Source organism: Lytechinus pictus, chromosome 7 (genome assembly GCF_037042905.1).
Source record: "Lytechinus pictus isolate F3 Inbred chromosome 7, Lp3.0, whole genome shotgun sequence".
In the NCBI taxonomy this organism is placed as follows: domain Eukaryota; kingdom Metazoa; phylum Echinodermata; class Echinoidea; order Temnopleuroida; family Toxopneustidae; genus Lytechinus; species Lytechinus pictus.
In genome coordinates this window covers 17,356,186-17,417,133 of record NC_087251.1, presented here as the reverse complement: position 1 = coordinate 17,417,133, position 60,948 = coordinate 17,356,186, and the positions used below count along the sequence as shown (strand labels likewise).

The 60,948-nt window shown below is 34.7% G+C and overlaps 2 protein-coding genes and 1 long non-coding RNA gene across 5 annotated transcripts; 1 reads left to right on the top strand and 2 right to left on the bottom strand.

Annotated features, from left to right (window-relative positions):
- Positions 1-1,777: 1,777 nt before the first annotated feature.
- LOC129264851 (MAP3K12-binding inhibitory protein 1-like) lies at positions 1,778-25,447 on the top strand. Of its 3 annotated transcripts, none has more exons than XM_064102111.1 (11): positions 1,778-1,977; positions 9,671-9,862; positions 11,194-11,290; positions 11,921-12,527; positions 17,326-17,519; positions 18,062-18,175; positions 18,554-18,703; positions 19,445-19,607; positions 20,294-20,482; positions 21,005-21,102; positions 21,845-25,447. In XM_064102111.1, the coding sequence occupies exons 5-11, from the start codon at positions 17,454-17,456 to the stop codon at positions 21,998-22,000; spliced, it is 936 nt and encodes a 311-aa protein (XP_063958181.1). In that variant the 5' UTR covers positions 1,778-1,977; positions 9,671-9,862; positions 11,194-11,290; positions 11,921-12,527; positions 17,326-17,453; the 3' UTR covers positions 22,001-25,447. The 3 variants fall into 3 exon arrangements, with proteins under 3 accessions (XP_063958181.1, XP_063958179.1, XP_063958180.1); XM_064102109.1 differs by lacking the exon at positions 1,778-1,977 and adding an exon at positions 6,200-6,327; XM_064102110.1 differs by lacking the exon at positions 1,778-1,977 and adding an exon at positions 6,203-6,327 and having other exon boundaries at positions 9,671-9,852.
- Positions 25,448-25,863: 416 nt separating this feature from the next.
- On the bottom strand, positions 25,864-33,152 carry LOC129265951 (uncharacterized). The gene is made up of 4 exons (XR_008585005.2): positions 32,996-33,152; positions 29,820-29,960; positions 28,052-28,093; positions 25,864-26,233 (listed from the first exon to the last, which is right to left on the bottom strand). It is a non-coding gene; the product is annotated as an uncharacterized LOC129265951 (long non-coding RNA).
- A 5,804-nt stretch (positions 33,153-38,956) lies between these two features.
- LOC129265952 (cation channel sperm-associated auxiliary subunit epsilon-like) lies at positions 38,957-47,504 on the bottom strand. The gene is made up of 14 exons (XM_054903853.2): positions 47,352-47,504; positions 46,994-47,076; positions 46,121-46,202; positions 45,696-45,809; positions 45,453-45,536; positions 44,920-45,057; positions 43,570-43,664; positions 43,205-43,250; positions 42,676-42,755; positions 42,092-42,191; positions 41,307-41,396; positions 40,490-40,650; positions 39,667-39,851; positions 38,957-39,024 (listed from the first exon to the last, which is right to left on the bottom strand). Exons 1-14 carry the CDS (start codon positions 47,502-47,504, stop codon positions 38,957-38,959), a joined length of 1,479 nt encoding a protein of 492 aa, XP_054759828.2.
- Between the last annotated feature and the right edge of the window lie 13,444 nt (positions 47,505-60,948).

Genomic DNA, 60,948 nt, shown 5'->3' with positions numbered 1-60,948 from the left:
CCATTCTGTTTAATTTATTTTTCTCCTTCCCAACACAACATTTTATGGCCAAGGCTGGATTCCCCTTTAATAAGCGAGAACTCACCGTGACAATATTTATCTATAAGTTCAAGAAGAGGTAGTTGTTACCCATGTAGTTTTCAGATCTTTTTCAATGCAATAATCAAGTTCATAACCATAATACCCGTTCTTCCAATAAATTTCATTTATGGTCTATTAGGTCTATAGTCACGAAGCTGAGTTATGTAGGTCCCAAACCCGGGGGGGGCACTCGACCAAAAAAGTGGTAGGGGTGTGCCGCGGGCGAGACAAAAAACGGGGGCCTTGGAGCGGGCTCATTGTAAAAAGGAGGGTCCTCGGAACGAGCTTTGGAACTACAAATGTTTGTGAAAACGGGGGTCCTTGGAACGGGTCGCCTGTGTGCGAGTGCGTATGCATCCCTATGGAACGTACATGCAGCTAGCCCGGCGGCACGACTGACGGGCGCGCTAGCGGAGAGGCGATGGTCGGACAGCGAACTGCGGCCGCTTTTCACCAAAATTGCGACCGGAACGGCGTAACGGAAAATATGCGAAGCCCTGGAGTGGATTTTTTTTTCTTCTTTTTATCTCGAGAAGAAGAAAATGCTATGCTCTGGAGCGGCTTTCTATGTTCTTTTTCTCAATAAGACAAAAATGCTATGCCTCGGAACGGAAATTTGAGTGTAAAAATGGGGGTCCCCTCCGCGGCACATACCCACTATGCATTATATACTGAGTGCCCCCCCCGGGGTCCCAAACAATGGAATGAGATTCCCCAAATAATAACTAATTCACAATTTATATATTTTTTTAGAAAACAGTATTCAAATTTTCTAGTAAATTATTATTAATTCTCACACATGATATCAATGCATACTTGTAACGTATCTACCCCCCTCAACTCGTGCTTTTTTCTCCTTTTTATATACACTATTAACTATAATGATATGATATTCTGTTTTGTATTAATGTTGTTTTGTTTTTACTATGTTTTGGCGAGCCTCACATGTTTCTTATTACCTTCATGGGAAGCCACGCAATTTATTTTTATTATCTAATCACATTATTTGATGTTTCCTTGTATTTTTATCCTATTTGCGAAATAAAGATTGAATTGAATTGAATATATATATAGAGCTATGATAAAACCATCCACTATTTTGGGCCATGGAGCAAGGTTTTGGCCATACATGCAGCTGCTCAGTGGAATGTCATATGTAAACACTGTCTGATGGCCTGAGCGAGGGTATTACATAATAACCCTGCTCATGGCTCTGTGGTTGAAGTAGGGGATTATCTATACTCCTCAGTGGTCATAAAATTTGGTTTACAGACAGATGAAGTTATCCAATGAAAGCTCTCTGAAATTTTGGGTGGGTGGGACTTATTTTGACCGTGGGAACAAGATTTCCAAAGAAGAAGCAGACTCTGAAATGGCTCGCTTCGCTCGCCCTTTCAGGCTGGTTTGCTTCGCAAACCAGCTGCAGATCCCACTTCACGAGCCATTCAGAGTCTGCATAGCAGACTAGGGCTAGCTCGGGAGATATGTCAAGCGCTGTATGTGTACAGCAAAGATATAAGAGCGCAAGTTTGTCTATGTTAGTGCTCAAGCTGCTCTACGGATCTTCTTTGGAGCTAGCTGGAGGCATGCAGCCCACGTCAACGTTCAATTCTTATGCACACATATCCAATGGGGCAATCACGATTCTGTGATACAGTAATTCGCATTGCACAAGAGTTAATTCCCCGGATATAGCACGTTGTTTGTGCATGTGATAGCTAGGTTCATTGTGTAACTGGAGTGGAGTGTTTATAACTAGGCTAAGTCAAGAAGCTAAGACACAGTCAGTTCTATCTGCTAGCAGATTTAGAGGAACAGTCAGAAGATCCTGCATCCGACCTTGACCTTTTTTCTAAGACTAACGTTAGACTTGAGCCGTAGTCGTAGAGCCTAGAGGTTAGTTGACTTATTTGGTGGTGTGATCAGTGATGGGGGGAGGGGGGGAACTTAGTCTTACTCTGAGTCTTGACTTAGTCTTACTCTTCCTCTTCATGCTCTTAGTCTTAGACTTAGAGCTACGCATTTGCATTTGTTTTCAAACGATAAAAACAATACCAATTTTGATATTTGAACAAATTATCTTTCTCAGATTTGTGGCAAACATCTAAAGATCATTAACCAGTGCACTCGATTTATCATGCAAAAATAGTATTTCCTGTGCCTAATTGAATTCATAATTTAAGATGTTATTCAAGCCAGGCAAAGATTATGACAGAAAAAAGGCTTCAAAATTTTAAAGTGTCCAGACATCCGACCCCCCATCCTGTAGTGATTGTATTACCAAATGCATGTGTCAGGAAATTCATATGATCATTTTGTAAGATCCTTCCAAAGCGAACTTGAATAGAAAGATGATGAAAACTTGTCAAAAACACATTTTCAAAGTCTTCATATTCTCAAAATAATAAAATGATGTAAGCTCATCAGTGAATTTGCTGTTTTCTCAACTTTTTCTACAGAAAACACACGTTCTGTAATAGGCCTACAATACCATTACCATTTTCAAGTGACCAAAATATTTCACATGGAAAGAGTGGTGCGATTGGAAGCTGATATCGTTAAAAAGAACAAGTGGAGCGCCTCTGGCAGTCTCACCTGCATCGCGTGATTCATTATTGCAGCTGTACTGACTTTGAAAACTACTATAAAATAATTATTCACCAAAAACACCATTCATATAATGATACATTATACAATACTACGTTCATTGACAATAAATGACATTTGACCTTGATCATGCGACCTCAGACTTGTCAGTAATACTTGATTACCCCTATATCCACATTTTATAAACTATATCTATAAACTTTGAAAGTTATGACAGCAATCTAATAATTACCTCCAAAATGGCCTAATTCAATGACCTTAAATGACCTTTGACATTAATCATGTGACCTAAAACTCGCATGAGATGTTCAGTGATACTTGATTACTCTTATACTGTCCAAGTTTTATGAATGAGATCCATACACTTTTAGAGTTAGATGGTTATTCAACATAATACCCCCAACATGGCCAAAGTCCATTGACCTTGGTCATGTGACCTAGCTGGAAATCGCACAGGATGTTCAGTGATACTTGATTACTCTTATATGTCCAAGTTTTATGAACTAGACCAATACACTTACAGAGTTATGATGGTAATTCAACAAATACCCCCAACTTGGCCAAAGTTTATTGACCTTAAATGACCTTTGACCTGGGTCATGTGACTTGAAACTCAGGCAGGATGTTCAGTAATAGCTTGATTAACCTTATGTCCAAGTTTCATGAACTAGGCCCATGTATTATTTAAGTTATGATGACATTTCAAAGATTTTGATGTTGATTTCCACAACATGGTCTAAGTTCATTGACCTTAAGTGACCTTTGAACTTGGTCATGTGACCTGAAACTCAGGCAGGATGTTCAGTAATACTTGATTAACCTTCCCTTACGAAAATGTCGTGTGGTATATCTGTGTGGTACCCGGCTTTACCACACGAATTACCACATGAATGTAGGTTACCACATGGTTACCACATGAACATCTGTGGTAATTTTCCATATCCTTGTGTGGTAACGTCAGCTGGTAGCTGTGGTAATTTGTTGTCTATGTGGTACTTCTGTGGTAAATCAAAATTACCACATGAATGCATGTTACCTCATGATGCCATTGTGTGGTAATGTAAATTCAAATATGTGGTATTTGTGTGGTATTGTTATATTTCTGTGGTAAATCAAAATTACCACAGGAATGCATGTTACCTCATGATGCCATTGTGTGGTAATGTAAATTCAAATATGTGGTATTTGTGTGGTATTGAATACTTCTGTGGTAAATCAAAATTACCTCATGAATGCATTTACCTCACGATGCCATTGTGTGGTAATGTAAATTCAAATATGTGGTATTTGTGTGGTATTGTTATACTGTTGTGGTAAATCAAAATTACCACATGAATGCATTTACCTCACGATGCCATTGTGTGGTAATGTAAATTCAAATATGTGGTATTTTTGTGGTGTTATGCTCTGCGGTAAATCAAACTTACCTCATGAATGCAATACCACATGATGCAGTGGCGTAACAGGGGTCGGTGGCCAGGGGGGGCAAGAGCCAAACATTTAATTCCCGGTCATATCATGGTATGAACAGGCTTAATGGTGTAATGAAGCATGGACCTATTGTGATAGGTCCATGAATGAAGCGACTATTTTGAGGGGGTCAGATATTGCGTATCGGGCAGAAATTTTCTTTTTTTATGCGAGCGAGCGAAGCGAGCGAGCAAAAATTTTGACATTTTTAATACAAAAATCCAATTTTGTGATAGATTTTGACAAGATATATTTCACTCTTCTCTCTTTCCATTCCCTTTTTTATGGTCTGTACGCCATGTTATGAACAGGAATCTTTGCGGCAGAAGCGTGAAGAGTAAAAATAACGAGGGGCGCAGTATGACACACTTGCCAAAAAGCTGCTTTATACAAGTCCTGAGCGAGCGAAGCGAGCGAGAAAAAAAAATCACATTTTCATGAGAATCTAACTTTGAGATATTTTGAAAATCATATTCAGTAAATAAAATATCCTACACTTTGCCTTTGCCTTTCATTTCTCCTTTTTTTGTTCTCGTTTGTAGAACTTTTGGGGGCCAATGGCCCAACCCTTCCATACTCATATACGGCAGTGCTGTGCGGTTGGGATCCGGGACGGGGCCCCTGGAACTTCTTGATATCAGAGCCATTTAAACCTATTTTAATCAAATCGCGGGTATATACAGAATATAGTTTTCACACAACACAATTATTCAACCCAGTTGCGTAATGAACCAAATATATTTGAGGGGGCAAAAGATAGCAATGAGGGAAAATTTACATTCTACATCCACTGCATGTTGGTTCTACTCTTTTTATTTTTCATTATATTGATTTGTTTATGTATTGTTTTATTGTTCATATGATATTGTATATTGTACCTTTTTAATGGATGTCAATAAAGTGAATTGAATTTAATTAAATTTTGTTAAAAGTCGCCAGCGTGCAAAGCGAGCTGGAAAAAAATTGCCTATTGAAATTAAATTCTAATTATTTGATGGATTTTTTCCATTATATTCAGCAAATAACACATTTCATTGTTTCCATTCATTTCATTATACTCTCCTATAATTTCTTTTATTTCCTCTTGGGTGTGGAACCAAGACCCCCCCCCCCCCTCCCCCGCGCCTGTACGCCAGTGATTGAACGGCGGGCATTATATAGCGCCAATTTATATGGTTATATAGATGGGGTCCGGGGCAAAGCCCGGTAGCTTAATTATGATTTGCTTAAAATTTAACAAGCTTATAGCACAATGTTGTATGCAGCCCATCTTTAAATTGTTCCCGCTCTTTATTGTCAATCCTCGGCAGCCCGGTCGTGTTATTATTATTTTATTATTGTCCCTTTTCTTTGTTTTCTAATCTAGCTTTTGACTAATTCCATTCTACCTCAGTTTCTTTCTATTGTTTGCCATTGTCATTTTTAATTTATTTCCCATCATGCTATTGCATCACATAAGCCTAATTCGGAATGATTTGTTCTTTGTCAAATGTTCTTCTTTCGTGCCTTTTCCCGCTTTTTTTCCTTTTCCACTAAAAGAAAATCGTTTTCTTTTCACTTTTCCTTTTCCCCTTTCCCCCCCTTTCCCTTTCTTTCTCCCTCCCTTTTTTTCTTTTTCCCGTTTTTTTATTTTCCCGGTGAAATCCGCCAGGGGGGCACCTTGCCCCCCAGCCCCCCCGCCTGTTACGCCACTGACATGATGCCATTGTGTGGTAATGTCAATTCAAATATGTGGTATTTGTGTGGTATTGTTATACTGCTGTGGTGAATCAAAATTACCACATGGAATTAGCATGTAACCACATTAGCCCATTGTGTAGTAATGTCAATTCAAATATGTGGTATTTGTGTGTTATTGCCCTTCTGTTGAAAATCAGAAATACCACACAAAAAAGTAATCAAACCCATAACTTAGACCCCCTCAGCTCACCCCCTATCAAAATTAAAAATTGATTCGCCGGGGGGGGGGGTGGGCGGCGACAGGCTTGCGCATGCGCACTTACCGCCAACGTTTGAAAAGAATTCCGTTTGCGTTGCATGCGTTGCAGTTAATTGAGCTCGATCGAGAAGTGTAACGAAGAAGGCCGTTAATAATAATTATTCAACTACTTAAAGAATACGGGATAGATATGGACAACGACTTCGAAGACATTTGCAGTAGGCTAAACAGTAAGTTAGATAACCATTTTCTATGATTTTCTTTTCGTAGTTTGTTAAATGCCCCGGCTTGCAACTAGCTAAAGATTTCGTCAATGAAAATGACATGACACTGGCAATCCCATCCTGTCTAACCGGGCGCTCGCCCGGCCCCGAGCGCCTGCTCGCTGCTGTGATGTGGACCACTGGCTGGTGGTCTCAAGTCTGCACACAGCACACCTAAACGATTTGAGTTTAGATTTAACGTGAATTTCCTGTTATTTTACAGTACCCAAAATCTTTCAATTGATGATGTTCCTTGTATTCTTATGAGTAAGTGTGCAAAAAGTCTCATAAAAAATTAAGAGAAATAATTGATTTTCTTGGGAGAATATCTCGGCCAGTCATGGTCATTTACTTACATTTTGATTGAACAAAATTATTAAGTTAGTGGTAGGATGGGGGTCGGGTGTCCGGACACTTTATATTTTTGAAGCCTTCTTTTTTTCTTTGGATTACACACAAAATATAAATTCAACAGTTGTAATCATTTTCTTGTTTGTTCTTTATAATATTTCCTAACATTTTGTACCAAAAATTGATGAAACTTCGCTTGTAATTTTTTCCAAATGACTTTCTAAAATTGATCGTCCGGACACACAACCTGTCCAGACCCACAACAACTGGGTATACCATATGGTGAGACTACCACATTACGACCACCTCTTTTGAAACCGACCACCTTGCGCGCGTTAAAATTATTGCGTATTACAAACGATACGCGCGGGAGAGTAGGCGCAGTGTCCATAGAAACGGTAAGAATCAATTTTACGACAAAAAAATGGAACAAAGAGTAAAATTTTAGTAGAATTAATCAAAATTGTATTGACCAGACCCAAACCCCGCTGAAAAACCAAGAAATCCGATAGGAAATGGCTTTAGAACAAATATCCGTCGTCAATCGTCGAATCATGTGCCGGAGCTCGCAGTGGAAGTAGTGAGACGATTATTAAGCCTGTTGACATCGTAGAATTGATTTGGAAGAATAAAAATATTTCGCCACCGTGACTAGAATCGGCCGTAAACTTGGTGTACGGCGGGTGGTCGGTTTCAAAAGACGGGTGCAAATGAGCAAATGTAAAATCGTCGTATTTGTTGGTCATCGATATATACACGGGTTGAATCGGAGTCGCCGAGCGAAACATGGGAATCTGATCTGCTCAATTTTCTGCACAAATGAGACGAAAACTGGGTAAAATCAATGAATATTTTCGCAGATATGATGCTTAGAAGATTAGGTGGTCGATAAGGGGTACATGTAGTTCCAACCATACTGGTACTAGGATGGGGGTCGGGTGTCCGGATAGTTTATCTTTTTGAAGCCTTCTTTTTATCTTTGGATTACACTAAAAATATGAATTCAATACTTGTTATCATCTTCTATTTTGTTCTTTGTAATATTTCCTCATATTTTGTACTAAAAATTGATGGAACTTTGCTTGTAATTTTTTCCAAATGACTTTCTAAAATTGATCGTCCGGACATGCACAACCTGTCCGTACACACAACAACTGGGTAATACTAATAGTGGCCGATGTCTGCGCACCTATTCACTTTACACAGACCTATTACACATGATGCGAAGATTTCGATAAGAAAGCACAGTCACAGAGGCTGCATTTTGAGGACGTCACATGAAATGCCCTGGAAAGAGTTCCATATGCAATTCCAATGTACCCCCCACCAACATGACAAAAAATAAGATTGTTGAGACTTAATTCCATTCCAGTTCGTTCACTTCAGATTTTTCTATATTTTTTTTACCCTTGTGTTGGCACCTTAGTTGGGACTTGAGATCACCTCGTTTTATTTGCAGTCAAGACCTGTCCTGCTATGCTAGCGAGAAGTGCTGATGCCGGAAGGGGTATTTTAACGATTATCAGCCAATAGTTCGTCTAGACTTGACTCACAGACCCTTGAGTAAATAAACCGATGTCTATAGACAATTACACACACTAGATACATCCATACATGCTCGAAATTTGACGGAATAAAGCCATATTTTAGTATGTATTTCCACTCCTAGTACTATCCACTCCCCCATCATATATGTTCTATATTGTGCTCGATATATTATTCTGAACCTTCATGTTTTTATTTTCAATTTTAGTGGGGGTGCATATGGAACTCTTGCCAATGCCCTAAATTCATTATTTTAATTCCCACCATTTTAAGTCAGATTTTTGTCTCACCTGCATAGCAGAGTGAGACTATAGGCGCCGCTTTTCCGACGGCGGCGGCGGCGGCGTCAACACCAAATCTTAACCTGAGGTTAAGTTTTTGAAATGACAGCATAACTTAATATGTATATGGACCTAGTTCATGAAACTTGGCCATAAGGTTAATCAAGTATTACTGAACATCCTGCATGAGTTTCACGTCACATGACCAAGGTCAATGGTCATTTAGGGTCAATGAACTTAGACCATGTTGGGGGAATCAACATCAAAATCTTAACCTAAGGTTAAGTTTTTGAAATGTCATCATAACTTAGAAAATATATGGACCTAGTTCATGAAACTTATACATAAGGTTAATCAAGTATCACTGAACATCCTGCATGAGTTTCACGTCACATGACCAAGGTCAATGGTCATTTAGGGTCAATGAACTTTGGCCGAATTGGGGGTATCTGTAGATTTACCATCATAACTTTAAAAGTTTATGGATCTGATTCATGAAACTTGGACATAATAGTAATCAAGTATTACTAAACATCCTGTGCAAGTTTCAGGTCACATGATCAAGGTCAAAGGTCATTTAGGGTCAATGAACTTTGGTCAAATTGGGGTATTTGTTGAATTACCGCCATAACTTTGAAAGTGTGTTGGTCTAGTTCATAAAAATTGGACATAAGAGTAATCAAGTATCACTGAACATCCTTTGCGCATTTTAGGTCACATGACCAAGGTCAAAGGTCAATGAACTTTGGCTTAATGGGGGTATCTGTTGAATTACCATCATAACTTGGAAAGTTGATGGATCTTTCTCTTGAAACTTGGACATAAGAGTAATCAAGTATCACTGAACATCCTGTACGAGTTTCAGGTCACATGATCAAGGTCAAAGGTCATGTAAGGTCAATGAACTTTGGCCACGTTGGGGGTATTTGTTGAATTACCATCATATCTCTATAAGTGTATGGGTCTAGTTCATAAAACGTAGAAATAAGAGTAACCAAGTATCACTGAACATCTTGTGCGAGTTATAGTAGTTTTCAAAATCAGCACTGCTGCTATATTGAATCGCGTGATGCAGGTGAGACGGCCAGAGGCATTCATCTTGTTTATGAATAGATCTGTTTATGACATTTCAGGAGAAAGAGAGGGAGACCCAAAACTACCTGTCCTGGCATCACATTTGAGGAGGAGATGAAGTCGGTGAATATGACCTAGCCCGGGGGAGTTTCCAGAAGACGGTCCAGAACCACTGGCCGCCAGGAGTGGAGGTCCTTTGTTGTTGCTCTACATGTCAGGAGGCATCGGGCAGTACATGTAGGTAAGACAATGTAAGTACAGTACATGTAGGCTCTTTCAGGTGTAAAGATTATTTTTTGTTTGGAGTCGTTGCGTATCTTCCATTATCAGAATCGCGCAGATTCGGATGAGCGCAATCTTGGGGCACCTTATCTGTCAATGGTCCTAACTGTACTTAGGGGACTCTGTGATGATATTTTTATCATTTTTACATTGTACTAGGGGTATTTTCATTCACGGAGCCTAGACAAGTCTGTTGCCTGTAGAACTTGGTACACAAAGATGGATTTCCCTTAAAAAATCCACCTTTCCCACAATAATTTTTGGGCAAACATTTAATTTTTCCAATTTGCAAGCCTTTGTAATCTAAATATACAAAATTAAGGCTTAATAAATGTTAATTTTAAGCAGGTAAACCTTTCAAAGGATCACTTGCTTGCAATTCCCAAGCTATATAACACAATGACATGACCTTTAAGTCGAGAGACGTCCACATGCAAGAAAATACAGAGGGAATTGGTGCAAATGCATAGCTGATTGTGCTAGTACTAGATTCCAGGCTGACGTGTATCGGTTTGGACGTTCTAATGACAAGTTTAGAGTGTAATTTGGCGCTAATAGAGTTTCACAACGGTTGATCTGGCGATTCCAGAAAACTAATTTTACCTCAAAATTTGTTAGATTTTTTTGTCAAATATCTATTCAATTTAATGTGTTCTAAAACTGCTAAAGATAAAGTATAAGAATAATAATATATTCATAGGCCTACCGATAGTAAAAATAAAATAAAAATAATGTAAGGCCTAAACTTAACCACATTTAGGGCCTATTACTATTGTATATTTAAAGCTTTTATACAGATTGTCTTTAATTTGTGGAAGTTAAAAATCAAGATGATGATTAGATCTAGAATTCTCAAATCTGAAAGTTAGACCATAACTTACAGGTCTGAAAAATCCTACAGAGTTTTCTAAATGCCTCATTTTGCCAGCCATATTTGAAAGGGTTCCTGCCCATTCCGAAAGCTATGCACTTTAAAAGATTCATATTATTATTGGTAAAAAGAAAAAAATGAAGTGACATAAAGTAAGCTGCAGACAGTTGCTGAATACTCTTTGCATTAATATGTTCCTCACACTGACACTGCTGTCACAGTTCCATGTAAAAATTGAACATTGAAATTGCATGTACATTAATGAGTGGCACATGCAAAGAATTACTTGTAAGACCCTTAGGCTTACTTCACCATATATTTTACGTCTTACCTACTGTGCATGTGCCATGGCTGGGACATGTACTTGTAGATTTTGCAATTTCTTGGCATGATTGAGGTTAACATTTTATTTTTTTCTCTCTTTTGCAGCCCTGGTAGAAGCACCATCTTGATACCATCATTCAAACTCTCATCAGCTGTATCATTATAGGTGGACTAAAAGAACAATATTCATTCAGATATAATGGTGTGTACAAATTTATCCTTTTTGGAAGGTATTTTTTTAATAATTATTGTGTTATTTTGATTATTTACATGTGCATGAACATGAGATGCAGTTGAATAATTTTGATTTTGTAACCACTCTGATACAAAGCTTGTCTAATAATTAATGCTCTTACAAGGTTCATGCTGTTGTCAATTCAAACGTAATAGATAGGCATAAGTGAAACATCAACACCTAACATGCATTTATTATCACATCAGAATTGATCTTCGTTATGTGAAATTGGCAACTTGTAATTTCTTATTCAAACTGATGGAATTATCCCATAACCATTTAAAACACATTTAAAAAAAGCATGAATTAAAATCATGTTTGATTAATATAAATATTAAAAAAATTTCTTTAAAATGTCCTTCCCTATACAGAGATGGTTTGGAGGTGCAGCAGATCTTCACGGCATCAAGCCCCCCTCCCCGACTTGACTTTACATGTTAATATTTGAAGTATAAATATGTAACAAACCCCACATTGTTTTTTAATCATTTTTAAAAAAGTTTGGAAATTGATATTGAAACCATGTAGTTTTTAATGAATATTAAATAGTTAATGCAGGAAAGGCTTTATGTTGATCTACTTCTGTTATTTTTGCAGATGCCTTAAGTTGAAATGGAAGGTGTCCTGAATCTGCACCCATTCATCTGGTTTCGTAACTCCTTTCATAGTGCTATTGGAACCTGCTCCCTACCAGTATAACATCAAACAGTGCCTTTTACATTTCTACTTGCCACAAAGCAGTCCATGGTTTAGCGCAATCTACACTGGACTATTGTAATGCTCTTCGTGCTTGAATTAGGGCGATCTGGACTGACTGCAGATAGTACAGAATGCTGCATCTATTGTGCCATTTGCCATACGCCAACTTTGCTGGCTGCAAGTCAAGGAAAGGATATACATGAACATCAGTGTCCGTCTCCTGATTTTCAAAGTCAATGACAGATTACATGTATTCTAAGGAATCCCTTGTGCGTCATTTTCATTCTAGGCGCACTTGCCTTTTTATTTTTGTGATCATTACGCACCTACAAATTAGCTACTGGTGATGCAACTTTCTCCACTACTGCTCCAAGGCCATGGAATTAGCTCCTTCCTCTCCTCCAGTTGTCAACAACCTCAAGTGGATCAGTCCAAATACAATTTGAGAAGACCTACCATATTCCTGATCTTTGCTCTGTACTTCCAACAATACTGTCACTGCCTGGTAATTTGATTTTTTTTAAATCTCATGGATGGCATCTCAAAGCGCTTTGTATCTCGCAAAATAATGTGTTGTGTAAAAGCGAACACGCATTGAGGTCAAGCATAAGGGTAACCATGGATATTGCCTTTTATTACTTTTTAACAAAAGTGAAAAATTCATCCAAATTAGACAAGGGATAATAAAGTAATGTATGACATTCTAACCTCTGCATTATTTTGGTGAAAGAGCTCTAAGCATATGCAAGTAGCAAGCTGATGATGTCATACTGACGTACATTGTACGTGTACACGTATCCCCAACTTATTTTTTTGTATATAAAATTGTGCATTTAATTTTGTTTACAAAGAATGAAACAAATCGGATTGTAAACTGTATTGATGTGACTTACCTGTATTGATTATTGCTGGAAGTTCTTTTGCTACATGGGATTGGAAGACATACTTATTACACACATGAAGTAAATTATTATTTTATCTGGTAACATGAAAACAATAAAAATGTGGGCATGATATCATAAACTTACATGTATCTACTTGCATGTGTTGATGACCAATATTTTTGTAAATATTTTATTAATTTTATCTGATTTTGATAAAATTTTCACTATTTTGCATGGTAAAAATTACTTTATTTTAGATTATGTTGAGCCCGTATCATATACAAGTACACCTTTAAAGATAAATTACCAGTTGAAGTAACAATCTTAAAATGAGTTCGAACAGAATCCAATAGAATTACCAGCAAAATATAAAAGATATGTGCCAGAATTATAGCTCGGGAAGAAAATGTGTAATTGCTGAGAAATGAGCAAAATAAGCATGTAATTCTATCAAATGTCAGGCATTTTTCAAATCAATCATACAATGTAATACACTGTCCTGTCCCACATATGCTTTTCTGTGTTAGTGATCATCAGAATAATTGATTTTAACTTCATAATTAGTGATTTTACAAAGATACAAGTTTACATTAATGTACCAGCTAGATCTAGAGATTATGTACAATATTTTGACAATTTCTCATGAAATAATTGTTTGCTGCAACTGCTGTCTTTTTAATACCTCTAAATGATAGTGTAATACAACCACAAACTTTTCTTAAGAATTAATGTACATGTATGATTCTTTCACCCAAATTTACATGCATTGATACTGTAGACTACTTGCCAAAAGTTCCTGCCAAAAGCCTTTTTTTAACGATGTACATGCTTTTATAGACGACCTGCCAATATATTCAAGGACCAACCAAAAAGAGATGAATAAAATGTTTGAAGGAAATTGAAATCAACTTTTAAAATGATAGCTGTCAATGCAGTATTATTACATGGTTCCCACAGTCATGGAAAATCCTGGAAAAAATTGGTCATGGAAAGTCAGGGATATGTGAAAAGTCACGGAATTGCATTTACCTCTTGGCTATGACAGCTTTCTAGTTTTTTATGTCTCGCAACTCTCATACTCTGTGATTGCACTCTACTATTATAATTGGTGTTCATGATCATAACATGTCTGATTTTGTAAACTGTGCCAGAAAGGAATTAAGTCATGGAAAGCAGCAATTTAGTCATGGAGAGGTCATGGAATTCTGTCTTCAAATTTCTGTGAGAACCCTGAATAGGTTTGTGCACTTGACACAGTGTGCACTACAGATGAACTTTGTAATGCCATGATATAAACCAGTACAATATCTTAAAGGAAAATAAAACCCAAAATATAATACCACATGATACCATTGATAAATACAGGACAATGAAAATGAATCCACTCATATACCCCTAATCCGATTTCCCAGTATGGAGTACCACCTTTTCAAAGTTGGCATCTTCTGGTTCGAAGTCTATGGATGGAGATTATTCCGTCAGCGACAAACTACATCTCTAAACGTTTGAGCATTATATATTCTATTTCATTGATAATAAATCAAATGTAGAGATAAAACTCATAAAATATTAATTAAAATTTGTTTAATATTATATGATAGGTTCGAATTACGACTTGATGAGTTTTAATGATAAAAATTACACCCTAATCTACGATTTACAAATTGGCAGCGGAAATTGGGGTGTAAACCTTATCATTAAAACTCATCAAATTGTATTTTGAACCTACCATATATTAAACAAATTTTAACTAATATTTTTATGAGTTTTATCTGTACATTTGATTTGTTATTGATAAAATAGAATATATAATGCCTAAACGTTTAGAGATGTAGTTCGTCGCTGATGTAATAATTTTCTAACTAACCCCGCGAAAATGGCGACCTCCATCCAGAAACTTCAAACCACACTGTAAGAGGCCAACTTTGAAAAGGTGGTACTCTGTAATTGGATTAGGGTATGAGTGGATTCATTTTGATTGTCCTGTATTTATCAATGGGATCATGTGGTATTATGTTTTTGGTGTTATTTTCCTTTAATTCAGATATTACATGCCAGGGTATTGTCCTAGTTTTCATTTTTGGTGCGTAAATTGATCAAATTATTCGTTCCTTTGAACACTATTCTAAACTGAGTGGACTCGAAATACATATTATCATCTCTCGTCTATTTCTACTTGCCCTTCGGCCTTGAAGTAAACTTGGGATAATTATGCATTTTGTTATACGCAATTTTGAGTACAGTGCACTTTGACGCAGCTACTTATATGATATTACCTATTGTAGACACATCCTTATGTTTTGTTCATTTTCTTAAAAACGATTAAGAGTTTAATCATTTTTGTCTTTAAGCATAAAACAAAGAGTAATCAGTCCATTCTGTATGTGTAACCTGCAAAAAAAAACTACAATGGTCGTTAATTTGGTTTGCTGAAAAGCCTGATAGCCTTTGAGGTAACTTTTTTAAGTATTTAGAAGAAATGTATTTTTTTAAAGTATTTATATGCACTGTAATTTCTTTGATAGTTACTGTTATGTTACACTGTTTGTACAGTAAAGCAGCTGTTATACATTTTTTGTCAATAGCAAATGTAAACCAGTATTGTAAATTGATGAATCTATGAGCTAAATACCAGTACTTTCTATATCACTTGTAAAATCATTTGTTATTTGTTCATTGAAGGTGTTGTATTTTCTTAATCTTATAAAAGTCCATAGGGTCATGAACACATTCTACTGCTACCAAATTCATACCCATGATCTGTGATGTATCTAACCAGTTACCACACACATTACAACACACCAGTTGCTACATACATTATCATGCATCAGTTATCACACATACCATCACACTAGTTACCACAAACATTTTGGGTAATGACTCTGATGCATGGTATTATGTGTAGTATGTACAATATGTGTGGTAATTGTAATGCATGTGGTAACTGGTGAGTGTTTACTACACACCATTTACCACACGAATTACCTCATATTTTACCACACACCAGTTACCACATGCATTACCACGTAACTGGTGTGTGGTAGTGTATGTGGTAACGCGTGTGGTAAATCGTGTGTAGTAATGCATGTGGTAACCGGTGTGTGGTAAAATGTGACGTAATTTGTGTGGTAAGGCGTGTGGTAAAATGTGAGGTAATTCGTGTGGTAAATGATGTGTGGTAACGCGTGTGGTAACTGGTGTGCGGTAAAATGTGAGGTAATTTGTGTGGTAAATGGTGTGTGGTAATGCATGTGGTAACTGGTGTGTGGTAAATGGTGTGGTAACTGTCGTGTGGTAAATGGTGTGTGGTAATCTATGTGGTAAATGGTGTGTGGTAATCTATGTGGTAAATGGTGTGTGGTAATGCATGTGGTAACTGGTGTGTGGTAACCGGTATGTGGTAAAAATTGTTACCATAAATTAATCCCTTGTGTGGTAAATGTTACCGTATATTAATCCATTCATGTGGTATTCCTGTGGTAATGTTGTGTGGTAAATGTTCCAATTTACCACAGGACAATACCACACGACATTACCACACATTACCACACAATACCACAGGACATTAAGACATAGCATTACCACACAACAATATATGTGGTAATTGTGTGGTAAAGTCCTATGGTAATTATATGGTATTACCACAGGACATTTTTGTAAGGGTTATGGCCAAGTTTCATGAACTACGTGTAGGTCCATATACTATCTAAGTTATGCTGTCATTTCAAAAACTTAACCTTCGGTTAAGATTTAGTGTTGACGCCGTGTATGTATGGTGAAAGTTTGATAAAATTTATGAGAGTATTATGATTTCGTGAAAATTAAGTTTTCGATAATACGATCCACTGCCATACTAATAGTAGGATGGGGGGTCGGGTGTCCGGACACTACAATTTTGGAGCCTTCTTTTTGTTTTTAGATTAAAAAAAAAAATGAATTAAATTGCTGTAATTTTCTTCAATTTTGTTCTTAATAACATTTCCTAGCTCTCTGTACTAAATATTGATAAAACTTTGCTTGTTAACTTTTCCAAATGCCTGTTGAAAATCGATTGTCCGGACACAAAACCATGACAACCTGTACGGACGCATCTACATGTAACTCCACTCGGGCATCAATCATTCGCAAGTTTATCTGTTCACTGTCAATCTTGATGACATCATGATTAACAGTGAACCGATCAAATTTGCTTTTATGCCCAGTCACTATTAAACCTGCCAGACCAAGTGAATACATGCATGCATGTAGATCAAACTCATGCCAATGCCACATTGTAAAAACTCAGAGCTGTATACTCAATGTGTATGGTGTTGGGGAAAGTAGACTGAATACTAATGTCTGAAATTCATGACTTGTTATGAAATTGATAATTAAAGGTATTAAGACTTCATATATAATATATGCTCCTTAACACTGCAGGTATATCAGGAGTTGTGGTGGTGCCTTACTAGGCCTGGTCTCTTCTTCACAGAGTAGAGCTCGATCAGTAAACCATTGTTGGACTAACTTCCTAGTTGGATGAACAACTGCCAGCAGCCAACACCTCAATGGCGATAGAAGTGACAGATATTGTTGAACGATTTGCAGAGTCTTTCCAGAAATTCATGGAAAAGGTGAACACTTACCCTAAATCTGAATAGTCCCTATAGCAAGTAATATTTAGATCTACCCAAGACCCAAGTCAAATTTATTTGTGTCTCATAAAGACAGAAATAACAGTTTAATATCAGCAGTTTCCCCCCAAAAGAGGGTTAAATCTAATTGGTCCTCATTCTCTACTTGTCTAGATCTACTTTGAGCTTCTCACTGTGATTGTGACTAGGTTAGGGGGGGGGGGGAGGTGGCGTTGTGGGATAGGGAGGCCTTTTTTCAAAACAAAAAAGTAGTGTACTGATACCAACAGTGTCCAACAATGATCACCCAAGCAGGCACAGGCTTAAAATGTGGAAGACTCTGAGATTGTATACTCTTGAAATAAATTGTAGGCCTGATATTAATACATTTTGTTTCCATGGCATTGTAAATGAATGTAAATCTAGAGAATTGTCTCTACCTTTCCTACAACAAGAGTTTCACTTTCAATTAAGAATTTAATTCATGGACTTATGTGACAGGTGATATTCATAAATGAATTTATGATTATCTCATTATACAGGCACAACTCTCATCATCTATTTCCATGGTGATAGACGAGAGTGAACTTGCAGACCTTGATGTCAAACCTTCATTGCTACAGAGTAGTGTGTCAATGCTCATACAAGACTTACAGGTAAGTAGGTTCATCAGTTGATGAATTATCAAAATGTAGAGAAATGCAGTTTTGATATCGAAGATGAGGAAGATGGTGAATCTTGGTGATGATGTTAATGCTGATGCTGATAATCATTGTAATGATTCCATGATTAAAATGATAATGATAGTAGTGATTTACTGATTATTATAATTATAGTAATAATTCAAATTATGATGGTGATAAAAAATCATGATGTCCTGATAATAACAATAGCAATACGGTAATCAAAACATTGATAAATTTGTGCACAATAAGCTAGAGTATTTTTGTCCCAGTATGGACACATAATTTATCCTTAGTCACTGCAGAATTGTTTGGGCTGAATGTAAAATTAACCTTCAACTCATCTTTTAGAATCTTCAGAAGATATGTGCTTCCACAAACTCTGATGAAAAGTCAGATGATAACCCATTGCCAAGTTGCAAGGAACGAGGAGAACTTCCAAATAATGAACCAATAAATCTTGATCCTGAGGTCATCCAAATAACAGCAGACAATAAGGAGGTAAAATTGATTGATTTCAGAGTATCTCCCCACTGGAAAGAACAGTGTCCTACACACCGTGGGACACAGTTTAGAACTTGGTACACTTACAGTGTGTAAGTTAATGTGTAATCACCTTCATACTCATTAATATTATATTTGAGCATGTTAAAAGTGTGAACCACATTCTCACATACTCCACTATGTGAACACTCCGGACACACACACTGTTAAGAGTGTGAAAGATATAGTCCACTTTGTGAAGATGCTGTGTTACACTGTTCTTTTCAGCAGGCCCGACTTGCCTTTCACAAAATGAAAATAAAATATATATATATATATAGATATATATTTTTTTTTTTTGGGGGGGGGGGGGGGGGCTGATCTCTCAAACTCATCATTGGAATCAATTGTGGCATTAGGCCATTTAAGTGACTCTTCAAATACATAAGACAAAGAAAAAAACATTCCCATTTGAAATTGTATGTTTGAAAACTGAAGTATACAAGAGAAAAAAAACTGTGTCATTAGAAGAAAAATTTACTTTACAGAAACAGAATGGATATTGTATTGTATTTTAGGAAATTACTATTTGCAGTAAGATAAAAATCAATTGTTGATAGTGCCCAAATCTAACAAAAATGATTCCAAGACAACTTTGAAGGACTGGCTTGACCTTGGGATGTATTATGCTCTGGATTGTTCAAGTCTTTGTTCTTGCTGATATTATTGGCGATAATAAACTCTTCGGGTTTCTCATAGATATATCGGAGGATCCAAGCATTCATAGATCGCAAGCAGACGGAGAAGGATGATACAAATCGCAGGGAGTTTTGTCCGAAGATGCCCCAAACAACAGGAACCTCTTGTGCTCGGACTGATGCTGTGTTCACGTCACAGACTGGTGGAAAGAGCCATATTAAAGGTACACTTTCATTAATTCACTAGCTTGATTCACAAAAAAATCTGTTATGAGCTATTTTTTTCACAGAATTAATTTGAATTTGCAAAGATAGACTGTTGGGCCATTGTCATTACACTGTGTACAACATGCTTGTACATGGAATTTCAGAATGGACCCTAAACAAAGAATCATCTTTCGATTTCATAGTACCCTAAACAAGTATTTTATAATGTTTTCCCCGCCCTTTTCTTATTATGATAGGGTGAAATATTATTTACACCTATCCAGACTGTATAGTACATACACATTTTCCTGCTTTTGCAAAGTTGGATACCCATTTCACAGTATGCTTGTATATTGTCCACACAAAAAAACAAGGTGGTGTCCACCTTCCAATGGCAGTGATATTAACTTTTCACAAAAAATAAAATTATATTGTTTATCTAATATGGTTCAAACTTTCACCTCCATGTATCTGCTTATCTTTGCCCCCACCCCCTTTTTAAAGAAAGCTTTCCATTTCAAGGATTCCCCTTATGTAGCTCAAGTTTTGATTGATCTTGATTTTTAGATGTAGTTTAGATGAATCTTTGTATTGTGTTCTTCTTTTTTAACATACAGAATACCAGTATGTGTATGTATGTTTTGAACCCCTATGGGAATTACAGTACATGATTGATAATGTAGCTCTGTCATTTTCTTTGCAGTATCTCAGGTGGTAAATAAATATGGACCTCAAACAAGACCTGCTCTGATCATGAAGCCACATGTAAGACCTGCAGTTAAAAGAGACCGGATTACAAGAGAGACCTCTAGTACTAATGGCCCAGCTGGCCCAGTGACAGGAGTAGAGGAAAGGCTACACAACATGGAGTCCTTTCTCAAAGTGAAAACTGGTATGTGCTATTTTAACATCAGTGTGTAACAAAATGAATTACTTGCAATAAAAAGTCTAAGATTGACCAACTTTGGATCAACACTTATACACAATTTTTTGTAGATTGTTCTAGCAATTATTTTCATTTTACACAGCTGTATGTATATTTTTATGGAAAAATCAAATGCATCACTAAAGTTATTGTTTACAAATTATTGTTTATAAAATCTTCATCAATTATGCCAGGAGGGAAATATAAGATATGACTATTATAATTATCCTGAAAGTAGTAATGTCGATGATAATAATCATAATATAATAATGATGATAATGGTGATCACAATGACGAGGTTACTACTTCTACTACTACTACTACTACCTCTACTACTACTGCTGTTGTCGGTGCTACAGTTGCTAAGTGCTACTACTGCTACAGCTTCTACTGATCATCATAGCAATAATTTCATTGGAAATGATATTATATTATATTAGATACGTTAAACTGTAGGACTTTTATTCTTTAATATTCTTATATATATAGGTTCCAATTCTTCAGGGGACATTTTTCAAAGACTAAAGCATCTGGAGAAAAGATTATTACACCTAGAGAGTATCTCTCCTGAATATGCAAACTTATCAGTAAGTCTTTGAATGAGCTTGTGTTTGTTGGTATGTTTAATATTGATATTTGCTTTTTGAGAAACTCAATGAATTCAAGTTCACACTTCTATTAGTAGAATTCAAGGTTTCATCTTATTTTACATTCATGACAAAATATGTATCAAATTGATCATTGAAATTCATTGTATAATTATTATGTGCAGTCCTGATTATGTGTTTCTTTTCATGTCATTGCAAAATAAATTTGGTGGACACTTTCACTGTATAATTTGTACTTTTTTAATGAGTTGGCAACATGCTCTTTCTATAAATGTGGACTTAAGTAGATAATTTCAATGCTGTGAGAATTACCACCATGATATTTGTGATCCTGCTTCTCTCGTCCATGTTTCTTTAGAAATCTTGTGGCAGATGGTTGCAGTTCCATCTATTGTCGCCTTTTCAGGTTTCTCAATTCACACTAGATTTAGGAGTTTGGTGCTTGAGATCCCACTTTCTGTCCATATCTGATTATCATAATGTCTGATGGTGTGTATGATACATGTTTCCCGAATGTGTGATTTGAGTTTTCACAGAAATGCCAACCAGATACACAAATCAACATTCTAGGGTCCTACCTTCAATGTCACCATTAGAAAGAACATATGCACAGCTTGCTCTCTTTCTTCCTGTATTTCCCCAGTTGTTTGATTTTATTATAAAAATATCTTTTTGTCTTCACTTGATCAAGTATCTTAATTTGATTGTTATTATTTTACAGGCTTCAATGGCCAAGACAGAGAGGGGAGATAGCCTTGGGAAAGAGCATGCACAAGACACAGCAGTCCATGATATTGACGTTAGGATTAAGGAACTACAGAGGTCACTCAGAATAAAGAAGGCCAGGATTGAGACCACAGATAAAACAGAGACCTGACCTTCATCGAAGCAACCAGTGTCCTAGAACTAAACCAGAGTCCTCTCAATGTATGGACTGGTCATGGATCAATGCTCTCGATCCCCAGTGCTGCTTTGGCTTGACCGGTTCATCAATGGTATTATAGCCTACAGTACGGTGCAGCAATGTTCAATGGGGTGGAATCTTCAAGCCAAGAGATAGTAAATATTAGATGACTCCAGCCTTGCTTGCACAAAAAATATTAAGAAAGAATTTAGACAAAGAGAATGCATTCTAACACTAAGACAGGAACATGGCCTGAGTGAATTGAGAAGTGCTACTTTTCCAAGATAGTTTTTAGCACGAACGAGAGAGGAATCTAGCTTTCCTAGATTTAGGAAGTACCTAGTTTCATGGAATGGTCATAACAAGTACCATCTGTGAGAATCGAGTATCATCTCTATAAAACATGGATAATATACTGTCTGGTATGTCATGAAAACTGAATTTGATATCTTAAAATCAAGTTCATGATATTAAGGATGAAGTAAGCAAAATGAAATCATTGCAAGGGCAGGCACTTGAAGCATACCAGTTTTACTTGAATTAGAGCATTTATTGGTTTGCAAATAACAATGCTGGTTGAATTGCTAGAAATTGTGTTTATGAAAGCTCAGACTGAAATTACAGTTATGTATAGTGTTTTACTAATATTTTCTGAATCTGTATATGGGCTGCACGATATGACAATCTCAACATATTGTGACGTGTGGGGGTCATTTCATGATAGCTGTCAACATTGACAAATTGTCATTACCTGACAGTTAGCCATGGTTACAGTCAGACACATATACTTCTCAGCCAATCAATATTAAGGGAATTTCAGATGACCAGTGTTGATGAAATGCCTGTCTTGAACTTCAATTGGGTCAGTAATACTATAGGCCTATCGTCTGCCATGCTGTTGTAAAAAATTGAGGTTTATTTATGTCTCGGACAAAAAAACCTGCTTTAATATGCTATTGATCATTAGGTAAGGCACTTTTTATATATGTTTACCTTTACAGCTGTAGAAAAGGTGGTTTGTAATCATCGTATGACAAAATTATTCAATGGTTGACTATGTCACCATATTTTGGAGCTAGGGATAATCAAAGATCTCATGCAGCCCTGACATAAATAAAACAAGCATTGAATGACTGATGTATTCATCAATGCTGCAAATGAATTCATTCAGTTTGATGATGGTGCAGGATGCTGTGGATCTCTTGGACAGAAAAAGAGAACCAACAAGAGATACAGCCAACCTACGCTTTTGGGGCCATGGTTATAAAACACTGAAGACTGCTATTTTGGTCTTAATATTATTAGGTTGAAAAGTATGGAGCAGGACATAACGCTTTGGGAAGTACAAGGAAAAGAGGAAGACAAAGAGAGAGATGATTTGAAGGAGCTACCAAAGAAAATAGCAGATCCTTGAAATGTGTATGCTAGCTTAGGATAAAGCAGCTTGGAAAAAATCCTTGTTCATGGAATAACAAGGAGTTGGGAACAACTCAGCAACATGTAATATTGATAACGCAACGTACCAAAGAAATTCCTTTTCTTGGAGGAGAGTTATTTATAGATAAAACAATGTTGACTGATTAGGAAATCAATGTGAAGAAAGTTTGGTTATTGTCTTTGTATGATCAAACAATGCACGTATATTAAATACTAGAAAGTCAGAATTTGTACTTGTTTGTAATTATGTTGCCGATAAATGTGTTGTGTGTAATGTATCTATACAAAAGTCTGAACCATGTTAATCCAAGGCTTTTAACAGGAATCCTGCCTTTGTGTTTTGTTTTCGAATCGGTCTGTTTCTGCATAGACGAACAGTGGGAGATCTGGTTGGTGTTTCATAAAGCTGTTTGTAAGTTACACACGACTACACGTGTGACTGCTGACTTAATCTTAGGCACTAAATCAGATTCTCTATCTTAATTCCAATCAGATGGTCAAAATTTAATCTTAGTAAATTAAAATTCTCAGTGGTATTAAGCATCTGAATGAAAAATAAAATATTTTAAAAAGTTTGTTTGGGGATACAGGAATTGCAAATATAGTTATAGAACTGAAAATTTGGGCGTTTCATTCAGCACAAGAAAATTTAATAAGTGAAATAAGTAATAAGTGAAACATTAACCCTAAAAGAGCCAGGTTATTTGGACCCATCTCAAAGTCGAGGGGGGGGGGGCGGATTCCGCCCCCCCCCCCTGAGATCTCGGCCGTCGATCGCACGAGCGCCACGAAGATTTGCACAGTGGTAGTGTGCAATAAAATCTACAAGGCTGTATGATTAATTTTTTCTGAATAAATAAGATTTTTTTTTAATGAATTAATTATGCTAATTTATGCATGAAATAAAACATTTGCTCTAATTAACTTATTATGGCCCCAAAATTGCTAATTTTTTATTCACAGACTCTTTGTAGGATTCTGATCAAATGTACATTAAAAAAATTTGGTATCGCAATTTTTTTCTTATGTGTTTTTTTTTTTAAATTTCTTATGTATTTCCTTGTTTTTTTACTTTTTTTTTTAATGGAAATTGTTGCAGACTTAATTCTGATCATAAACAAGACAAAATTAATTAATTTTAATCAGTAAAAGTAGAAATAATGATACATTTACAGATTTTGACTGAAAAGTTGCGCATAAAAAGTCAGCGAGCGGCGCGGTAAAAAAACTTCGCGCCCCCCCCCCCCCGGGCCTTTTAGGGTTAAACACCAGGAAACCAACATGAATTTTCACATGCAGTTAAGTGTGGATGTGATTTCTGTAAAGTACTTAAATGGGTATTCCAGGTTTGAAATATAAGTAAATGCATGAAATTTAAAGATCAAAAGGTTCATAATTTCATTAAAATCTGATAAAATATAATGAAGTTATTGAATTTTTAAGTTTCTTGCTATTTATTTTGTCATATGAATTAAATTGGCTGATGTTATGTCCAGGTTCAACAATGATCATCTTACATCAGTAGTCAATTACATCTTTCTCCTTTCAGTATTTTCGACCTTGTGACATTCCTCCTCCCTCCTATTTTCTATACTCATACTTTCACCACTCCATCTTCTCTCAATGCCGTTTGTTTGCTTCAAAATCCCCATTTTCACTGAATTGATTAACATTCTGTTTCTCCACCATATTTTGTTGATTAAATAATCATCAGTATATTAATGCCTAAAAATATTGTTTGCAGTAACGGTAGTCTGGTAAAGATTGGTTGGTATTTTTATTTATTGATTTTTTAGGCATGATATGAAATGCGAATTTTTTTCTCCCAGAATTAAATTAATGAAAAAAAATTACGAGGGTGGGTCAGGTAACTGCAACAGGATTGGCCGAGTTAAATCACGTTGATTTAAATCGCGATTTAAATCACTATGATTTAAATTTAAAAAAATCGCCAGCCCTGAACTGCAATCAAATTTTTTTTGTAAGCCTACTGTCATCTGTACGAACTGAGCCTGTATTTACATCAATATTGTGGTGATTGGTTGCTTCTTCCAATAGAACAGATCTGTGTCCTAGATCTTCATGGACATTCATTGTGCCATTATCACTGTTGGTGCCGTGTAGTATTGTGCATTAAAAACAAAATCATATCACAATACTATTCAGTAAGAATTTTGGCACAAATTTAGCCAACAAGTGGAATGGGATGAGTAAAAGCCAAGCAAAATAGTGAAAGTTTTACTTAATCCAAGTATTGAATTGAATATTATTGACCCAGTAGTTTGTTTTCTCCCATTCACATAAACATCATCTCTTCCAATCTTCACCATCTCATAAACGTCTTTGACGGCCAGCAGCATCCCCCTACACAACACACAACATTACAAACAAATTTACCGTTCAAATTTACGATTCATATATTTAATGCAAGATTTGCACATATAACTTCCACAGCAATGAAGAAATGTTAGTTTTACAATACATTTTCTAATTACAAAAAATGGCTTAATTTACTAAAGTATGATGGGTCAGGAAAACAGTTCCAACATCAAAGATAAAGGTACTAGCAGAAATGTTTCCATAATGTATCCAAGCATCTGGAGTTCTTGTTGATATCACGGTGGGCAGATGATGCAGTGCCATTCTGATATTGTTGCAAAAATGAACTATTCCGATGGTGTGTCAAGATAGAGTACAGCTCGATTCAGGTCTGGTATTTGTAGATTGAAGGAGAGTTGTTGTTTCCCTGACCAATCATTGTTTAATGACCTGAAGAGGGAGAAAAGGACAGAGAAGCAGAGATGACATCATTAGAGTCAGTCATATTGTTCTCTCTTTGTTGGGTGGACTGTTCAATTTCCTTAAAGGACAAGTCCACCCCAGAAGAAAGTTGATTCGAATAAATAGAGAAAAATCAAACAAGCACAACGCTGAAAATTTCAAAATTGGATGTAAAATAAGAAAGTTATGACTTTTTAAAGTTTGGCTTATTTTTCACAAAACAGTTGTATACACAAAACAGTTGTATACACAACTCAGTGATATGCAAACTATTTCTTTTGTTTTTTATTGTTTGATTTATACAATATTTCAATTTTTACAGATTTGACAATAAGGACACTCTTGATTGAACAACAATATGTTTAAATAATGATAATTCCACATTTTCAGGGAGAAAAAAACTTTGTTTTACATGACAATGGGAATAAAATTTAAATATTTCATATTTCATATAATAAAATACAAAAGAAATAGTGAGTGGATGATGTCACTGATCCCCTCATTTGCATACCGATCTTGATGTGCATATAACTATTTTTTGAAATTAAGCGAAACTTTAGAATGTCATAACTTTCTTATTTTACATCCGATTTTGATGAAATTTTCAGAGTTATGCTTGTTTGATTTTTCTCATTTTAATCAAATAACACCTTTGTTGGGGTGGACTTGCCCTTTAATGGCAACTTTCCACTTAGTATTAGAGGGAATATTCAGAGAGTAGGGGAAGGCGGGGTAAGTTGTGACACTTTTTGCATTTTGCATGTTGGAATTGATATGAATAATAATATTGTAGTATTAAGTACCTTGCCTTTAAATTTGATTCTTGGGAAATATTTTTTTCACCTATATATAACTTTCTACCCCCACACTGAAAGTCATTGTGACCTTTGAAAAAAACGATGTCAAATGGCTCAACTTGCCCCATCTGTGGGGTAAGTTGTGCTACCTTCTGGGGTAAGTTGAGCCACAAAAACTATGTACAAAATGTATGCGGGAAGAACCGGCGTGTCAACATTTTATTTAAAGACTTTTCACTTGCTAATTCTCTATAAATGCTAACATCCTCTAAAAGTAAAAGAACTGTCATGTGAATTTGCTCTGTTCTGCCTCCATATCAATGGCTTTTAAGGTTTTTTTATTTTTTATTATACATTACCATAAGAATTACCATGGCACAACTTGCCCCATGTTGGCTGGCACACATTACCCCAGTCCGATCTTAATGCGATATTTTCACATCCACACATTTCTTATGCATCCATCATGTAAAAGACTATGACAAGAATGAGAATCCATACCTGGACTAACAATATTGTTCTTATTTCTTTGTTACATTTAAAGACGTGTGTGGGTAAAAAGCACTTTTCTATATCACACCATTTTTTTTACTTTTTTGGCTGAAATTTGTATTTTTCCCTCTATAAAAGTACTTTTTGTTTCAAAGTTGAAAATAATGTGGTGGGGTTAAGGGTTATATAATGGGTCATCAATGCATGACACCACCACAATGTCTGACTCATTCCTTATTGGCCTGGGGGTGGTGGCTCAACTTGCCCCCATGCTCAACTTACCCCGCCTTCCACTATTCATTCTTGAAATGATACAGATTTTTCAGGATTTCTCCCAGTTCCAAGACAGAGTACTTGGATAGCTCTACTCCTCTCTCCCTACTTCTCTGAATCATAAACCCCTTTCATGTTACCCCATGCAAAAATTAGGAGATCTGAATTTATTTGAATGTGTCAACATAAATGGAAAAATCATTGAAAATAGCAAAAAGAACTAAAAATCTGAAAGTGTAATTACCTGATCCACCACCTGCCGCTGCTGCTGCTTTGTTTGCTCTGTCTGCAGAATTAAATAAACAGAAATACAATATTTACTTAATATCTCTTCATCAAAGAACCTACGTAGGCCTTATAATACTCTACTTCACTTAATGCATGTCATCACCCTGGCTATATATGTAGCTGGGCTACCATTGTAGGCACTAAAGCAGTTAAGGAATAAATCTTACCAGGTGGGCACATAAAGCTGTTCGTAACTTATAAGGGACTTTACTAATGACTAATGATCCTTTAGCTAAATTATAAACACCAAATTTTTCACTGGAGTGGATTTAGCTCCTAAGAAAGGGATACCAGTCGTTTGTGAAGTCGCTCATAACTTCGAATAGCTTTATGAAAAGACAACCAGGTACCCATGATTTACATGTACTTCACCAGGGTCAAGTCATGCGTGCAGCATATTGTCAAATAATTTCTTGAAAATTATTGCTTGAAGTAGGATTTGTACCAACATCCCTCTAATTTTGGCACAGGATTTTATTCAATACAAACACTTAGCAGTTTAATTTGTTGGATTATGCTGCTCATTTTATGAATGGTCACTGCAACTGGAATTTACTTTTTATTGACCAGACACCACTCTACATGTGTTGAATATTTATGAAAATTACACCTCAGAAGTGAAGAAAGGATGGGGAAACTATAGAATCAATGGTTTCTACTTGTACATGCACTGAAAGTAAAATCATCACCTTTTCTGGGGAAAGTAATATCATTTGCGGGCTGACCCACCCAGTTTCACAATGAAATTAGACCTGAGTCATGTCAGAATTTTTATGTGCAGGAATCCGCCGGTGTTGCCCCGGTCGGAATCCAGTATCCCGATAAATGAATTCACAAACGGGGAAGTACAAAGAAGTCACAGATTATACAATATTTTTTTTTTTTTTTCATTTTCAAACAAATGTTCATTTAAAAAATAAAAAAAATATGAGAAAACAGGAAAAAACTTGCTGATGTTTACGTGGTCTTCATTAAAAGAAAAAGAAAAAAATTATAAGACAGGGAAAAAACTTGCCAATGTTATCGTGGCCATCTTGTTCTCTTTGTTTGTAGCTACATGTATGTAAACTACAAGACGCATATAGAGTCTGACACCCTCTATATTTTTGCCTCATATATAGTCTGCTGCCCTCTATATTTTGCCTAGTAGCTTAGCTACTAAAAAACAGAGAACAAGATGGCCATGTAAACATGTATGTTTTTTTCCCCCGTCTTCTCATATTTTTCTTGGTGGTCACCTGAAATGTAACAAAGAAACCTGGGTTATGATTAAAACTGAATAAAACATACTTGATAATTATATCAAGATATTAAGAAGAAAACGTTAAATTATTTGTTATGTATAACATTGTTTTATCGGAATACCGGAATAGAAATCACAAAATCGGAACCTGCGCACATCTGACGGATTCCAGTATTCCATCGGTTCCGACCAAGGCCTAGATGAAATTATGTATATTATTCTACACATTGCCTCATGATTTAAAGTCATATCATGCTCCATTGCAAAAAACAAAAACGTAAAAAATCCAGATGCTAAGGGAAAGACTAACTTATATTGGGATATCGCATTGCTGGCTCCAAATTCCAATACACTTTTTTTTTTGGGGGGGGCATTTTTTTTGTATTCTTATTATAATTCTTGGGTCAACAGTTAATTTTCATTTCATCAAAAGCTGATAATATGAAATATGTCTACATGAAACAATATACATATTACTTACATCCTGCTAATGAAGCCTTAGCCATAACATAACCGGTAATCAACATGCAAGGTACCATGAATGGTCCCCAATGTCTAATCTGAGGTCCCAAGACCTTCATGGGCTGAGCTGGCCAAGCACTGTTAGGCATTGTGATTGATTCTGTAATAAAATAAAAATACATGGAAACCACAAAATCAAAATAAGAAACCATTCATTCACTGGCAAATTCACCTGTTGGATATGATGGGGGTAGGAAGCAGGGGGTGTTTCATAAAAAGAGTCAGCACTGATTGAATATTAAGCTCTGATAATTTCTGAGAAATCCTGTTTTTATTGACCATCTGTCATGGAGGGTATTATCAAAGGGAGAGTGTTAAAATGCTCGAGTACTCAATTTAGTTCCAGCTCAGGGATTGCCATTGAAGCCACAAAGTTGTACCCCTCATCAGAGGAAAATATTGATCTACTGGTCTTTTTTTGAAATAGAAATTAACTTTCAAAATGTTTGAAGTGGTGATATGGGTCTCAACAAGAAAATTCAAAACTAAAGCTACATATTCACAGATTTTGGGGCCTACTATACACTCCATTAGGCATTTTCATGTGAAATTGATTCATTAAAGGTCAAGTCCACCTCAGAAAAATGTTGATTTGAATCAATAGAGAAAAATCAGACAAGCACAATGCTGAAAATTTCATCAAAATCGGATGTAAAATAAGAAAGTTATGACATTTTAAAGTTTCGCTTATTTTTAACAAAATATTTATATGAACGAGCCAGTTACATCCAAATGAGAGAGTCGATGATGTCACTCATTCACTATTTCTTTTGTTTTTTATTGTTTGAATTAGAAAATATTTCAATTTTTACGAATTTGACGATTAGGACCTCCTTGCCTGAAGCACAAAATGTTAAAATGATGGAAATCCACGTGTTCAGGGAGGAATGAAACTTCATTTCACATGACAATGACGAGAAAATAAAAATATTTCATATTTCATATAATAAAATACAAAAGAAATAGTGAGTGAGTGATGTCATCAGTTCCTCATTTGCATACCGACCGAGATGTGCATATATAACTGTTTTGTGAAATGAAGCGAACCTTTAAAATGCCATAACTTTCTTATTTTACATCCGATTTTGATGAAATTTTCAGTGTTATGCTTGTTGAAATTTTCTCTTTTTATTCAAATAAACTTTTTGTTGGGGTGGACTTGTCCTTTAATAATGGCACTGTATCTTCACATATTGGGAAGTATCCCAACCCTCCATAATAAAGGGGATTCCTTCTGGACATAAAGTTGCTTTAATGGAAAGCGGAGGGGGGGGGGGATGAGGTAAAATCCCATCAAAGAACAAAGAATAACGAAAAAAATATTTTTGAGAAAACAAAAAATGGAAAATGTATTTTGGGCCTTTTTTTTAAAATCCCTTTGGATGGCTTTTGCAAACTAATGTGGTGTGGTACCTTTAATCTGCTCAGTGACCCTTACATGTACATCTGATTACATAAACAAATATTCATGAAAAATTCAGTTAAAGATGATGAAATATAGTGAGACCACCACATATCGACCTGCACCTCTTTTGAAACCGACCACCTTGCGCGCGTAAAAATTATTGCGTATTACAAACGATACGCGCGGGAGAGTAGGCGCAGTGTCCATAGAAACGGTAAGAATCGATTGTACGAGAAAAAAAGAAGCAACAAAAAGTAAAAATTTAATAGAATTAATCAAAATTGTATCTGGATGTGTACACTGCTGGACCAATTGGTATGAATGCAGCGGGTGAGAGGGCACGGTGATATTTAGTCGTATCGTAGGTAGCTCTTTTTTTTATCTTTGACTTGAACACCTCTAGTGATGTACTGTTCACTGTGTCAGGTGGGAGATGGTTCCAAGCCAGAGGGGTACTCACAAAAAAAGATTGTTTTAATTGTTCAGTGTTTGTTGATTGAATAGTGTAACCTTTATTGTGGTTCACTACTTGTCGTTCTAAGATATTCTAATGTATTGACCAGACCCAAACCCCGCTAAAAAACCAAGAAATCCGATAGGAAACGGCTTTAGAACAAATATCCGTCGTCAATCGTCGAATCATGTGCCGGAGCTCGCAGTGGAAGTAGTGAGACGATCATTTAGCATGTTGACATCATAGAACTGATTTGGAAGAATAAAAATATTTCGCCACCGCGACAAGAATCGGCCGTAAACTTAGTGTATCACGGGTGGTCGGTTTCAAAAGACGGGTGCAAATGAGCAAATACAAAATTGTCGTATTCGTTGTTCGTCGATATATACGCGGATCGAATCGGAGTCGCCGAGCGAAACATGGGAATCTGATCTGCTCAATTTTCTGCACAAATGAGACGAAAACTGGGTAAAATTGATGAATATTTTTGCAGATACGATGCTTAGAAGATTAGGTGGTCGATAAGGGGTAGTTCCAACCATACATGTAATATTGAACTCGAGACGCTTCATGTAAAGCCTAAGGCCTTAAAATACAGCCCGTTTCATTAAATAAAATCCCTGAATTGTGTGTGAAATAATTTTTTTTCCAATCTTTAAATGACTGACCATGGCTTTTCGTAAGCATTTTTCCAAATATTACTACTTACGATGAAATTGGTTCAGTGCTACTGCTAGTGCTTGATTTTTGTGAAATTTCCCACAGAAAAAACATGGTGATGTTCCTAACTAACGGTTGCCAGGGGCAGGGCCGGGAGCTCCGGCTGCGCGGGCCGGAGCTCCCTGGGTTAGTTCCTAACATACCAGTGACCAAAACATTTCACACGCAAAGAGTGCAGTCGGAAACTGATCATTAAAAAAAAAATGTCATCTGTTCCGAACTTCCAAACTTTACTGGCGTCCTGCACTCATTTTTCACGAAAACGTGTCTAATAGATGGCGAAGGGAGTGTATAATAATCGCACGCAACTGAAATCACAATGGTCTTCGGTATGCGCTCTATGCATAGCCACAGTCGACCGTACAGCTAGCCAAGTCGTCACGCACACTCGTCAAGAAGAGAGCGGAAAGGGCAGAATTTCACAAACATATACTCTACATATGGCCATCACAAGTATAATTTATGATTCTACAATGTTCAAACAGATATAACAAAAATCAGATCATACATTTCATCATTTCAAACTAGAGTAAACGAGAAAATAAATCATAGTTACCTGTGTCGGTCTCACGAACTTGACAAATCTGCAGTTGCAAAGTTAGATATTTTCAAGCCGTCTATAATATTTTACGGTTTAGAACTTTGTACTGGTACGGTACTGGTTCAAGTCGTTCATCGCGCTCGCATCAATCGTGGGGCCGCGGAACGGTTTTCAAAGTGGGGGGGGGGGGGGGGGGCTGACCATGCAAAAAATCACAATCCTATGGTCACTAGCGTACCTAAGGGGGGGGGGGGGCAGAGTGCCCCCCTGACGAGTCACAACTCATGCAGGGGATTTGCCCCGGGAATCTCGACACGACGTCTTTAGACACTAAGCAGGGGATGTGTGTATCCATGCCCCCCTGACGAGAACGTGAAGACCTTTTTTTTTTTTGCTTGTCAATTTTTTTTGTGGTAAGAAATCCTTTCATGATTTGTGGTTGAAGGCATTAGTTGAAGACCTTTTTTTTTTCTGCTTGTCAAAACTTTTCGCGGACGAAATATCCTCCAAAAAATGTGCCCCCCTTCTGGAAAATCCTAGGTACGCCAGTGCCTATGGTCATTTTTACGTTTTTTGAACACGGTTTTAGAAAAAAGCCCCCCCCCCCCCCGGTATATCAGGGGCCGCGGAAGCGGGGCTGAAGCCCCCCTCCCCCCGCTTCCGCGGCCCCTGATATACCGGTACCTATCTCAAAACAGTGCTTATAGAAGCCATTTTTGGGGTCAGAAAGTAAAAAAAACTCAGCTCGAAAATTTTCACATTATATAATTGTTGAAATATCTATTGTCTTATGGTAACTGTAACCACAGAAAATTGTTGATTTGAATCAATATAGAAAAATTAGACAAGCATACCCGGGCAAGCATAACACTGAAAATTTCATCGAAATCGGATGTATAGTTTGACATTTTTCAATTTTCACTTCTTTTTCACAAAACAATTATTTATGCACAACTCGGTGATATGCAAATGAGAGAGTTGATGATGATGTCCCTCACTCGATCACTATTTTTTTTTTATTGTTTGAATTATACATCAACTTTTACAGATTTGACAAGGACCAACTGACTTATCCATAAACTGTTAAAATAATGATAATTCCAAATTTTCAGGGATGCATAAAATTCTGTTTTACATGACGAGAAAATAAGATTTTTTAAATATTTCATATAATAAATACAAAAGAAATAGTGCGAGTGGATGACGTATAGGCGGCATCAGTCTGCTCATTTGCATACCGACCAGGATGTGCATATAAGTCATTCGTGAAATTAAGCGAAATTTTAAAATTTCATAACTTTCTTCATTTTACATCCGATTTTGAAGAAATTTTTTATATTCAAATCAACTTTTTGTTGGGGTGGACTTTGTCCTTCAAACAGGTCCCTTTTCGATCAGGCTAGATAATATACATGTATATTAAAACTTTCTTGCGCTTCACAGTAATTATACATACGCAACTTGTTTATGCAGGATCACAAACATTCTTTGCCCAGAATGTTCAATTTTCAGGACAAAATACATGAAATTTACATAAATTTTAGCTCGCGCTATTTGGGCTTATGCGATTATTATATATTTATGTTTGGGTGGCCTATATTATTCTACTTTTCAATTTTCAGGACATAGGTAGGCTATTGTTCTACTGTTCAATTTTCAGGACAAAGTATATGAAATTTCCAAAAATTTTAGCTCGCGCTCGCACTACTGATTTGAATGGGGCTTATGAGATTGTTACATATTTGTGATGTTTCAGGTAGGCTATATAGCGACTACCCCTTCAAAAAAAAGGAATAAAATTCAATTCTGAGCGGCTGATCGGGGGAAATTTTTCTCGCATAAGCTACAAGCCATTATAAAAAAATTTATGAGAACAATTATTATTTTTATTTGTTATGAATAAAAAAATATGCAAATTTATTCGTGAAAAACATTATTTGCTTATTTAAAGGTCAAGTCCACCACAGAAAAAAGTTGTGTTGAATCAACAGAAAAAAAAAACAGACAAGCATAATGCTGAAAATTTCATCAAAATCGGATGTAAAATAAGAAAGTTATGACATTTTGAAATTTCGCTTTTTGTTCACAAAATAGTTATATGCACAATTTACCCACATGCATATGAGAGAATTGATGATGTCCCTCACTCACTATTTCTTTTGTTTTTTATTGTTTGAATTAAATAATATTTCAATTTATACAGATTTGACAATAAAGACCAACTTGACTGAACCATATGTTAGCAATGGTAACTCCACATGTTCAGTGAGAAATAAAACTTTCACAGGACAGTGAGGAGAAAATTAGAATATTTCATACAAAAGAAAAAGTGAGTGAGTGATGTCATCAGTTCCCTCATTTGCATACCGACCAGGATGTGCATATAACTATTATGTGAAATTATGCGAAACTTAAAAATGTCATAACTTTCTTATTTTACATCCAATTTGATGAGATTTTCAGTGTTATGCTCGTTAAATTTTTCTCTTATTAATCAAATCAACTTTTTGTTGGGGTGGACTTGTCCTTTAACATAAAATTTTCTTCTTTTTTCCACATATCATGCATCTTTGTAATCTAATTTAAAGGTTTCTACAAAGAAAAATTGCGAAAGCCAATTTTTTCCTTATGTATTTTTCTGTTTTTAGAATATTTTTTTTCATCTTTTGTTTTTCATTGTTTTTTGATAGAAATTATTACAGACCAATTGAAAATTCAATTAAACCCTAAATTAACGAAGCAGACCAATTTGAGCGAAAAATAATCACCCTTTTATGAATTTCATCTCCCATAGACTTTGTACACAACGTTTAAAAATTAGCCATTTTCTGCATGACATTGTCTCGTAAAAAGTCACGTGCCGTCGCGATGCTTCACCCGTATGTCACGAATTGGTCTCAAGTTCCGCGAGAATTCAAAGAAAAGTCATAAAATTTTGCGGCGCTATCTTTTTTGCGTTTCGGAAATATCGCGCGAAGCGTCGAGGGGGGGCATGATGGCCCCCAGTCCTTTTAGGGGGGTTAAACATAACGAGCTTGATTCTAAAAAGGGCTTAATCCATTTTTTACCAAAATTGATTTTTTTTTTTTTTAAATATAAATATACGCATCTTTAATATGCATCATATCGCATTAAAAAAAATTGGAATTGGGCAATTTTGCTACTTTACACAAGTTATATGCATTCAATTTTTAGTTACATATTGTGAATACAAGTTCACACCATCAGTGCAAAATTTGAAGGAATAAGATATCCGAAAGTCACCATTCTTAGAAAAGATGGAAAAATTTTTAGTTGTAATTTTCAATGGATAAACATCAGAAAGTTGTGAAATGTACTCTTCAGTGTAATAAAAATACAAAAGAACAAGTGGGAATATTCTCACTGAATATCAATGAATTGCATAGACGTCCTGTTCATCGAAATAATGCAAATATTTGAAATGGCATAACTTCGTTATTCCTTGTCAGATTTTGATATTTTCAGTGTTAGTTCAAAACATTATTTTCAGCCTGGAGAATTTCAAACACTGTCCGTTGGAATTCAGGAATGGTCATCGCTAGTCAAATAATGCGAGCGTGAAGCTTGTAACCCAGTGTAAGACGGGAAGCAATATTTTAAATACGATGCGACCATATTTTATAAACACAGCTTTGTTATTGATCAGGCTGAAAAAGTAGTATGACATAAATGTATGCGCCAAGCAAAAAAATATCAAAAGAAAAACTAACAAAAAAGGCAATATACATTTGTTTTCCCAACTTGAAGAACATTTAATTCAAACAAATCTTTACTATATAAGAAAATGATACGTATGCTTTGATATGTCAATTTTAATTACAATCAAAAACTTATCACATATTTTTTTTTTTTTGCAAAAAGCATCTAAAATACATGTACATTTTATAAGTAACATAATATAATTCAAGAGAATCAAACATGATACAATACTCACACATTTTATTACGTTATCAGAATATTACTAGTATAGGATGAAAACAACTTCGTAAAAGTATAATCTTTTCACTCTCACAACAGGTTTTATAATAATATATGCATTATGTTTAAAAAAAAACAACACCAAGATCCATGGTGGTGCAATGCAGGAAAAGGCCAAGGTTTTTTTTTAATCATCATAAGTTGACTCCTTCGAAGAAAGCCATTATATAAAACGAGAACACTAACAAGAACGAGATTAATTGCACTTTATAAACTTAGGAATTATATATGTACATGAATAGCAAGGTTAATTGCCTCAAACAAATACAGGATTACATTCCATTGAATAAAGCTTTTCATGCTTTTTCCCCTTCTTTTTCCAGTTGGAGGGGGCGTGCAAACCAAGTTCCAAAAGTAACTGTTTATTCAAGGTACTGTAGTTCAATTTCGCTCCGTAAAAAGTTCGCACATTTTTTATAAGGGTTTCTGTAACCAACTCGTGACTTTGATAATTCTTGACAACCCGCCCCCCCCCCCCCAAAAAAAAAGACAGTAAGAAGTTCATAAAAGCTGATGAGAAATATACAATTGGTTATGTATCGGATGGTGGAAGCTTGGAAATTTCATAATGTGATCATCCCCACCCGATAAAAGATGAACTTGTTATCATTATACTTAGTATTATTATGATACTCGTTATAATCATTATAATAATTAAACTCACTATATTTTTTTATATTCTGTTGATCCTTGTTAATTATCATCTGAATGTCAATGAAGAAAATTTATATTCTAATGATTTATATATGGCAGGAAACATGCATAAACAAGCTATATATGGTTTCCAGTGGGCGCCCTTTTGTAATTTCTGCAATTTTTAAAATTCTGCTTGACACTGTAAATTTTGTTGAAGTGGAAATGAAAGAATAAATAAAATTTTGATCACTCAAACTCAATTTTAATTCAATCACAACTCTCTGTAAGCTGGCACAAATTATCTTTGCTGGAAAGAGCAACGTCCCACAAGGGGCTCATAATATGTTCGTATAGTCGACTGTGTCACAATGTGTTCATATAGTGGACTGTGCTCACAATGTGTTCATATAACGGACTGTGTTCACAATGTGTCCATATAGTGGACTGTGTTCACAATGTGTTCATATAGCGGACTGTGTTCACAATGTGTCCATATTGTGGACTGTGTTCACAATATGTCCATATAGTGGACTGTGTTCACAATGTGTTCATATAGCGGACTGTTTTCACAATGTGTTCACATAGCGGACTGCATGTGTTCACAATGTGTTCTTTCAATGGACTATGTGTTCACAGTATGATCATCTAGTATACACTGTATTCACGATGTGTTTAAATAGCTGACTGTGTTCACAATTAATGTGTTCATGCAGTTAAATAGCTGACTGTGTTCACAATTAATGTGCTTATATTTAGTGGACTGTGTGCACTACGCATTCATATAGCAGACTGGGTTCACAATTAGTTCTTATAGTGGCCATGGGACTGTGTTCACAATAAGTTCATATAGTGGACTGTGTTCACAATATATTCATATAGTGAACTGTGTTCACAATCTGCTCAAATATAGCGGAATGTGTTCATATAGTGGACTGTGCTATCGACTGTGTTCACAATTTGTTCATACAATGGACTGTGATCACAATGTGTTCAGTATGCCCCCCTCCACAGTATTGTAACCAAGGAGTTTATCAAGGAATGCTTGGGTGTAAAGTCAACAAATTTTCCTTGTAGCAATCCTGTGAAAATATTCCAGTGGGTCATCAAGATGTCGCCACACTGTGAAACTTAGTGTGAGACTGTGCACACTTATTCACACTGTTAGAATGCTAGAATTTAACAGTATGATTCACGGTATGACACAATGTCAATCACAATGTGAAACACAGTGTGCATCAATATGAAACACACTGTGGTACACACCGCTCTTTCCAGCAGACGTCAGAATGTAAGAAATTATGCATGATTACTTTGCAAACTACCGGTACAAAATCATAGTCTTCAATCATTTGTTGTTTCTTCTGCAGCTTCTTGTTCATTGTCTTCCTCCGTTTTTTCTCCATAATTATCTAAGGGAGAGAGAGAATAAACATTTTTAAGATGAATATCACTAAGTCACGGTGGTTTAATACTTCAGAAAAGCAAACTGATATACTTATTCAAAATTGATGGTAAAATATATAGTTTATCTTGAATTTAACTCGGCAACAATACTTGTAAAAGTAATCTATTGAGAATAAAATAAGGTTCAATATTCATTTTCATCATCTTATAGATCGATACACAATTAACAGACGGATCTAAATATCATGAATACATTTAATGAAAAAAAAGAAATGGGGAAACAAAAAACGAAGTAGAAATAAGATGAGATATATATAATCATAAATGGTGCATTAGTATTAGAGTGTGGTATATCACAATAGGAATTTTATGATTAATGCCAGGAGCCAATCACCTATGCAGGACTAGATCACTCCAAAGATTATTTTATCACACAAAAATTAGTATGCATGCCTTGAGGGAAAAAAAAAACATATTAAAAATGCTATTTTGAGATCTTGATTGCTCTTCACCTATTTCGTCTTCAAAATGCCGAAAAGGATCCGTTTTCTTTAATTAGTGCCCTTTCTCCCAAAATATGCGAAATAAAAAGGGTAATATTTCTTGGGTTCTCTGGAACATCCCCCGCATTGATGAGGAACACTTACGGTGTAAATCAAGTGCTAACTCGTGTATGTGACCACGTCTGTACAGGAAGTATGTAGCAAAGAGGATGCACACAGTCAACGCTGCGAATGTACCGAGTGAGATGCGTAGGAGTGGTGTCTCTCTGACTCCGACAATAGTTTGATCAGATACAATCACAGCTACCCGCGCTTCCAAACTGCAATAACTATACATGATAATAACAAAGACGATGATGATGATGATACAAGGAAATAGGTAAAGAATGAATAGGTGAAATATCATAATTTTGAGGTTGGGTTGCAGTGAAATTCGTTTAACCGCAAATTGCAACTGGGAACTATTGTATTGAGTGGATAGCAAACATGTTATATATATATTGCTATTTTCATCATTATAAGTTAATTATTTCAAAATACTTTGCTTCATAAAACTACACTTCAGCAGTCAAAATGGATCAAGCAAAAAAAATAAATTAATAAAAGGTAGTTAATTATGTTTAGGTAATTTATTTTCTGTAGTATTTGGGATCTTATGTGAGAATTTGATACTGGAATTATACATACTCTGGGGTGCGTTTCATGAAATGGCTCGTCATATTTCATCTAACATAGCCTATAGTTTCATATCTGGCAATTATCATACCAACAATCAGACAAATGTGCTTCCCGGCCATTCAAAAATCAAGATAGCTGTCACATCTGACAATTTGTCATACAATTTTAGGGAAGGTTTCTCCTGTCCCTTTGTATTTATTTCTATAAGATCCTGTAATATGTTTCCATATGCATTACTTTTATATGAACAATCATTCTTTTTATTCAATCAAAAATAAATGCGTATTACCTGTAATAAGGATCTACAACGTGTAGAGAAAAGAGATAAAGCTGATTATAGCCAGTGGCAAGCCATCTGATACTATTATTTCCTGACTGGTTCAAGATCTGATACGGTTCTTGGAGCAACGCCATCTCCGTTACCTCGTAAATGAAGCAATTCTCATAATTCTATTTAAGATAGGAAAGGTAAAAATATATACAAGTACATGCATGTCTTCAATGGAGACCTATAATTATTGAAGTAAATTTAGAGAGATATGATAACTCTATAATTGACTCACGAGATCGTTTGTGGGGGTAATGCAGTTATATCAGGGCCCTGTATCTCAAAGCTTAGGGTTGATCGTGGGACTCACCTTTATAATTGATGGTATCAGACCTCCCAAAATTTCTGATTGAAAAGTAGGGATGATTTGGCTCAAAAAAAGGAAAGAAATTGCATTTCCCATATGAATACACAGTAAAATAGAAAAATCCTATTTAAACAGGAGTTTAAAATGCAAATTCTTTCCTCCAGATTTGGAGGGTTTGAGAGGTTTGTGGTATATATATGTAAAATCCACTGAACTATCAACTGATACAGTAATAGACTGAACTTTCTGTCACAGACTGGGAATATTAAGTTAGTATAAATTAACAATACATTTATAATGTATATGTCCATTATATACCAAAGTTACTATGTACATATACTATGCTTGATACTTGGAATACTTCATCATTCTCTATTATCAGCTATTTTCATTTTGCAGAGATTCAACTATTTAAATAGATTTTTTGGTATCATTGTATTTGAATAAAAAAGGATATTAGAATGTACTCACATGAGGACCCCATATGTTTTTAACTGGAACACCATCAGCTACGCCTTCTTTCATCTTATCCCATGTCTGTGCCAATCGGAGACATCCAGCCTGTATGGTGAAGAGTACATTGATTAGCCATGGAATATGCTTGAATCCAGTACATGGACAATGATGGACAAGCACAAAATAAATGGTTTTGAACTTCCCCTATAAGTGCTTCCCCTCATTTTAAAGTGATATAAAAAAAATTGCTTGTCAGAATGTTTATAGACATTGTGTCTTTTTTTGTTTTGTTTTTTGTTGGAGGGGGAATTGTCAACCCCCCCCCTTTTTTTGTTTTCAGGATATTCTTATGAAATATTCCTACTTTATTTGCCTTCTTTTTAATTTTTGAGACCCAACACCTTCTTCTTGGAGTATGCGTCTCTCTGATCTGTCCATCTACATTTATAACATCAGTTTATATATAAAAACAATATCCATCGATGTGATTGAATTAAAGATAAACATGAAATAAAAGGTAGTTGGCCCTCGATCTTGAATTAAGGTCCTTTACCTGGAGAGGACAATTAACATTTGGTTCTTTGGTTGCTTACCTAAAGATGTTAAAAGCAATCATGCTTTCCTAGCAATCAGGTAACAAAGAAATTACTGTAAAGTTAAAATTACAAAGTGATGTCCACTGATTCTATTCGAGAGAGGGTTCATAAAGATATTTTTTCTTCAACATTAAAAGACTGGATCAGAATCATCCAGATTTCTACTTGTCTGTCTTTGAAACAAAGAAATAAAACAATGGTTACCAAACTCATGGATGCTGTGTAGGTAAAGTCATGTCGGCCATTGTCTTCCCACATCACAAAACCAGCTGTCATTGTCTCTACAAACGTGTCTTCATCATATCTGGCAAAGTAAATAAAGCATATACAATTGTTTAATAGATATCTCATAATTAGAATTATGTTTTACCAGACCTTACAGCTTGGTCCAACATTAACACCAGAATGACAAAAGAGGAAAAGATAGAGAGAGAGAGAGAGAGAGAGAGAGAGAGAGGTGCCTGGGGGAGGGGCTGAGAGAAAAGATAGAAAGAGAGATAATGGATAAGCACCAGAATAGACTGGCCAATAAATTTGTCAGTTTTTTTTTATTTTTGGCTTTTTGACTAGAATTAAAAGAAAAATAATTATCAAAGCTTTAATTCTTATTTCAATTTATTCATTTTTTTTTTTTGGGGGGGGGGGGTGTCCATCCTGGATCGCCGGCTGTGTTCAAAGCATAATCACATTCAAAGCAATTACACTTTGGATATAATAATGTTAAAAATATTTGTGTCATGGTGGCCAACGAAAGTAAAGATTGATGAAAAATCAACCATTAAACTTACAAATCAATTTCTGGTTTGAATACATCCCTAGCAGTCTGAATAAACGGACATCCATATAATTGCTTGTCATATTGAACAACCTGAGGGGAATAAAACAAATCCAAATTTTCTAATCAACAACCACTAGCATCTTCTTTAAAAAAAATTCAAGATTAAGTCTAAACTTTGGTAATGGGGAGGGGATGACGAATACAAATAATTAACTGCCGTTCTACAATAATTTCTTCTCAACAAGTTCTCTACCTTGATTAATTTAGGGCTTTTATCAAAGAATTATTTAGGTTTAGGTGCTATCTCATCATACTCTATGAAAAGAAAATAATATTACTGTTAGATTATATAACATATATAGGAGACTAACAAAAATGCACTTTTTAAACATTTTACTTTTATCAGAACTAATTCAGATCTACTTTGGACTTAAGCTTGCTATCATATGTATTAAATAAGTGGCTAACTGATATCATTCTTTTTAATGGATTTCTTGTTTTATTTTTTTGCTATTATATTACTATAAAAATACTATTACCATCTCAGATGCAGCTTGTTCATCATTCACTTGAGCAAAGGATTTCCTAATAACGAAATAAGAAAATAATACAGATTACTGAATAACACAAAGGTCAACCTTTAATACTCAAAATATCATATTCATAATTACAGCCTGGTTTCATTGATTTATCAAAAATAAAGTCCTCCTTAACTTTAAGTTGGTTAAAAGAAATGGATGCTCCATGGAAATACATCAAAGTGTACAAGGTCTTTTTATTTGCCTATTTTCTTCAATTTAGTTATTTGACTACTTTATTCAATTTAGCAAAAAAAATACATTGTGAATTATTCAAAATTTGATCTTCAACGACAATGTCGAATGAGTAAAAGTAATGTGCTAACTTGTTTATGACATATGAACCGTATTCTTCACATTCCTCAGGTTTGTGAACTCTGATGTGTCGATGAGGAGGACACGCTATCTCAAGCTCAGATACCTATAGATACAAACAGAAAACATTATGAAAGGATGAATGATTGAAATTGCAATTAACCGAAAACTAAAAAAGTAAAATTTCAATAGACCAAATCAATTAAATATTGCAGTGGATTATGAATTTGCAAGTGATTATTGCTATGCTTTTTGCAACAGAAAGCCTTGATTGCTGTGCTGGATATCAATCAATCAATCAATGATTCATCAATTCAAAATTGCAAACAAGTTTTTTGCATTTATTTTTTTCTGGCAGTCTCGCCTGCATCGCGCGATTTAATATAGCGGCAGTGCTGACTTTAAAAACAAGTATTGAATAATAATTTACACACAAAAAAAAATCATATGATAATAAAATGTGTTGACCCTATTATGATCATTGACCTTGATCATGTGACCTAAGACTCGTGCAAGACGATCAGTGATACTTGTATTTATACGTCCATGTTTCATGATCAAGATCCATAAAAGTTATGATGGCAATTCAATAAATACCCCAACGTAGTCAAAGTTCATTGACAATGACCTTTGACCTTGGTCATGTGACTATAATTTGGCACGCAGGGTGTTCACTGATACTTGATTATACACTTATGTCCAGGTTTCATGAACTATAGATTTAAATAATTTCAAAGTTATGATGACATTCAAAAACTTGATGGTTAAGATTTCGATGTTGATTCCCCTAACATGGTCTAAGTTCATTGACCCTAAATGACCTTTGATCTTAGTCATGTGACCTGAAACTGAGGCAGGATATTCAGTAATACTTTGTAAATTTTATGTCCAAGTTTCATGTACTAGGTCAATACTTTCTAAGTTATGTTGACATTTAAAAACTTAACCATGGTTAAGATTTCAATGTTGACGACGACGTCGTCGCTGCCACCGTTGGAAAAGCGGCGCTTAGTCTCGTTCTGCTATGCTGGCGAAACAATAAAAACATTCAATATCCACCAAATCGACTTTATTTATTGTTGTTTCATATTTTTCCTTATGATTCCAATGATAAAGAAAACAAAACACGACATAAATAAATAATTAGAAACTTACCCCTCCCCCATTTCAATTATTTTTCTTCTCAGGAAACTGGTACATTCTCAGCAAAAGCACTTGTGAACCAATTCATGAAGAAGATTTACCAATGAAATTCACACCCCCACCCTAAATATAGCAATAAATTAAGTGTGCCTCTTCCAATGAAAAATGTCCACTAACTTGCTATAGATCTATCAAATTCAAATTTGGGATATAATTACCATATTGAAAGGAGAGCGACATCCTATACCATATCGTTTAGGTTTCATCTCTATGGTAACTAGTCCTGTAGCTGCTTCCAAAGCTTCCTCATATCCTCTACCCTCTTTAAACACGAAATTGCTGTGTAAACTGAGAATCTGCACTCACACGGATGAGAACATAATATCCAGACATATAATAAGAACATGAATATAAATACCCTGCACTCTATCTATCTGTCTGTCTGTCTGTCTATCTATCGATCCATCCATGAACCAGCTATGTAGATTCTAGATTTGAATTTCCTTTTTATTGTTGCCTTTTTTCATTATTATAGTTTTTATATTATATTTTATGTCAATTTTTTTTTCTTTAAATGGGCCTTTTTAAGGCACTGACCAAAATGCCCCCAAAATGACTAGTTTGACTACATGAAAACCAAGGCAGAAACTAAATGAGCACTGTGTGTGTTCAATATTCAATGCCATTCGAATACTGTGAAAGTGACTGTGGATAAGAGTAGTTTGCATGTGTATCTTACATAATACCTTACCTTCTTAATCAATTTACTCCCTGGGTTAAAATCGTTCATCGTTTGTTCCTGAATGATAAGTTTGTTTGGGCGGTTGATCACCGTCTAGATGGAGTGAGAAAAATAAATATTAATTTCTTTAAGAACACTTACTTGATATGTAATAAATTTTTTTAATTATGAAAAGGAATACTCAAAATGAATCATTAAAATACAGAAATAAGCAAACATTATAATTAATTTATGTGGTTTTTAAGTACTAACCTGAATATCATTATACCTGTTGGCCGGGAATACAAGCTGAGCCCAGATGACTGCAGAATCTCTCAGATCCATATAATAAACTTCATATTGGGGACCCTCTTCAAACTCATGATACTGAGTCAATATGAAAAAGGAAAGAATTTCATCAGTCCCTGTTATTTCACTTTTTTACATACTAGTAGAAGCATCCCCACTCCCCCTCCCTCAAAAAAAAAATGAAGAAATGAAGAAAAAGAAAGGCGATTGTAGTCACATACATTTCTAAATATCTGAAATATCACAGGAGTATTAAAAAGGAAGAAATAATTACTACATGTTTCAAATGATGCAAATAGCTTCATCACTTTGAATGGGAGAATAGTACTTTAATAACTGAATATGGTATACTTATATAGTGAATACAACAATTATTGAAATATGCTTACCATACATTCAGTATGTTCCAGCTGGGTAACAATACTTCCAATGTCAGCTTTCAAGGCATAACTTGTTCTTACTATATTTGATCTACAAAGTACAGGTTAATAGAAAGAAAATGACAAAAATCAGAAAGGATGCAGAATCACTCTATTATCTCCTTGGAAGGGTAGTCCACCTGACCATTATGATATCAACTTCTTAGTTTTAATAACATTAGAAAATGATAGAAGCTCATTCATGAAGGTTTGGTGAAACTCCATTAGAGTAACAAAGTTATGATTTCTTTTTCATTGAGACACCAAAGTGCAAGCAGCTTCCCTTAATGTCATTTAAATTGAATAAAGTGTCTTTTTCCAGAAATCTATGAATTTATATCAGCTCTGCATTCTATATCTTATCAAACAGATTATTTCACAAAAGCTCCAATGGTATTCTTCAAAGAAAGTCTTTATTACATATTTCTCCAAATAAGCAAATATATATTACGTAATCATGATGAACTAATAACATTTTATGGAACCAATATTGATTTATAAATGAGGGAGGGGTGGACATGTGTGTTATAAGATTATTACATTGGAAAATACATAACTGAATTGTTCTTTAATGGATTTTTGTCAAACAAACCTCGATTGTTGTATTTCTCATATTTTTTTATCTTGCTGATTCATTTCTTTTCCAGATTCCTTGTATAAAAATTGAATTGACTTGATGTGGTTGAGCTGCAACTTTAATTGAATATGTGGACTATTACAATCTCAGCTTCTCTTGAGTTTTATGATAAACTTTTTTCTAAAGATCACTATTTGCTGGACAAAAACAAATATTAGTAGTATTTAGAACGTCTTGAAAGGAAAGTAGAATATGAAAGCACTCACCCATTGAGTTTTAAAATATAGACTTGATCAACATAGTTGGTATATATAGCTAGATCCTCTTCAGGAGCTGCTAGTGAAGAATGCTGTAGAAACAAATGGAGTACAATGGTACTAGATTATAATTTTAACTTTGAATGTTCAAAAGACAAGATGGTTTCAAATTATAAAACAAATCTCCCTTCCATCATAAATATAACAGAATCAAGATGAAACAACAAAATGGCATAATGAAAAATGGTTTACTGAGTGCAGCTACATATTTGGGAGATGAACTGCATTAATATTACTATCAATGAAATCAATTACATCGCCCATCCGCTACAACAAAAAATTATTTACAAGCAAATATTTCACTTACTCCAATGAGGAACCTCTGGTGATATTGTGATGTGAAGAGTACATTTTCAGATGACAAAACAATGTTTATACCAGCCATAGTTATGGTTAACTGCTTGATAAATGGTTCTATTTCATCATTGTGATCTTCATCCACTGCGTTATGAATCACCATGATGCCATGGTCAAACCCTGAAATAAAATGATTTGATAATATCCTTTTCTTAACCGCACTTCCAATAACGAAAATTTTCAAAGTTTCGTTTGATCAATCAAACCCCATGCATTCACAATATATTTCATTTTCTGCATCCCGTTTTCATCTCTTTATAACAGATATATGCTTCTTCCTGCTCTTTTTTTTTCTCATTTTTCATTCCATCTCTCACTCCTTTTTGCATTCATATCTTTCATTGTTTCTGCAATTTCAAAGTCTCTTTTCCACTCTTCATTTCTATGTACCTAAGGTGTTTTTCATGATTTTGCAAAAGATGCCAGATGCAACCAGATCATACTTTAAGACCATGGGTCGCAGAGTGTGAAATCTCAAGCGGTATATGCTTCTGTCAACAGCATTTTTGGATTTTTAAAAACTGTTCATCATGCTTATTTCAAAATTAATGCATCGGTTAAAATGACAAATGTGATTGTTTAAAATGTCTGTAACAAATAATATTCATTGTAATTTTGTTCACATTGCAAGTTTATGACACAGAACCGATATATTCTGTAACTTGACCATTAGCTGACTAGGCAGTTTTTTTCACAATTGTGTACCAAGAGATAATCCACTGATTTGCAAGTTCAAGTGCTGATTCATTTTTAAGGCATCGGACGTCACGTAGTGGCTACAATCTGGCGTCTGTCATGATAACATCTGCCTGCTAACAAATTTCACTAGATGTTAGACGGCAGCTGTAAATTGAATAAGATTTTTCTTGTCATAACCGGTAAAAGAGGGAGAGCACTGACTGCCTAAATCTAAACCAGCTGAAGAAAAACATTGTCAAATCAACATATACCACAGAATACATCATTAGACAGTAGTATGTGATAAGGCATTTAACTTAAATAATTAATGAATGCGGGTCAATTTAAAAATAAGAGCCTACCGTTAGCATAGTTATAGTAAACACTATTTTGATCCCAGAGTATTGTGCTTCCCTCGGTGTCATGTAATTGGATTAGAGAAACAGCTGTAAAATACACGATAAAACAGATATTGAGTAAGAATAACTGAAGTATGAATATGTATCAAAATATCACAGTAAAATAAAGTTAATATAATACTTCTCAAAATGATAGACCCTGGTCTTATTTCCTCATGTAAGAAATTAGCATAGTGATAACAGCTATGAAAATGAATGAATGAATACTGTTAATACTGTATCTAAACAATTTTTAAAAAAAATTGTGTTTTGAGAATTAAGCTGATATGGTAGCGTAGCAAGATGAATTGCCTAATGTATCTTGTAGTCTTCTTCTTTGATTATCAAGCAACATGCAAATTCAATTCCAGGGTTTTGGGCATTATTTGTTAGATCTTTGAAAAACATCAAATGTGCATTTAAAGAAATATCTTCATCAATATTGGATTTTGAAAGAATATTCCAATGATCTCGTAGACTAGCTTTTAGGTATCAAATTATGAACTTACTGCATGTCAAAAGGAAAAAAAAGTTTTATCCAATATAAAAAGAAAAAGAGGGAACACGTTTGTTTAAACGTCATCCAAGATATATGTGAACATTTATCCATGAACCCTTTTAACCTGATATTATATCCAGCAAACGTGAATGTCTCACTATACCTAGTATTTAATAAATTCATATTCGAATTAATGTTAAAGTGTGCAGGCAGGCAAAGACCTGCAGGTAACTAGGCCAAGTGAAATATGAGAAAATTTAATGAAAAACCAGTATATGTTCGTATACAAGTACAACACTTTACCATAAAAATATCTGGTTAAAAATATGAAAACTTGTTTATATCAATGACACACGGCGGGGAAAACACAGGAAAAACGCGCTTGTAAAATAAAAAGATAAGTTCTCTCCAATGAAAAAGTAACATGAGAATAATGTGAATGACTCACGAGAATTTGCATCTTTCCTACTGAAGAATGGCAATGGGTTCCCCCATGAATCAGAAGTCCAATCTTTCTTGAATATAAGAGAGACAGACTGTTCCCCTGGTGCTGTCAATGTCATCAGAACAGTGACTCCATTGGATTCATCAGTGAATGCAACATATTCAACTGACACCTGCCCAAACAAAATTCAGAGCAAGGACATTTACAAGCCATTTAAGTGTTCCCCATCTCTTCCCCTATACTGTAAAGATAATTAACAAAAAAATCATGTAGGCCTACCTGCAAAACATACTTTGCTACTGCCTATTAAAAAAAAAAAAACTGCCTATTACCAAAAAACAGTTGACATGCATGTATTACCACATAAAACGACACATTTTTTTTTCATTTACTAAGAAACTCATTCCACAGCGTAACTTCCTTTTGTCATGGGAACGCAGTCATGTTCGGAATACTATATATATTTTTTTTAATATACTCCTTTCATGGAAAAGCATGTATAATAATTTTAATGTCCATTTTTTTTTCTTGAAGGTACTTGCAATGAATAAACTTGAAAAGAAATGAATAACTTGCCTCAATATGATCCTGATCAAGCCAAAATGGATACTGTATAAACGGCACTGCTTCCTTGCTTGCTTGTATGATTTGTATCAACTCAGTTCCAAGGAAGATATATATACTTCCTCTTTCCCATCCGAGGAACATCTCATTTTCAATCTGGTCAAGAGACAAAATATAAAATCTGGCTAGCATGCGTAGATAACCTCTTAATGAACATTGAATATCGCAATTTTGTTTAATTCATGAGAAAATGAAAAACTGATATATTTAAAAAAAAAATCAATTTCATGCAGGCAACATACCTCAAGAGCTTCCTCGAGTTGGATTTTGTATCAATTTTTTTTTAGCAATTAACAAAGATTGTTGCACTAAATGAGAAATGATGTCTAAACATGCTAAACGGTTCGCAAATTCCCAGCATAAAATACCAGAAGACTAAAATGGTAACAAATGTTAAATCAAATGTTTTACAAAAATAAAACAATATATCTTACCTCACGCATTTGTGAGTGGTGACAAGATGGCCTTCCCTCAATTGCAACCAGTTCATTCACATCTAAAGGATCAAGTGATGAAGATAAAGGGTAATTTATTTAACAAGTCTTATCTATTCGCATTTTGTAACATAAAATTTACACACTGGATTTCTTCATATACATTGAACACCTCAAGTAGAGTGTCAAACCTGGTTTATTGGCCACCTTTAGAGAAGGAACACCTGTCTATAAAGACCGCACGTTTGGTTTCCCTTGGATGATTTCCTTATTGAAACATGTATCAAAACAACCTATATATACAGATCACCTGCTCATTAGGACCATTCTTCTTGTCTCAATTGGGTGGTCGTAATAAACAGGTTCCAATGTATTTTGAAATCCATGTAATCAACCCTTAAACAAAACAAAACAAACGGGAGGGGTGGTAGCCTACCATCACTGAAACAATCAATGATGTATGTATGTAATATTATACAGGCGATATTCATAACACATCAGACATATATCTATATTAGATATGAACTCATCTTTCAGAGCACATGTCAATGTTTACTTTTGACTAATTACCCATTTAAGACACTATATCATCATGATATTATACAGGCAGTACACTAAAGAGAGACATATTCAGGGGGTTGGCACTACAGGGTAGGGGGGGGGGGGCTTGGGACCCTATTGATTTTTCAATTAGCAAAAGAGAAAAAAAACAAGAAAAAAGGGGAAGAAGAAATAAGAGGTTTGGGTCGTGTTTTTCTATACCTCTGTAATTAGATTGAATAACAATACAATGGTGTCACCTTTAGGTCGTCTTGTGGCCTAAAAATATTATGGTGCCCCACCCACGGATAGATATTATGAATCTTATCTATAGTATACATTTGGAACAATTATTCTAACACAGTTTTATTTCTTATTATAGCATTTGAACAAATTTGTGTGTATTATTTCTCCATTATATAACAGTAAGAAGGGTATGGATCCTTGTATTTTGAATGAATCAAGTTCATCTCAAAACCATGGCCAGTCATATGACTTACCTTTACTGATAATAAATTGACAGGTTAGACATGCAAGTGCCTGGTCATGAATCTCAAACAATCCTTTGATAATGATCAAATTCATCTACCTTATAAACTGAAGTGGTAAATACCTGTCAATTTCATGAATTCTCCAGAGGACCTATTCTGTGTGAGTACAGAGCCATCGTCAAGAAGGTAGATCATGAAGCTGGTGGTTATAGCAATGTCTTTCAAAATTGACGATGAGCCCTAAAATACCCAAAGATACAAACATCATGACATGCTTGCCTTTCTTCTGTCAAGAATCACAGCATAACTTTTGAATAATGCATGGCAATTATTTTGCAAAGGAGTGGATTTAATTTTGGTAAAATGTAAATTATACATTTATCAATCAATTACTTTGGTTAATTTCTTCCTTTTTTTAATAACAGTTATCATTGAACTGTGAAAGGAATAATAAGTCTGAAAATGATTATTTCTTGTCCATTTTTAAATCTATCTTTCTTTCCGTCAGTTTGATATGGTTTTTTAAACTGCTTAATCAACTTCATACCGTCCCACCAATCAAATGTTTCCTTTTTCCTCTAGTTATCTTTGCAAGGTTGGATGGAGTCCGCCCTTTCTTGTGTATATTGATTAGTAATAATTTATTTCAGATAAATATATTCTGTATTTTGTATATTTTGTATACTGATCTGTTAAATTTATATGTGAATCTTTTTACTGTATACAAACATTTACAATTTAGCCTTTGGCTGCCAATAATGTTTTGATGCCTAATAAAGACCATTATTATTATTTTAAGAAAGGAAATTATGAATTTTTGTATTTTATGGGGGACAGATAAGGGGAGGGGGCGTATTCAATCCCTAAAAACCAAATTACTGTTGTAGTGAATATTTAAAAGAAAGTATTTTAATTTTACTTACCATTAGAGCTTCCGATGACACCACAATTTCATCAGTGGTCCTAAAACCATCTGAAGTAAATAAGCAATATCCACTAAAGGACAAAAACAACAAAAATATCAGAGTCAGAATCTATTTGCAGCAGAAATAATAATAAAAAAACCTGAGCAACTATGTAATATACCCAGCAACACATACTTTTTTAACAAAGAAACCAACAAAAAAGTTTTGATCTCATTGTTATTCATTCAAAACAAAAATAAAGCAAAATATTTACCTCATTATAACAAAAGCAGTCTCCTGATTACAGGGATCTTTGAATACTTCGGATATCCCAGGTTGACCTTTTAAGGTAAATGACCCCTCATTGTGCAGTATTTCATCGACACACTTTGAAGATATCACTGCATTGGTGTCCCTTCAAATGAATGGAAAAGACAATTAATTACTTTATCCTCATTATTTTATTTTTTTATTATATCTGCTTCCTTTGGTGACACACTGGGGTATATTGAGATAAAATCCTGAACAGAGTGGTAAAACTGCATGTGACTGTTTAAATCCGTTATCATTATCCAAGTTTCTTATTCCATACCAAATTCACACAGAAAATAACTACTTGCGTGTGTAATGAATGATTTATACTATCAACTACAATACTATGAAGTATAATTTAAGGAATTTTTGTAACAGATGCTAAAAAAGAAATAGTCTCACATAGGGACCTTAAACAGATGTATTCGATATACATAGACCTACAAAGCTGCATTTATTATCAGGGAAAATAAACTAAAAATTCTGAAGAAAAAAAAGAATTACCGCAATTATTACCAGAATAAAATCATTAAAAAAATGTATTATGCTGATACAAAACTAAATGTTAATGAGTTCACTCTTTGATATCATATACCTGATAAAACATCCATGAGAGGCCACGCTTGGTTTGCCGCTTACTTGCACTTTATGGATCTTGCACGGATCTACTCGAACGTAGAACTCCCAAATACTTCATAGACGAGAAATACGACACTTAAAATGATCATTAATCTACATGAATGTACAACTGTAATTTGACACTTTCAGTGAGTCGTATAACTTTATATTTACATAAATATATCGCTGTAAAGTCCTATTTTCAATTAGTGACAAAATAAACGAAACAAGAATTCTATATAGAGGAGACTCCAAAGCTGCATGGTCTGAGGTGCCTGACTATATATATGAAATTATGAAGTTCGATTCTCGGCACAGAATATTATGTCCATGGGCAAAGCAGTTCGTACACAATTCTCTTTTATCTTACATCAAATGAAATGGAATGACAGAAGAAATAATGCTACAAATATGTGCACATGTTTTTTTTTATCGATCCATCTATCTTATCTATCCAGGTATATCCTATTCTTTCAAATTATAGATCAAACACTGACTCTGAATTGATAAGAGCATTCAATTCAATACTTTATTTCATTTCCATTCAAACCTCATATGAAGAAATACATTACTTCGTATTTCATATAATTTCAATCCTTAGATTTGTATCTAGGGAGCATTTCATGGAGTCTTATTTTATCCGACAGTTACCATAGTAACAGTGCTTCTAAACCAATAATAATTAAGGGAAGTTGTTAGATCTGACAACTTGTCGGATGAAAATGTTTATGAAACGCTCCCCAGATTTATAGATCAGATACAAATTTAGGAATGCACATTTTGTAGAAAAGCTGTATGAAATAAAGCATATGAAAATGGAAATGTGGGGTCCATTAAAATCAATCTTTGTACAGTATCCCCTTGAAAACACCGAAATAATTAGCATACCTATCAGCCTCTATGAAGGTCATATTTGAACAGTCTAGATGAAATCGTGGGTCTGGAATCAATTCTAACATTCCTGGTATCTGGCCCTTACCTGCGAATATCTTGGTCAGTCTTTCTGAAAACTGAAAGAAATAGAAGGGATTCCATGAAGCTGATCGTAAAATCATACACTAAAGGGGAACTAGATATACTTATTACTCATTTATTTGCACGAAATAAAGTTTACAAATTAAAATGGAGATAAGCATAAACAACAATGACAATCAAAAACTCATTGGCCCGTATTCTGAAGTCGGGTTTAACTTAAACTCAGGTTTAAAGTTGTGGTGTAAGTATGGACAGCCAATTGTTACATCACTAACAGTAGGGATATCATACTTTCAGCTCTCAAATCATTCGTAATTGTGTAGGAAGTATAAATAGATGATTGTCTTCACCATCGATGTATCAGGAAAGAGCACAGTAAACATAAAAAACATACAACTTAAAACAAAAATTTATAATTTTGGCTTCCCATACTTAAACCACAACTTTAAACCTGAGTTTAAGTTAAACCCGACTTCAGAATGCGGGCCATTGTCAACTTCTTTTTCTAGTTGTTGGAAAACCATTCAAAATTTTATGAAATAATTTTTAGGGAACACAAACCCAAAGAAATATTTAACTTTGCAAAGTTGCTGACATAATTAGGTATCATTACATTCATATCTCATTTTGCACTCCTCTATTATTAGCGCTTTGAGCCCTTTCGAAAACTGAATACAGTACTGCACAAAACAATTGTAACATTACTTTCCTCATTTAATTGTAATTAAGAAAATAAAGTATATAAAACGGCTAAATATAAGGGTAACATTCAATTTGAAAATTTGGTTCACAAGTGAATATAGAAATATAAAGGGGAAAGTAATACAATATCTTTGGCAACATCCACTTCACATTGTTCACCTTCATTCAAAAGAAATAGAATTGATACAATGTTGCACATTTAAGAAGGAATGTATAAAGCTAATGTTTTACTAAAGCTAATGAAGCAGATAGCACTTAGCAATATTGGAAAACGAATGGAAATTGTATATTTTTGTATGATTTATACATTAAAGGTGAGACCCTGAATCATGTGGCTCTACATACACGTTCAACAAAGAAAATTACAGTTTAGCTATAAGGCATTTGGTTTGAAACCAGCATGAAAAATGAAGAATCAATAGTGCACCGTTGTTATGGCAATGTACATCATTCATAAACTATAACAAAAACACCGACAAGGAGGTAATCAGGAATGGCATTGTTTACATTAAAAAGCTTTTTACCTGTGAAGGTCTGGTAGCAATTTGCTTCATTTCTTCAATACTTGAAAGAAGTGGATCCCATATCCACACCTTTACAACAATCTCATCCTCACTCCATGTCCTGTGATATTGATAAAACAGTTTTATTTCATGACCAATACAACAAAACAAGGAATCAATCACAACATCACCTCTAAAATCCAAATATAATGTCCTGTGATCATGATTCTACCTTGTCAGATATCTAATAAACAAAGTTTTGTCATTTTTAGTGAAGACACACTCATGGCTACTCTATTCCAAATGTGATTTTCATTTTAGATTATATTTTCTGCATATTATGTAAAAAATTAGGGAATATCTTAAATCTATTGATTCCTTTTTAAGAGGTCGAAATGATGATTGCTTTATTCCTTCCCCCTGTTATAAGAATTTCAAATAATCCAAACTATAACATTTGATATAAACCAAATATACAGTCTTGTTACAATACAAAAGTGGTTTTGGTCCATGACAGAAACAATTCATCACGTTCTAGAACAGATCATTTTTGGTTACAAATTCCTAAAATGATGTCCAAGAAAGATAAGCAATACATATAAGCTTCACTGGTCCTTGTATCTGGAGTAGTTCTCCCTAATGATATCCGTTCTTGCCCTTTAGTAAGAGTATTTTTCTAAATAATATCCCCTTTACATAAGCACTTGGAAAAAGCACTATATAGTGCGTATCAAAAAAAGTCTACACTTTGAAAAAATCCTGTAAAATTAGACATTTGTAATATCCTGAAGATTTTTTTCACATTTTAACATTGGTAAAGATCCATTTAAGCAAATGACGATATAACTGTCAAAAAATATTTCCGCTTGAGTGAGCACCACTTACTTTTGAAAAGTTAGTGAAAAATGATTTGCGCAGAACTTTGAAATAGTTATGCAAATAAAAGTAGACCTTAACCATGAAGAACACATGGAATTTAGCTAGTAAATTTGATTTGAAGATATCTTTTACCTTTTAAAACTTGTTTCCTTGCCCAAAACACTTCGAAGAGTGCATTGCGCCCCACCCCACTCCCCCACACACCGAGGCCATCGAGACGTTATTTGCTTTACACTGAGCTGTGATTTACATGAAATGGCCTAGGCTTGATTTTCATTTAGTTAATCATTTTCAAGCTTGGGAAAAGTGTGAAGAAACAAGTATTAAATGAAAAATGAAATGTAAACCCACTTTAAATGATAAAAAAATTAGTGAAAAAATGCTGGAGATGTCTGGTATAAACTTTTGTTCAGATTCAGTTATGTCCTCAGATCCAGCTGGCACAAAAAGGGTAAAGGATTATACGTTTAAAAAATACCAACATGTTGTATATTTTTTAATTCCCAGGGCTTTTTCAAAGTGTAAACTTTTTTTTGATACGCACTGTATAAAAGCTGAATGTATGCTTAACGTATGTCAACGAGACAACTTCAAAGCATCTTTTGTATTAATTAATTATCGCTTATAAGTGGAAAATATTCAACTCACCTTTTTTCAACCAGCACATACCACATGTAACAGGTAGGTGAATTCTTCATGATCACTACTTTGAGGTCAGTAATCTGCAGCAAAGATTACCCATACTATTCTTATTTATCTGTGCATATGTTTGCAATTTTCATTTCAGTAAGACTATAAAAGAAATCTGATTAAAATGATAAAGAGAGATGTTGGATAAAAGGTTGCCACTTTTTGGGGTGTATGAAAAAAAATCAGTCTGGTCAAGATAGTTAGGATGATGTACATCCTTTCGAAAATATACAGTGCGTCCCAGAAAAAACGAAACCGAGATTTAGAGATGATTTATCATAACTTAATCATAAATACAATAAACAAATGACCTACCAATGTAAAGCTTAGAATCTCCTCTTTTATCTTATATTACTTAGGTTATTCCTCATTCACGCATGAGTGAGCAAGAACAATTAGAAGAAAGGCTGCCAAAAACTCATCTGGCGGGGGGTATCTGAATTTCAAAAAGAAAATCACATGACTAAAAAGTTCAATATCTGCTCTTTTGTTTGATACCTTAATCACAGAAAATGGTCAAGAAGTAAAAAAGTTATGATCTCTCGAAACAATGCTTGTATTTCAATAATTTCATTAAATAAACGTGTTTTCACTGGTTTCCCACAGAAGCTATCGCACGGTAACAAAAGACTTAATGCATGGCTGATCATCAACAAAACGGAGTGTCGAGTGAGTTTGAACGCAAGCCTGTAAAACCTCTTCATTTTATGAAATTATTGAAATTCAAGCCTTATTTCAAATAACCAGAACTTTGTTATTTCTTGACCATTTTCTGTAATTGAGGTATCAAATTAAAGAGCAGATGTTGAACGTTTTAAAAATGTGGTTTTCTTTTTAAAACCCAGATACGGCCCGCCAAGTGACTTTTTGGTATCCCCTTTTCAAATTGTTTTTGCTCACTCATGGGTGAATGAGAAAAAATCTAAGTAACTTTAGATGAAAGAGGAGATTCTAAGCTTTAAAATGGTAGGTAATTTGTGTCTATTGTATTTGTGATTAAGTTATGATAAATCATCGATAAATCTCGGTTTCGTTTTTTGTGGGACGCACTGTATAATGGTTTATAGAGAATTTGATTCATAATTTTGATGATGCATTTCCTTAAAAGATATTTTACGGTTAGTGAATATAATCCATGCTCATAATTTGTTTCTATATACATTTCAATCACTTTATATTAGCCTTTCTCTCCCTTTTTCCTCCCGGTCTTTCTGTCTGTCTCTTCCTGCCTCTAGAGCTGCAAACCATTAAAAGTTAAAAGTAGTAATCCAGAAGCTCAAAAGTCATAATTTTGACATAAAAATCATAAATTCATGTGTGACACACAGTATTATAAATTTCTTTGAAAAGTTAATATAAAAAAAACAGATTCCTTAAAAAGAAATTAATCCTCTTTCTTTTAAGGCTCAGCTTGAGAATCATCTGTAGTACTCTCTCTTTTGCGTAAATATGATAAATTCAAAACGGAAAAAACACAAGATCGAGTCAGTATTTAAGCATGATGTGATGATAACATTTAGAGGGATGTAAACAAAGATACACAATCATACGAATAATGAGCATCATTACATGCTTTCAAAATAGTAATTATTAAGGTCAAAAGCGCAATGGCATGATTTGATATGAAAATCATAATTTTTCTTAATAGTTGGCTGCTCTGTGCCTCTCTCTTCCCTTAGCTATAAATATGGTAATCATATTAATTCATGATACTGTACATCCATTATGAAATATAATTCATTTCATCAGCGAAAAACTCCAATAAAGTCACCTTGTACAATTTACCTCCTGCAAAGATGAGTGAATAAACTGTTTTTTTTTTTCAATAATGCATTGCTGAATATTCTGATGACTGATGACACTGATGACTTCTAATTATATGTGAAACAATTAGATAAATGCTTACTAAATCACCATCATGATCGTCACGATATTTTACTCTCACACCATGAAGTCCTGCCAAGGTGCAACTAATCTCCGTTTCTTCCTCACTGAAATAATTTGAAAACAAACATACTTATCATTTTATCCTTGATATTGAGTTTAAAACAAAAAATGGTTTCCTATGAAGGTAATAAGAAATTTCCAACCAAGACGAATAAACATTCAATCATGTTGATTTCAGCTTTGGTATGCCAAGCGACGTGAACCAATTTGAGTAATACATATATACAAAACTAACTTAGATTTCAGGCAAGATGTTTTCAGAAGAGACTGGAATCAAGATGAAATTCCATATTATCAAACATATTCAGATGAGATACAAGGAGCCATGAATTATGAAAAAAACAAAACAAGTACCGGCAATCTAGGACTTTGAAACAAGCTTTTGCAGTTTATGTTATAGTGATGACTTGAAGTAATATGAAAAAAAAACAAGCATAAATGAAAAAAAAAGTAAAGGTTAGTTACAAGCCTGCCGATTCACTGCAAGTTACCTGGGATGAGTTGCAGAACAATGTCCAGGAGCTATCCATTTCACAAACGTGTCATGTTCTCCAAAGTAGCGCACCTTTAACTGCAAGAGGAAGGAGGAAAACTACACATGAGAACGTATATGAATGACGATTATCTGAGACTAGGGAATCAACTATTAAATAAAACCTGTCGAAAGCTTTTGTAAATGTTATTGGACTCAACATTAAGTTTGTAATCGGTATATCATTTTCTATAGATCCTTTGTAAAAATTTAGATTTGGCAGGAATATTTTATATCACTTTTCTTTCACTATAAAAGACGATAAAACTTTATTTAATGCTAGACAAGTTGTTTTTCGGCTTTCCAAAATAAGATCTTTCTTTTCTTTCTTTCTTTATCCTGCGCGGAAGCAATACTTTTAATTTGGAGATTTTGGAATGTAGATTTCATCCATAAATAATGTTTAGATGACATCTTTCACACAGATTTTTTTTTTTTTATGTGGTCTTTCATTTTGTCTATGAATCCAAACATTGAAAATAAAAGTATTTAGATTTACCAAAAAATAAAATAGGCTCACAGCTTGATGAGTCATTTCTCTTTTGATAATCCAAAAGTAAAATTATATTCGTTAAATCCACTTTCTATTAAAAATGTTAAGTTATTTAGGCAACTTATGAGAAGCAGGGTATGGGGTATTTTTTGTCGACATCGCGTAGTCTGGACCTCTGAGCACATGTCTTCTAATGTGTGTTGTATATGTAAATTTTTAAGCAATAATTGAATCATGATTATAGACCCTTATTGAGACAATTTTATTTAAACAATTATTTAATAATTTAAATGTCACAAAGCATAACAGGAGCCGATATTGGAAGGGGGTGCACCCCGTAAAAATGCCCGTTTTTTTGCATGTAATTTATTTTTTAGACCAAACAACCTCCACTGTTGAGTGATAACCTTTTTTGTTAAGTTTCTGGCTTGCCAATATTTTGGAGAGATAATAACCCCTAAATTTGAAGAAAAAAATCTAGATCCTGCAACATGTCGGATGACAAATGTTGATGAAATGCTCCCCAGATTCTCAATTATTTCTATTCCCATCGGCGACAGTTAAGATTTCATCTTTTAAGATAAAGTTTGTTGTTGGCATTTCATTATTCAGGGTGTGATTAGAATTATAGAAAAGTCACTATCAATATAAACGCAGAGTCTGGGTTTTCTGAGTTGGCGTGAGAAAGACTCACCTGTTGTGTGTAAAATCAACTTACAAAGGGTTTTATGAACCATCCCCCGGGCATTAAGAGGCATCGATACTTACAGGTAATCTTGTTGAATATAAGTTGGCCGCTTCAGTTAAGGTATCTTGATTTGCACTAACAAAATATAGGTGAACAGAAAGAATGGAATTGCAATTAAATACATATTCTGTTTC

What these genes read in the sequence shown, in the direction of transcription:
- LOC129265952 (XM_054903853.2), bottom strand. Translation starts at nt 47,504, where the DNA reads ATGGTGATTCATAACGCAGTGGATGAAGATCACAATGATGAAATAGAA. An exon ending in GTCGCTCTCCTTTCAATATG is followed by an intron (nt 43,665 to 44,919) that starts GTAATTATATCC and finishes TTGTATCTATAG; the next exon opens with GTATCTGAGCTTGAGATAGC. An exon ending in GGTTCATATGTCATAAACAA is followed by an intron (nt 43,251 to 43,569) that starts GTTAGCACATTA and finishes TTTCGTTATTAG; the next exon opens with GAAATCCTTTGCTCAAGTGA.
- LOC129264851 (XM_064102111.1), top strand. Translation starts at nt 17,454, where the DNA reads ATGGCGATAGAAGTGACAGATATTGTTGAACGATTTGCAGAGTCTTTC. An exon ending in TAACAGCAGACAATAAGGAG is followed by an intron (nt 18,704 to 19,444) that starts GTAAAATTGATT and finishes GGTTTCTCATAG; the next exon opens with ATATATCGGAGGATCCAAGC. An exon ending in TGGAAAGAGCCATATTAAAG is followed by an intron (nt 19,608 to 20,293) that starts GTACACTTTCAT and finishes TTTTCTTTGCAG; the next exon opens with TATCTCAGGTGGTAAATAAA.